This window comes from Lissotriton vulgaris, chromosome 4_1 (assembly GCF_964263255.1).
Source record: "Lissotriton vulgaris chromosome 4_1, aLisVul1.2, whole genome shotgun sequence".
In the NCBI taxonomy this organism is placed as follows: domain Eukaryota; kingdom Metazoa; phylum Chordata; class Amphibia; order Caudata; family Salamandridae; genus Lissotriton; species Lissotriton vulgaris.
In genome coordinates this window covers 1632254435-1632326523 of record NC_141691.1, presented here as the reverse complement: position 1 = coordinate 1632326523, position 72089 = coordinate 1632254435, and positions in this window count along the sequence as shown.

The window sequence follows — 72089 nt, the reverse complement described above, 5'->3', positions numbered from 1 at the left end:
AGCGCCAGCTGGAAGGAACACTTGCGCCACCTCCAGGAAGTGTTGTTGGCCCTGCGCGGAGCAGGCCTCACAATCAAAGCCAGTAAGTGCCAGATTGGGCAGGGTTCGGTGGTGTACTTGGGGCACCAAGTAGGGAGCGGCAAGTTTGCCCCCTGCAACCCAAGATTGATACCATCCTGGCTTGGGCGCCGCCCAAAACCCAAACTTAGGTGAGAGCCTTCTTAGGACTCACGGGTTATTACAGGAGGTTTGTCAAGGATTACGGTGACATTGTGCACCCCTTGACGTCGCTGACTTCCAGGAAGCAGCCACGAAACGTGATCTGGACTGATGCCTGTCAAACGGCCTTTGACACCCTGAAAACTGCAATGTGCACAGCACCTATACTCTAGGCACCCGACTTTTCAAAAGAATTTATTGTCCAGACGGACGCTTCAGAGCATGGCGTGGGGGCTGTTCTAGCTCAGGTAAATGAAGAGGGCCGAGACTTGCCTGTAGCCTTCATCAGTAGGAGGTTACTTCCCAGGGAAACGAGGTGGAGTGCGATCGAGAGAGAAGCATTTGCTGTGGTCTGGGCGCTGAAGAAGCTAAGACCCTACCTGTTTGGGACTCACTTCCGGGTTCAGACAGACCACAGGCCCCTCAGATGGTTGATGCAGATGAGGGGTGAGAATCCGAAACTGTTGAGGTGGTCCATTTCCCTACAGGGGATGGACTTTACGGTGGAACACCGCCCTGGTACAGATCACGCCAATGCTGATGGTCTGTCCAGATTTTTCCGCCTTAGTGAAGAGGACTCCCTAGGTCAAGGGTAGTTCTCCCCACATTTCAGCTGGAGGGGACACGTGTTAGACCTGGCATCATTGGCTTGAGTCTCTCCTCCATTTTTTCTGTTCTGCCTCCACTGTTTTTCGATGTTTTGCTGGTATATGCTTTGGGCGCTGTGCCACGGCTGATCCGTGCCACAGCGCAAGTGCTCCCTATGTTAAATTGATGTATCTATTGTATCCATGTTTGGCTTATTTGGTTTACTGTCAGTCCCTAGTCTAGTGCACCAGGAGTGCCGGGGCTTGTAAATACAAATGCCGCTCGTGGGGTTGCAGCACGTGTTGTGCCACCCACAAGAGCGGCCTCGTAAAAGAATGTCTACGGGTCGGTCATTGCGAGACCCACGTGCAGCCTAGTGCTGTCACGCAGGCTGCGCAAGTATACCTACTTGCCAGCCGCCCAACCTTCCCTTGGCTTCATGTTAGTCACCCCTATGGTAGGCCCACGGGCAGGGTGCATTGTAAGTATAAGGTAGGACACGCCTGACCAAGTTGGCATGACCTAATAGTGAATTACAGCCATCTTCGTTCTTCACTATTGCGAGGTAGCCTGCTCTCCATTGATTAGGATGGGCCGCCGGGATTATTAATGCTATGATCCTAGCTGGCTCGGGGAGCATGGTGCAATGTCGAGTTTGGTATCCCTGAACTCGGGGTTTAATTACGCATCCGTTGGTGTGGATGGTTTTTGGACTCTGGGTTCGAAAATAACACTTTTAGAAAGTGTCTATGTTCTTGTCTAACCATATCTGGTTTCTGCTGGTCTTGCGTGTGTGTGACAGGAGCTGGGTGGCTCCACAGGTCTGGATGAGTCAGTGTGGGATGAGTGGGACATTTGCGTTGAGAGTAGGGGGAGAGTAGTTGTCGATAGCCTGCCCTGCCTGATACAATGCCGGCTCCACCTCCTGCCAAGCGGCTGATGGTTCTGTGCCTGCCATGGACGATCCTAGCCCCACCTCCTGCCAGGAGGCCGATAGCTCTGCTCCTGCCAGTGTCAATGCTGGCTCCACCTCCTGCTGGGCGTCTGAGGACCCAGCCCTGCTCAGTGAATAGGCCAGGTGCTTCTGCCTGGCTCCACCCACAACAGACCCAGGATGTTGGGAAATTCCCCTGCATGGACAAAGGGATCAAAGCCGGAAAGGGGTATAAGAGAAGGACCCCTGAACCCAGAATTTAGATCACTTCTGACAAGGAACCCTGTAACCGAGGACAAGAGGCCTGCTGATCTAAGGACTGCCTACCCCTTCTGCCGGTGTGCTGTTGTTGGGGGAATCCTGCAGTGCTTCTTTATTTTTGCCAAGGAACCAGGAGAGAGGAACTAGGTGTGTACTCTCACGCTTGCTAAGAAAATCTCCAAGGACTGGAAGAGTGCCAGTCTCCTGCTGAAGTCACAGGGCTAAAGGACTTCATCTGCTTAAAGTGCTATTTTCTGGAATCGTGAATCCAGCACCTCTGAAAGAACCAGCAATCTCGACGCCGACGGACGTCGCCGAATCCAGCTCGACGCAGTGGGTAACGGCCCCAGTGTCCCGCTTCCTCGACGACCGGCCGCCGGGCCCGACCGACGCCAGCAGCAACGCCAGTGAGTGGGAGTACGGCTCTAGCTCCAAGGGACCTCGGGTCTGCACCGCTGCTGATCGCATCAACTGTGTGCCCTCTCGACGCCGTGAGCACTGCTCACTCTGTGCAACCGCACCATCGACGACGCCTGCTGAGGCTTGATCGACACCGAAGACGCGACGCCGGATTGCTCGACGCCGCTGATCATCGTGTGCTGCATTTTCCTAAAGGTACTGTGTTGTTGGGGGTCCGTGTGACTCCGGGTTCGACGTAGCGCTCCTCGCGGTCGACGCCGAACCTCTGGGTTAACTTTGCCTCGACGTCGTGTAGCCCCCGTGTGGGTTACCCTGTTGCTAAGAACTGTATTGCCAAGAAGGAGATTGCTTGATACTAAAGACTTTTGTGCTAAAGAAGAACCTACCTTTGAACTATCCCTTTTTCCTTCCCAGAGTATTTATTACGATTGTGTACAGTTTTGTCGTTATTGGTCTTGTGCTAAGCCTTATATAAAAATACTTATTGTTATAATACTACTGTGTCGTGTCCATTTGTAGTGTATTCACTTTATTACTGTATGTGGTCATAATTGCTTAACACACAGCCTCTGAGATAAGCCTGTCTGCTCTGCCAAGCTACCAAGGGGGTGAGCAGGGGTTATCAAAGGGTGTGATCCCCTTGCCCTGACTAGAAAAGGTGTGTCCCTATTTGTCAGAAGTGTATACCTCTGCCAACTAGAGACAGCCGGTTCTAACAGTGATGATGCATACTTTTATTGTAATCATTGATAAATATAATAAACTTTACTACTACTACAACTGCCTGGTAGCTAGGACACTGTGTAAAGTAGTTAGGAAGTACCAAATCAGTAATAAAGTCAAAATGTAAAACAATAAAAAACACCAAACTGAATTAGAAACATAGAGCAAAATTGAAATGACACAAAATTTCCAAAAATCAAAAAAGAGGAACAGGAGATATACATTTTTGAAGATTTAGATAGGAATAGGGCCAATAAGTATAACATGTTAATAACATTCAATGTTTGTGGCACACTGGAATCCACATGCAATTTGACACTAATGTGTAATGAAGCATGGGTCGGGTACATCATCCATGTTCACCCTGGTTTAATATTTGGCTTTCTGACTTAGGTCCCTGTATGTCCCTGTCCAACACAGGAGTACACCCGATCCCACTACCCCTGGTCCTCATGGGAGGCACTTAGAGACTCTTAGGGTAACAGGCAGAGGCCAAACAGAAGGGTCCAGACCAGGTCCATTTATCACTTGTCAGCTGGGTAATTCCAGGAAAAGGTCTCTTGTAGCTTCTCATGTCCTTGTAGCATAAACAGGAGATCAGCCTTATGACCCTAGCAGTCCACTTATTTGTCCTGGGTACAAGAATAGGAAAAAGCAGCTGCAGTCCTTCTAAGGTCACAGACAGCAACTTCAGTCACCTGATCTTCCTCAGGTCCAGACTTGGGTGCCTAGAAATGCCATACTCATGCCTGGCAGCTAATGGGTGGGGCTGACTCCTGGGCATGCCTTTAAAAGTTCCTAGGTCCAACACAACCCCCTTTGGGCATTTTGAACATGGTGAAAGTCTTTGGCCACACTAAACTTTGTCTCAGGGGGCTGGAGTGTGAGTAGGGAGCGTACCATAGAACTCCTATGGTTCTTCCACATCTAACAATGAACTCCAGTTTGAGGAAGTCACTGGACACACAATAAACCCAAGGACAAAAATCTAGAAAAACAAATATAGGGAATACCTTCAACAAGACAGTGGATACTCAAGAATTGTTTTGACATACTGTTTACCTTCCCTTCAAGTGTGCCCCCAGTGTCATAGGTAAAACCCAGAGACAGATGTCAAGTGGGGCAAAGCAGGTCCTTCAGTAGCAAGAAAGTGAATACACAGGAATTGTATAGTATAATGTTTCCCTTACATTTGAGTGCATCCCGAAGTGTTATATATATGTATATAACACTTCAGGATGAACTCAAAAGACCCAGCAGACCTGTGAAGTAGGATTTGACACTGTCATGTCTAAAAGTATACTCACAGCACCAACCTGGGCATTTCTGTCAGGTTGTAAGCTATTGAGCAACAGAAAAGATCAAATAAGGTTGGGGATCCTCACAGATGAAACGATTAATGCAAACATCAGTACAATGAGAGAGTGTGTCATCAGTCATAGACAGCTCTCAGCTTGCCTGTAATTGTAGGCCTTTTGAGGCACATCCCCAAGATTTCCATTTATTGTAGGAGGGGGAGGTGATACCTGCCCTTTTCTGATGAGGGAACGCGGGTCTTCACCTACTTGGTTGGGATTCCAAACTGTTATTACACACTAGCACTAATTTGCCATTGATGCTCCTCCTTTGCCCATGACTGTAAGTACACACTCTACTGTAGCTCAGGGAAGATTTAATTGAATCATGCACGTGGACATTTGTTTAGTACTTTCTGATTGTCTGTTGTGATAAGATTACTGCTAGGGATAATGCCCCTCTGAATGACTCCGGTGTTGATAACTATGAATGGTTGGTGTCCATATGGGAATAGATGGGCACAATCTCACCTTACTGGGCCTGATATTCTTGGAAACGATGTGTATTCCCATCTGGCGGGTCCTGGAGGTAAAGGAACTGGAAATGCAAGAATTGGCAGATATGGCTGCCCTTTTGTATTCCTCCACAAACATCAGCCAAAAATCACCTTCTACTAATTACTCATACTTAAAAGAATGTTTGTGATCTGCTAAAGATAGTCATGAGTACAGGAACACCAATGGTGATCAAAGTCCACTGTCCACCTGCACTTATTCTGATCATTTCAAAACCAATGTATCTAATGTCTATGATCAACCACAACCCTTGGAAAAAAACAAATACAATAGGTACTCTTTTGCCCATGACAACGAGACTTAAATGATATGGGGAGACCAGTGGGCATACTGTACTGGAGCAGCGCTTGCACTCTAAAAACTAACCATGTTGCCACTGGCATGGGTTTGAATAGGGTAATCGGTGGGTCCCTCCTAAATGCATCTCATCTAAAGCATCCTTACCCACCAATTCCTCCTTGTCTCAGACATTGAATTACCCTTCACACTCCCATGGTAGACTCAGCAGCTTATTCAACACATTTTTCAACTGTCCAATTACCTCAGCAGCTTACCTTGACAGACAGATGTCACACCCTCTTCTTCCACCAGAAGAGAGGGCTTGAAACAGCATTTCAGCATGAAGCCATTGTCCTTAATAACCTTGACTATATCCTAGTTTCAAAAGCTGTGAAGTCTGTCCCGCTTCTTCCATTCTTTACCGCTAAATACCGGATAAAGTCCCAGGATATGAACAAATAGGAATGTTATTTAGCTTCCCACAATATGTGTTCTCCCCTGGACAAAATCATCAATTTCATCATAACTTTCGCCAACACTTACTGCCACTAAAGAAGATCACTGTCAGTCACACACAATTTAAACTACTGCTTGCATCAATGTTCGAAGTAGTATGCAGCCCCTTAGAACCCTGCCAGGTCTGACCGAACAAACACAGGTGTACCCACACACATTAGGGATACATTAAACAAAATCAACCTCCTCCCTCCTTAAGACAGAGCCCCATATGTGCTTCTTTGGTATTTCCCGATAACTCCGAAACAGTGTGTCTCAATCGATTAAAAAAACTCAGGGATGGACCTTCACAACCTGTGCTAAAGTTTGCATTAAACCCTACCCCATTCGACCTAATAAACTAACAGAAAAGAGACAACTCCTTCTATCAAAGAGGCAAGCGAGAGAGATTCCAACTGACACCATCAGCTTCTTCACCCTGCTATGCTCAGGCTTTTTCGCCACGAAGTGTCATTAGGCCTTAATGCAACTTGCAATATCTCCAGGTGCTTCTCTATCTTGCCACAGAGTTTCTTGCTGGGAGTTTTCACCTTCTGAATACTGCTTCAGATTTGATGTTCATCTGTGTGTGTAAATTCTATGCACAGGATATCGCAGACTATAGACCAATTGTCTATAAATGAATATGTGCAATTTCAAAAAGTTCCTTGGTCAATATATTACTCTCTGAACTATCGAGATTATCACAGTTCGCGTGTACAGAAATTTAACTAAAATATAACTTTTTCAGAGGATGATGTTAATATTTAACAGATACAATAAAAAACAAATCCAGCGGTAATCAATGTCCAGCAACGCTTTGTTGGTATCATGCTCAGCCTCAACCACAATTTCCTGAGAATTCTAGGAACACTTTCTGTGGTTATTTAATAAGGCTTTGCCAGGGCACTCACACGGCACAAAGCAACACAACACATTGTCTGGATTACACTACACATTCTAGGCCCATCCTTTGCTCCTTGCACGGGAAGTCACGTGCTAGTATACATGCCTAGTATACAGCACCAGGGACATCACAAAACCCAGCGTGGACCAATAACTGAAAGGTAGACGCTGGCTATTATGCAATACATCGAATTAATACAACTCTTTTATTGTACTTATTCGATTTTTGCCTGATAGGCAGCGCCTACCTTTCAGCTATTGGTCCACGCACTTTAAGAGAGTAAAGTTCATCCTTCCAAAGTACAGAAAGTCACATCAATGTTCCCGCCTCTTATAGCACCGATAGCATAACAGGGGTGACATGGGCATTGATTCAAGAAAAGAAAAGGGTCCTTTTCATTTTATAGGGCCAGTGAAATAAATCAATTATAATGGTTGAATGGGCCCATCGGGCTTCTGGGCCCCGGTGTCACAACACTTGCTGCACCAATGGTAACTAAACCCCTGTCTGTTGGAGTCATGCTGTATTTATGTAATGCCAAAGTTATTATTTGAACCCTATTATGAGAACCCCATTTCATTTTTAATTAGAGGAAAAGAACGACAATTTACTTTGCAGACAAAACCTTAAAAGATGTGTCCTAACTGCTGAAGACTGAAAGTGCAGACAGGCTTCTCGAGAACACAGAGAATCACAAAGAAGGAAGACATCAGAGCCAGCGGGACAGCTGGATTGAAATGCTTCTGAAGGAAACCTAGTAGCCTCTGATCAGCACATACAGGGAGAGAGAGGGCTTTGCCGACTCTTCCTTCTGGACCCTTTTAAGTTTGTAAAGTGTTAACTCTGATGTACTCGCTTGTGTGTGTCCTTTTATCAATTTGCGTTCAATAATGTAAAAGTGGGACCTGTTTCTAGGGAACCCTCCAAGCCAGTAATCGTTACATTATTGGTGAAAGCATCTCCATACAAGATATTCAAATGGCTATAATAGCATAACAGGTGTATTTGTTAGGCGCACGTTCACCCCAGCAACGGAGCATCTTGGTGCTGAAATTACAGATGTATATTGTTATCCAACTCAATGGTACTCATTTTATCAACCTCAAATGGATGAAAGGCTGAGTGGACCAGCTGGGATTTGACCATGAGGTCGAACACAGGCCCCTGCAGTGGATGCATTAGTCCACTGAGCCACCAGACCCGGTTTAATCTCTAGGACTGACTGAGAAATCTCTTTTAAGAAGTGACAAGGTAGACAAAAACATACAAAGGCCGAATCAATACACCAAACAGACTTAATCGTAATTACGCGTGTGCAAAGTTGCAAAGGTTGCTGTTTTTAAACTACGCATATTAAAAACACAAGCAAGCCCTGAAAGCGCAAAGCTTACAAAGCCATTTAAAAAACAGCATCTCAACTGGCCCTATAGTATATAAAAATAGTGTCACTGCTGCTTCTGAGGACCATGAGTGACAATGGATGAGTGCCGACAGAAACCGTTCCCTCCAATCCTGGTGCTTCTCTCATGCTGCTTAACAACATGAGTGAAGCACCAGGATTGGTTAAGGGAGTGTCACTGCTGCTTCTGAAGACCACGAGTGACAAAGGGAGAGTGCCGAAAGAGACCATTCCCTCTGATCATGGCGCTTCTCTCATGCTGCTTAACAACATGAGAGAAGCACCAGGATTGGTTAAGGGATTGTCACTGCTGCTTCTGAGGACCACGAGGGACAATGGGAGAGTGTCGACAGAGGCCATTCCCTCTAATCATGGCGCCTCTCTCATGCTGCTTAACAACATGAGAGAAGCACCAGGATTGGTTAAGGGATTGTCACTGCTGCTTCTGAGGACCACGAGGGACAATGGGAGAGTGTCGACAGAGGCCATTCCCTCTAATCATGGCTCTTCTCTCATGCTGCATAACAGCATGAGAGAAGCACCAGTTTTGGTTAAGGGAGTTGGCTGGGCCCTCAAATCACAGACAAGAAGAGGATCAAAGCAAGAGGGACAGCAGCTGCAATGTAGTAACTTTTTTTCATGTAGGTCCACTGCCCCTCACTCAAAGTAATATGCAGTGGCAGCTCGGTGTAAGGGTAAACAATATCTTTATTTCTCCTCGCTTTTTACTCTTTCTAAGTGCACTGCATTCTGCAGCACACGCAGAAGGAGGAAATGACTCTCAGGGTTGTTTTGTGCAGGAAGGTGCCTTTCCTGCACAAAAACAATGCTGCTTACAATGCAGGCACCATTTCTGGTTGGCCCTAAGCAGCATATTGTGCGTCAATACAAGAAAGAGACAGGAATGTGCTATATTATATCAAATAAGGCGCATTCCTGCCCTTTCACTATCACAAAGCAAGGTGGCTTGCTGCCCTGCACTGTGTGATTTTTTGGACTTTTGGATAATTGTGCCTCCTAGTCTTTTGCTGGGCCAGGGTCATTGCTTCACTCAGCCCTAATCATAATATAAGTGGTTAATTTGTAACAATAGAAGTGCCAGGGCATTTGTCAGGAGTCCACTGCAGTTTAAAACACCCATTGACCCTGCCAGCGCTGTCAGTGAGGCCAAAAACTAGACCAATACAACTACAAACCATGACACTTATTCAAGTGTGACAATTCAGACTTATCCAAGCCGCCCAAAGCTTTAAAATGGCTTGGACGTCTGGCATTACACATTTTTAATGTATATAAAATTAGTAAACAACTGTTTTTGTGCTTTCATATTAAGTGCTGTGTCGAGCACTGAAAACCCTCTGCTCAAATTAAGCACTGCATATTATGTTTCTAAATCCATAAATCCGTATTACCGTATGGATCAAAATTATGCAACAAAATCTGTTGACTTCAATTAACTATGAGAAGTGTCATGGAGATGGCATAACAGTTTTGTATTTCTTTTGAAATAATTTACATATGAAAAAATACTAAATATTTCTGAAGCGTTCTAATAATTTCGAAACATGGACTAATATTGATGAAGATTTGGATCTGTAGCCACCTCTGGGGTTGCCCACCAGAAGTCACCCCATGATACGTGGACTTCATCAAAGGTGTTCCGGCTGATGGGCGGAAGAACGTGTGCGAAAATGCCATTCTTCCCACGCCACATTTTAGAGGCAGCCTGGGCTACTTTTTTGTTTTGAAAAAAACAAACCAGGAAGCCGAGATTTTTTAAGAAAATAATGTCAGTAATGGACTGGGAGTTCTCTTTTGGCAGCATGCTGTGCAGTTTTTTTCATATTTGTGAGCATGAAAATACAATGTCAGTTCTTCTTTCCTTGGGAGGTAGGGCCTGTCTTTCACCGCTCTCACGCTGGCAGGCCTTTTATGATTGGTCGACTGAAATGGGGCTCTGACAGCGTAGAAAGCTCAGAATTCGCTGTCAGACACCAAGCAGTGTCCATGGATCATAAATCGGGCAGGGGAATAGCAATTGAGGGGGAAAGGGGCGTCCACTGGATTTTAACTATCATTATTGTGTTTGCCACCGCTCACATATCTTTCTTTGTCCACTCTTTCCTGACTTTGGTTTGGTTATTATGGCTGATTGCACGAGGTAGTATAGCTGTGATCAAAGATGTGCTTCAGAGATTTCTGTACACATATCTGGCACTTCCAGTGGTAACACTGGCTCATCAGCTGAAAGAAATCCAGAGAATGTATAGAAATTTTCTTCTGAGCAGAAAGGAAACAAATGCTTTAGTGCAATCACCTGGCAAGGGTGACTGAGTGGTCTGGAATGTAAGCCTTTAAAAAATTATTATAACAAAAGTAGCTCCAATTCGTGTCAGTCTGATCGCTCAAATGTTCTGATAAGCATTTGGAATGCATGTACCAATTCGAGGCAGGATGACACTACAGGACTTCAATTTGGCCAAGGGAGACACAATGATGACATACATGAATGATATCAAGCCACTGATGGAAGTGTGGGCCAAACTGACAACTTTACTCCTTATATCCTTCCCTTGATAATGTACACACACATGCCTCATAATTGACTACACACATTTCTCCCTCGACCTCTATGTAAGTAGGGAACATTGAAGGGTAGAAAGTGAGGAGTTGGGCAGATGCTTTCTGATGTATTTCTTAATTTAACAAAAAGATTAAAACCATTGGCAGTCAAAGTAATGTTCATTTAGACCACAGGTCTTTAAACAATGTAAAAACATGACATTTTAAAGACATTCTGGCGTCATGACTAATTTTATCAACAATAATCATTAAAATAGATATCCTGTAAAAAGGAAAAAGGACAAACAGTAAAGAAAATTGCATATGCTTCATTACACAATTACACAATATATAATTCTTAATCCCACCCATTAAATGTGGTAACAAAATAGTTTTAAGAATAATAAAAAAAAAATATTAAAAGTTTTCCTTTCTAAAATTCTTTTATCAAACAAAACTAAAAATCCCAGCTCTGTCGCGGCTTTCATTCTAAAAACTTTTTACGGCATCCATATATCTCCCAATAGCTATTGTGATATCAATCCCGTTGGTCTTACAACTGCTAGCTAGTGTTGAAGTGCTTGGGCTCACTCACCTGAAACTTGGATGCATTGGCTTACAGCTAATTGGCATATTAATTTACTTATAAGTCCCTTGTAGAGATATACCCAGCATTTGTAAATGAAATACGAACCATTGGGCAGGCATAATTGCTAAAGACAGTGGTACCTAGACATCTACTGGATATACCAGATAGTAAATATAGACTAGATAGGTTCTATAGTCCTTGTCCAGCCAAACAGAATTTTAATAATCGATAAGTATATATAGAGAAAAATATTCATACACAATACTAGTGGGACACCACCTGGGTCCTACTACCACAATAAGACAAACAAAAAAATAAGGCAAAACGGTTCAGGCAACAGGAAAAAGTCTGTGAACATAAAATTGTAGTTGCTAATATGGAGACACCATTGCTGGTAAAGCTATATTGTATAATAACATGCATATGGTGTACAAATCGTCAACGGCGTTTCGATCCCTATGTCACGCTAGAGGTATCATCTTCAGGACATTAGAAATGTCATGCCTGTATACTTTCTGCCCAAGACAGTACATAATTCTTGTCTTAGTACATTCGGTAGCAAGTTTACTACATATGGCGCAAACCATACAATAGGAAGAAAGAGGGAAAAGGGGGAGGGGTTAAGGGGGAGGGAAAACAAACAAATGGGTTATCTGAGAGCCAGTGAGCCCTGTTTACACGTAGAAAATAACGTTTGTGATGTGTGAAGTGGCAAAATGAAATTAGAACTAGTGAAACTAATGGCCGTTTGGAGAGGCAAGCAAGACTTAAAAGAATAGAGGAGCACTGAAACAGGATGAATGAAATGGAAACGGCCGAACGACCCCGCATTGTCATTGTAGTTAGCTTGGAACCAGAACAGCGGAGGCAGGAAATTCAATGCACTTCCAAACTACTATCTTGAAGCTTCTTCTACCTTCCAGAACCAGTGCACCAGAGTATAAAAGTAGGACCTCGGACACCAACTCTTCAGTACACTTCTGGACCTGTGGATACTTTACCAGGAAGAAGTACTGCTGTGCTTCTAAAAGGACTGGTACTCTACGGGACTATTGCTCTGGAAGACTGCTGCCCTGCTGGATTGCTGCCCTGATAGTCCGGCTTCTCTGCTAGTTTGCTGGCTTCCTGTTCAGAGACACATGGAACCACAAAGTCTTCCTCCATCCTGAACCCACACCTGGACCCAGCTTAAGTGAGTCCTCATCCTTCAAATGGTGTCCCTTCAGTCCTGGACGCTTTAAAGTGGTGCTGAAGGTGCCCTGGTAGCCAAATTCCATAAAAGCGTGGACTTAAAAATGTTTTGGGCTAAAAAGTGCTTTGACAATCAGGAGGACATCGAGACCAACCTGCTAGCCTATCTCCAGTGAGGTTGACTTCAAGGCTTCTCCTGCTACATTATTCTCCATAGTAGCAAATACACTTCAGTGGTCCTTGACCATCTGCCATTTGCAAGATGTTTGATACATCCTGTCCTGACATGAGTTGAAATAATCTGACTAGATGGGAGGAGAAGATAGATGGTGGTCTGCCATGGAATGAAGCACGTCTAGAAGTGCTCCCTAGCACATTCAGGAAGTTATGGATTATTCAGTGTTTTAAATTATGTTCACCTTTATGTAGAATTGGAGGATCCAATGTTGGAGGGTATGAACAGGCAAGACAAAGTTTTGTATGTGCCGGATTAGAAATAGTTTATCATTGGAAAAAAATAAAGAATAAGTGTAACTAGCCATGATTAATAACTGATCAATGATTCAGGCAGATATGGGCACCTCAGATTCATCTCTTTGTCGGAAGATCCCTGCAACTGCATTGCCCAGGACTCTGATGACCTTTAGACTTTATTGGGGTGATGGATTTTCTGACTTGAGCTAGCCACTAATAAAACCGATAATTTAGGCTGTTTGACTCTAGAGACTGTAGTTTAAAACAAGAAAGTCTATGCAATTGATATTTTTGTTGGTACCATAGTTTTCTTAAGGGAAGTACAGGTATGGGCCAGAAAGGTGAGATTATTGTGTGCATTATTTTCTTGAGTAACCCCCCCCCCCCCAAAAAAGATTTGCTAAAATTATGTGGTCTTTGGAGTACTTTGTTTAGTTACCTGCTTTGTTGTTTGATGTGTTTATTACACACCGTATCTCACACATTTTTTTCTGTTTGCCTTGGGCTCAAACCAAACTAGATGAGGTAACCCAACATTACTTGCATCCACAGCTTCCATCAACACTGTGGACTTTCTCTCTCTTGCTGCCTATTATAATTTCCTTAATGTTAGAAATACGTTTTCTGGGTGGTTAGGGCATGTGCCTAAGCCAGGCAGAAACTACCACTCTAGTCAGGGCAAGGGAGTTACACGCTGAAGATAACCCTGCTCACCGCCTTGGTAGTTTGGCAGAGCAGTCAGGCTCATCCCAGAGGAAATATGTAAAGCATTTGCGCACCACACACTGATGCACATTCCAATATCACACTAGGCACACCACAAAGGAAATTCTACACTAATGTATGGAATAAAATATAGACTTTGTATTATTCAAAAGATGCAGTAGTATCTATTAGTCACAGATTTTACACAACGTGTTTCAAAAATGCAGCAGGCTCCATTAATCACCTTAGTAACAGCCTTGTATCGAAAATAAGGGTGCCCCAGTTGCCATTGATTCCTTTAGAAAAAGAACGTGTATTTTAGATCAAATCAAAAGGAGCCCCAGTTTTGATGATTCCTTTAGTAAAAGCCTGTGCCTTTTATATCAACATAAAGGTGCCCCAGTTGCAATGGATTACTTTCGGTAAAAGCCCTTATTCTCCCAGGGCATTGCGACTCAAGCCGCAGAACTCAGGATTACCTGGCAGTCGTCCTTTTTCCCTGTGCACCTCCGGGCTTCAGTGCTGCTCCCTCACACACCGGCCCATGCCTCAGACAGCACCGGGGCAGTATATGGAAGCTGTGGGCCACCCAGGAGAAACAGGAGACACAGGCTCGAGGCTCCTCTGATCCTCTGGCCGAAGTCGGTGAAATCCTTGAGGGTGCAGCGCGGGGAAGCTGGCAGCTCCTTCTTGAATGGAGTGCGACCTCGCTACCCGGTGGCTGAAGCTGACATCCAGCTGGGCGGGCTATGTCGAAACGGCTTCCCCAGCGCTGGGGAGATCCTAGTCACTAGGCAACGCCTCGGAGCTATCTGTGCTGCTGCGCTACCCCTTTTCCACACTGATGAAATTTGACCCCAGACTAGGCCAGAGGTGGTGATCGGGATAAATTCTTTGGACGGCCTCTTCTTCGGAGGGAGCGTATCACGGCTCTCAGGAACACATGGAGGAAGCGAGGCCGGAGGCAATGACCTCCAGGCAGACCCCCAGAGTCCACCTCCTGCTTAAAGCTTGCGGGCTCCACAGAGGTCACAGTCCACTAAGCGTTGTGCTAGGGCTCACACACACAGTGCGTCTGGGATAAGAAAAAGGTACTTCGCAGATGTGATGCACATCCTCTGTCTCTGTCACACTGAAACCAGACAGTCAATCCACAAACTGGCTGGGGCCACACAGGATGGTTGAACAAGAAAATAGCCACTTTCTAAAAGTGCTACTTTCAAATACACAATTTAAAAACCACCATCTTTACTAAAAGATGTGTTATTAAATCCTGAATGCAGGGATACCAAACTTCATTTTTATATCTTATCCCTATGGGAACGATAGGCTTGTAAAATGTCACAAAGCATTCCCCATTCTGTCCTATGGGGCAAGAGAGCCTTTCAATAGTGAAAAACGAAATTGTCATTATTTCACTATCAGGACATGTTACACACACCACTACATGTCCTACCTTTCACATACACTGCACCCTGCCCAGGGGGTTCCTTGGGCCTACCGTAGGGGTTTCCTATGTGTAAGAAAAGGGACGGGTAGGGCCTGGCAAGTGGTTGCACATGCCAAGTCGATATGGCAGTTACCAGACTGCGCACAGGTACCGCGGTGGTAGGACTGAGACATCTTTTCAGGGCTACTCATGTGGGTCACACAATAAGTGCTGCAGGACCACCAGTAGCATTTGATTTACCAGCCCTGGCACACTCAGTGCACTTTACCAGGGACCTATTGGTAAATCAAATATGCCAATCAGGGAGAACCAATCACAATACCAATTTACACAGGGAGCACTTGCACTTTGACACTGATCCACAGTGGCAGAGTGCCCAAAGTATCAAAGCCAGCAAAAACGAAATCCAGCACAGCATCAAAAACACAGGAGGTAGAGGCAAAAAGTCAGGGAAAACCACGCCAAGGATGCCAGGTCTAACACTAAAAATACAACTGAGAAAAGGATTGCAGGAAAGAAGAACATTTCCCTTTCTCTTCCTCTGGCAGCTAATCAGATGCACGCAGCTAAGTATGTCTTTCTGTCAGATCCAGTTTCTGAATAGCAGGGTAGTCCATGAGTCCAATGGAGGCATGTCCTCTATTTCACAGATCTTTCCCTTAGATATATATGTTTATAATTGTTGTTATTGCCCAGCCTAGAAACTAAAAGGCTGACACTGCACTGTACAGACAATACAGGCTTCATATCCAATTATTCAAATCGAGATAATGCCATTGTCTTGTAAAAGATGGAGCTAAGACTAATTCAAAAAATAGGGGGAATTCAAACAAAATACATACAAACTTCAGTCAATAATACCTACTATATCCAATTAGGTCTGGCTACTAAAGCGATCTTTAAGTGATCTTTAAACTTAAATGTGAAGATTTGGGGCCCGATGTAGGTAGGCATTTACCGGTCGGTAACGGCCGAATTCGGCCGTTACCGACCGGTAAATGCCTTTTCCAATGTAGGGAGCATGTATTTACAGATTTGGTATTTTTACTGAATCTGTATTTACCGAATCAGTAAAATTACCGAATTGGTAAATACAGACTCGGTAAAAATACCAAATCTGTAAATGCAGATGTAGGTGGCGCTTTAAACAGTGCCACAGGCCCCTAAGAATTCTTTATTTACCATGTAATACTATTGCATGGTAAATAACGAATTCAGGGTGCATGTACACCTGTGCCATGTGACACACAGACATGCCCTTAGGGCATGTCTGTGTGCCACATGGCACACAAGCCTGACATTGGGGTGCAACAGGGTGTCAAAGTTGTCGTGTTCCGACAGTGTGGGCGACGGACAGTAGGGCGTTAGGACCCTGTGGGTCCTCAGACAGAGTGACCAGGCCACCGGACACCAGATCCGGTGACGACACAGGAAAGGGGACAGACAATGACTAGGACAGGGACGAGTAAGGACGTGCTGACTGGACGCTGTACAATATGAAAATAAAGGAGATGCCCGACTAACCTGTGTCCAGTGTTTTGGTGTGCCGCCCAGCCAACAGCATGAACACGACAACTGGCGACGAGGGGAGTGAACCGGACGTGTGCCCATCGGATGAAGAAAATGGGCGATCTTAATTCAGGAGCCCACCCTGGATCGCGTCGTGCAGAAAAGAAGAAAAAGTGCCCTGAAGAAATGCAGCAAAGCGGGAGCTCACCCCGACTGATGAGGAGAAGAAGACTGCTGGCTCCGGTAAGCGCCGTGTAGAAAGCGCGAAGTGAAAGGAAATTGGCGCGAGCTCTCGCGAGAGTCTCGGCGGCCATTTTGAAGTCAGGCGCGCGAACCAATCACCGTGAAGAAAAAGACGGCGGCCATCTTGGAGTCAGGCATCGCATTGATTAGACGCGAAGTCTCGCGAGAACGCCGGCGGCCATCTTAAGAACAGGCGCAGGAGCCAATGAAGTTAAAGGAAACGTCGGCGGCCATTTTATAGAGTCAGGCACAGCGCAAAGATCGAAGAAATAAAGGAAATAAAGGAAAAAGTGGATGAAACAAAGAACAGACAAAAACAAAGGGCACCAAAAGAGAATACAAAAGGCAAGAATACAAAGAAAGTGAAAAGAAAGAAGAAATAAGTGCCAGAAAGAGGCATATATAAGAAAAGAAAAGAGATATAAAGAAGAGGAGAAAACAAAGAAGTAAAATAAAGAGACAAATAAATTGCACAAGGAAAAAGAAGAGAACAAAAGGAAAAGGACAAAGATAGCCCAGAAGAGGACAAATAAATTAAAACAAAGGAAGAAAAAGGGACAAAAGAGCACAAAGGAAAAAAGGCAAAAAGAGACAAAAGAGAAAGGAAGATAAAGCAAGAGAACAAAAGAAGAAGAAGAAAAAGAGGAAATAAAAGAGAAACGAACAGATAAAGAAAGAAGGCTAAATAAATAAACCAGAGAAGGCTAAATAAAAGACAGAAAAGAGAAATAACACAGAAAGGAAAGGACATAAAGAAAAAGTAGAAAAGAAGAAAGAAGATAAAGAGTAAAGAAGAAAATAAAGAGGAAGAAAGAAGATAAAGAGAAAATATAGAGAAAAGAAGAAGAAAAGAAGAAAGAAGATAAAGAGAAAATATAGAGAAAAGAAGAAAGAAGATAAAGGGAAAAGAAGAAAATAAAGAGGCAGAAAGAAGATAAAGAGATAAGAAGAAAATAAAGAGAAAAGAAGAAGAAAAGAAGAGAGAAGATAGAGATAAGAAGAAAATAGAGAGAAAAGAGAAAAGAGAAAGGAAGAAAGAGAAGAGGAAAATAGAGATAAAAGAGAAAAGAGGATAAAGAGAAAGGACAAAAGGAAAGCAGAAAAGAAGAAGAAAAGAAGGAAGAATAAAGACAATAGAAAAGAAAACAAAAGGACGGACATAAAAATAAGAATAAGTTGCAGGAAGGATGCAAATATAAGAAAACAAGGAAATAAAGAAGAAGAAGACTAGGAAAGCCCAGAAGAGGCCGAATAAGAAAAGAAAAAAAGGGACAAAAAATAAATAAATAAATAAATAAAGGAAAAGCCAGAGATAAGGCCAAATAGAGGAAAGGACAGAAAAGAGAATTAACAAAGAAAAGAGGGACAAAGATCACCAAAGAAACAGAAAAGAGAAAAGGAGAACATAGAAGAAAAGAAAACAAAAGGAAAGACACAAAGACAAAGGAAATAAAATGGGTAAAAAGGAGCAACGTGAGAGGACTTTGGCGCAGGAGAAACAGCAGGAAAGGACAAAGACAAACAATGAGCAGAGCGGACAGGCGCCACCAAGGAAGATCAAGGCAAGAGACACTGCACGGCCAGGACCAGAGGTGGTGAGACAGAAAGAAACAATATCGATATTCAGACAACAGGTTCTCCAAAGATTCACTGGCGGTGACGAAAGTGAAAGGATCGATGATAATGGCTGTTTCCGACCGACAACAAACAACAAGGAAAAGATAGCGTTTCAAGGAGCTAAAGGCGGATGAAGAAGAAATGGCAGCGGCAACTGCAGCCACATAGAAGGAGAAAGATAGAGGACAAGGAAGCGATGGAGACACTAGATCACGAAGGACATTCAGTAAATAACAGAGACTCATTGAAGAGATGTAGAGTGACAAGTTCACTCTCTCTCTCTCTCTCTCACTCTCTCTCTCTCTCTCTCTCTCTCTCTCTCTCTCTCTCTCTCTCTCTCTCTCTCTCTCTCTCTCTCTCTCTCTCTCGTTTCGTTCACCTCCATCAATATGACTGTGAATGAGGACTATGGTAAATGTGTCACGAACATTTGTTTGCAACAAGGGGGGAGATGTCGTGTTCCGACAGTGTGGGCGACGGACAGTAGGGCGTTAGGACCCTGTGGGTCCTCAGACAGAGTGACCAGGCCACCGGACACCAGATCCGGTGACGACACAGGAAAGGGGACAGACAATGACTAGGACAGGGACGAGTAAGGACGTGCTGACTGGACGCTGTACAATATGAAAATAAAGGAGATGCCCGACTAACCTGTGTCCAGTGTTTTGGTGTGCCGCCCAGCCAACAGCATGAACACGACAAAAGTGACACCCCGTTCCCCCTGGCAGGATTCGGTATTTACAGATTCGGTAATTACCGAATCGTTATTTGCCATTGATTCCTATAGGCTTCAAGGCCCATAGGAATCAATGGCAAATACCGATTTGGTAATTACCGAATCGGTAAATACCGAATCTTACAGATTCGGTAATTGAAAAAGAAAAATTACCTAAATCTGCCTACTTCCAATTTACCTACTCTTAAATACCGAATCGGTATGATTCGATATTTAAGAGTAGGTAAATCGAGATTACCTACATCGGGCCCTAGGTGCCTGTGTAGAGGAAATTTAAAATCACAGGGTAATTCCCCGAAAAGGTCCCTACATGAGTGTGCAGGATGGTCATAGGGGCCCACGCTCTTGTAAACATTTACGCACAGCCCCATTGCAGCAGCAGCTACACAGTGGTGCATATGTTTTTACAAAATGAGAAAGCTGGTTTCAACCTCCTGGTTTTGTCTGACAGGGGTCTGGTCACTAGACTAGACACTACAGGGAACGCTTAACCTACAGTACACACTATCACATTCCTTCACCTGATCCAGTTACCAAAACTTGTTTGCACTTTCGAAGCGATCTGTTATTTACATTGTGCATAAGTTATAACTATCCACTTGTCTGTAAAATGCCGCTCCTTACCATAATGGGGCATAACTATATTTAGTGAATGGGAGCAAAATAGTTCACCGACACCACAAACCAGGGGTAACTGTCTTATTTAACAATTTACATTTTAAGAGAGCTGATTGGAAACGTAAGACTGAAAGAATGTTGTCATCCAATAGCAATTAACACAGTTAAAGCAGTTGTGAAAGGAGACCATTTGAGTCTAATCAATAGAGCTACTGGCTTGATTGTTATTATCACCAGCATGATTGCAGGTTTGCGGTTAGTATACAAAGCCCCAAATAAGTCACAGCAATTGACTGGGAACAGTGACAAGCTCTGTGATTAACAACTATCGTGGCAATTAGATACATCAGTGATGAGTCTGACATGCTTTGCTTCATCCAAGCTCACTTCATCTAATATTGAAATTTACAGCATGAACTGCATTCATTACACGTTTTGACATGTTTTATTCAAAAGCGAAAGAAGGTTGATTGAAAACTGCATTTGTTGTATGATTTGGGAAATATACATTTAGGCATGTTATTGATGAATCATATGAATGTGCGGACTAGGGCATTTGCCAATGCGTTCAAAAGATCTTTTTTTTACCCAAATATATAAATATAAATATTATTATATGACTTTCAAATAGACAATAATATCTACAGTTATGGAAGGTATTTTGCAAAATATGTCCTCTCCTAAATTTTTCTTTTTTAAACCAGTCTTGTAAGAGAGTTTATTGTAGTTCCCAAAATGTCTGCTGTTTGTACACCTTGCTGTTTCTGTCTCCAATGAGGGCTGAGGCGTCCATTCTTCATGTGCTTATTTATAATGGATTTGGGGTTCACTCCAGCACATACTCTACTGATGAAATGTCACACGTCTTAGCGTCTATGATCATTTGCAGTACATTTGCACCTGTAACATTCTACTTGTGAATGTGGGCAGCAAATGATTCAGCCCGAGGTGTTGTCTCGCAAGTATCCTTGTTAAATGTATTCATTTCCCTTCATTTGTCTGGATCTGCCAAATGGGCTGTGCATCATCACAAGGGACAGTGTAATGCCTACAAGGTATTCTACAAGAATATATTCTTTTAAATATCGTCTTACATAATTATCATAGCCATAATAACAACTACAAAAATATTATGAAGGTAAGTAGAAACAGGCAAGTCTGACATACAATCTGCCTACAGACTAAGGGGCTGATTTAGCCCTTGGTGGGCATTATTCTGTCCGCCAATGGACAGAAGATCATCATATTTTGAGTTCACCACTGGCCCAGCTGTTATCTCTCTGAGTTCACAGGGGCCCCCTGAAGCCACTGAAAGTTTGGTGCATGGACTCCATCATTTAGTGGGTCTGTCCACTAAACTTTTTTTGTTTTTCAAAAACAAGCTCCCAAACAGTGACGGCTCCTACGCTAAGACAGGAGCGCGTCACCCCACAAGAAAAATAAAATGATAATAACAATGGTGTTATCATTTTATTTTCCATTATTGGCTATGTAAAACCGGTGCAGGCGAGGCTGTGCTTCCCGAAAAGCCGGGGAAGGAGTAGTGGCAGTCTTTTAAGTGTGCATGAGGATTTGGCAGGCTTTTTCGGGCTGGCCAAACCATCATGCACACTTGGCATGTTCTCCACCGGACTGTGTTGTACAGCCCAATGGAGAACTTGCCCAGCCTCCCATTCCCTAGCTGAGCGCTAATTCACAGCACTCAAACCCATCACAACGCTGCACTGCAGCGTTGTGATTGCTCATGGGGGTTTGGAGCCTGGGTGCTTCCTGGGTCGTCGACCTGAAGAGGATGAGGATGGAGTAAAGCAGCCGCCGAGAAGGTACGTTTTTTTTTTGTCCCTTTGCCCCGTTTCTTTTTTTTGCTTTTTTTTAAGACTCCCTCCCTGCCCTAACACTACTGCCTGGTAGCAGCCGCTACTGCTCCCAAAGCTGGGGGTTGTTCTTGAAAAATGAAATTCTAATCGCCCCTACACCCTGGAAGCTTTTTCCACTGTATGAATGGCATTATTTTTTCTTTGTTCGTGACCGCCAATGTTTACCTGGTGGTGATTGACAGGGAAAAAAGGATATCTGACCATCCACTCTAAAGAGGACAAGCGGTCTGATGCCCTAACTCCAATGGCCATTCCAATGGGCCATTGGAATAAGTTTTCCAACAGTGCAGCAGATGGGCACACCTATCGGAAAACTGACATTCAGCCTGACTCAAAACACGCTATTACAGAGACAGAACCTGCCGTGAGGGGAATGGCCATCGTTTACCTACCTGCTCCATTCTGTTCTTGTGGGCCAGTAAGAACTCCTGCCGGATTGCCGGAACAGCCATGAGGGGAACGGCTTGGCCCAGCCTACATTGCACATGGGGCCCTGCGAGGTGCAGGCTTGTGACGCTGCTGGAGGGCCCCAGAGACCCTCCTAATCGGCCTGGCCCTCCCGCAGTGCGGGACGCGCTATTACAGAGACAGAACCTGCCGTGATGGGAACGGCCATCGTTTACCTACCTGCTCCATCCCGCTCTCATGGGCCAGTAAGAACCCCTGCCGCATCGCCGGAACAGCCATGAGGGTAACCGCTTGGCCCTGCCTAAATTGCCCAGGGGGCCCTCGAGGCACAGGCGTGCGACGCTTCTGGAGGGTGCCAGAGGCCCTCTTAATCGGGCCAGCCCTCCCGCAGCACGGGCCACACGCGGGTGTGCCCGGGCGCTGCCCTGGCGGGCAAATCCCGCGCCCATTAGAGACCAGAGGAGGCCAGGCTGGGCCACCCCACCGACACTGGCCATTCGCCCTAAGGAACACTAAGGTACTGTGAAAGAGATTATGATTTGGTGATTTGCAAGTGATCTCTCTCTGCCCTACCACCCATCTCTTTCCTGGGGATTTGGTCAGTATAGTCCCCATCTCATTATGAATAAGAAGAAAGTAGTTGCCGGAACTTTAGACACTTTTATTTTGAGGGCAGTATCCCTGTTGGCCCATGAAATCCAGATTACCGAACGCCACCTGTCCTTGGACCCGGCACTGTTACAATCTTGTATGCTATTGCACAATTCTAACCCAGCCTGTATACCTCTTGCACCCAATGAAAAGTATATTGTGAGCCCTCCAGAATCTTTAGAACCTGTCTCCCCTACACAGGACATATCTGTCACGACTGTTACAGCAGTGCCTCGAATTAACACCAGAGCGCAGGTGGCCAAATCTAGAGGGAATGTCAAGGCGAAAGTATCAACTAACAAACGGGAGCGACCTGGGGGTATTCAGAAAATTACAACGGCTAAGTGCCCTGTTACCATCAATCCCCCAGTTGACTCTGCAGTTACCCCATTTTAATGTTAACTTGGATTTTAGTGGCACGCAGACTGATATTATTTCAAACCAACATGTGAATTTTAGCGATACTTTTGTGGAAACCATGGCCGTAAATGTTGTAGAGAAAATTTTGGATTCTGCGTTATCTCAACTTAAAGAGGCGAGCGATAAGAACTTTGACCTACTCTGGGGTACGATTTCAAAGGATGGATTCCATCATGGACAATTTTAGTGGTACCAAAGAGAAGTGCACCCCTGATAATGGGGGGAGGGACAGCCAGCCCGCACCAACCCCTAGAAACCACAGGCCTGATATGTTACCACCAAAATCTGATGTATATAATGATCCCATAGCAATTAATTTATGTAGTGCATGTGGGGATCATATTAACCTTCCTGCCCTACAATCCAACTCTGACCTAAGGATGACACAAAATATACCCCAAGTACCAGATGCCAATAACACAAATTTAGGTAATAGCTATTCTAGGCATGCGCCTCCTGGTAATATTTCTGGTCTTGAGGTAATTAACCCAAACATGGGCGCAACTGCTATTGACCACTTTATAATTAATTGTATGAGACCTAATCATGATGTTTTGAGTATACGCCCAAATGCCTGCCCATATGTGCTGGTGTTAGCAGGCGTCCCTTATTTCAACGGGGATCGGAGGGAGTCCTGGTTAGACCTACGCAATAAATCTGTAGACTGGTTGGTTAAACATAAAAGATTCCATGCTTTAGACATGAATGAAATCCTCATGGTCAGACGAGTAGAGTGGGTTGGCCATTCGCCTAAAAATATCAGTGGTGATTGCATTGTTATTAATTTTCTCAACCTCAAATGGTCCGTCAATTACTAAGCGCCCAAGAGCAATTTTCAATGCTAAATACCAGCATTAGCGCATTACTGCTTGGTTATTTTCATAAACTCCAAAACACTCCTGCCACAAATGCTCATGTTCTCCCTTTGGGAAGTAACATGTTTCAGGCTCTTTCCAACCTAGGGGCCCAAGATTGATAACCACCTCCGTCGGTTGGTGTTTCTGAATGTGTGGAGAACATATCAGAGAATACATCAGGCCCTACACCAGCTATCCATTTGGAGCAGCTGGATGCCGGGCAATCAAATAATACCCAAACACCGGTACCAACTAATCATCCACAACAGGTAGGAAATTATACAGGACCAGTATCACCAGTCCTCAGTGATATGCCTAACATCGTGCAAACCACCAATAAGAGCAAAACTGACACTGACTTGAATGTCTTGAGTTGGAATGTAGCAGGCCTAGAGTCAAGGCTAGGTGATGAGAACTGGCTGCGTACGATATCTGACCAAGATGTAGTAATGCTCCAGGAAACATGGGCCACACCTGAACTATATATTGAAGGTTTTCACTGCTTTAGCTTAATCGCACCCAAGCCCAAGTTTGGCCGTGCATCTGGGGGTTTGTTCATTGGGATTAGTAAAGCCTCTGGAGGGAGTATCAAGGTTATACCGACTAATAGCTGTAACATCCATATATTGAAATACAAAAGGAGAGTCCCTCTCTATTTGATTAATTTTTATATTAATGATTTTTATTCTATTCCTAATATAAATTTTATTGAGCTTTTTACCCATAACTCTAACTGAGACAGACAGCAAGGTTCAGATGGGGCTATTGGGATCCTTTTGAGGAGATTTTAATGCTAAACTCCCACCCAAATTGTATGGTGTAGATACTCCACCAGCGGACCCCGCCCTATGCAGGGGCGCGGTGCTGGATACTTTCCTGAGCCATCACATCCTTACTAGGGTCATGGACGACTGATGGTATCACATTTGGTGCCTCCGTTATAAATCATCAAGCACCCACATTTAGAGGGAGGAATTGCTCCTCAACTATTGACTTCATCTGTGTCTCCCCTTGCCTCGCAGATCGCTTACTGGCTGCTAAGGTTAGTGCTACAGATTATGGAGATCATAATTCCCTTAAAATAGCCTTGAGATTAGCATCCCGCCCGTGCATATTACTGAATGTGGGGCAAGGGATATAATACCCTCAACTGATAATCTCAAAATAAAATGGAGGGGTGTTGATAGTGGCAAACTGTTTCAGACATTAGCAGAGGGGAACATGCACCTTATCACCTCGTGCCTATCGACTGATGAACTACATTCAAGGGTGATTGAGGATTTCACCAAACATTGTTCGGCAATTAAAACCCTTCTGTCAGTACCAATCTGCCAGGTACAAAAAGATCCGAGGTGTTTTAACCACTGAGTGCTCAGAGGCCAATAGGAACTTACGCAAGGTTTTAACTTCTAATCCAAGGTGCATCACAGATGTGAGAACAGCTAGGAGGAGGTACAACACAGCGATAAGGGAGGGGAAGGGTACCCTCCTAAATAATCGCAGGGTAGCCGGAATAAAAAAGGGCAACATATTCTGGTCTGCTGTTAGGGATCTGCGTACTATGGGTCAGCTACTAACACCTGTTAGCTGTACTATTTCAAGCCAGTCACGGGAGAGTCACTTTTCTAAAATGTATGCCATTCACTTACAGGGATCAGATCAGTATGAACCTGGCCAGTTATCTAGCCTGCAAATTATCTTGCCAGAGGTGGAAAAGGCAATTGAACAGAGCCTTGGTAATAAGGCTCCTGGCCCTGATGGGCTGCCCATAGATCTAATTAAATGGAAACCTGAGTTCTGGTCCACACTCCTTTTGAATGTTTTTAATAACTGACTGACTGAATAATTTACCTTTTGCCCCACTGCCGAGCACCTGGGACATGAGCATCATAGTCCCAATTTTTAAAAAAGGTGACAGGTCGGAACCTATTGAAGATATTGGGCAGAGTTATATACAATAGGATATTAAAGTGGTCAGAAGAAAGCTATATCTTAAAGCCATGCCAACTGAGTTTTCATAGTAAAGGTTGTGACCATTGAACAGTGTTTAAATCTTAATCTGGTCATTGGTAAATATACTATCACCCGATCTTCCCCAGTTTATCTGGCCTTTATGAACCTATCATCCGCTTTCGATTTAGTTAATAAGTCCAAGCTCTGGTCTATTTTTTTGGCCTACAGATTGGATGAGCCATTGGTACACTTTTTGGCACATCTCCATGTGACGGGGTGGCGGGTCAGCCTGGTTTGAGTCAGAGTGAGGAGCCTGTTTTTCGTGACTGGTGGTCAGCTGTTCCTCTCTCGCCCTTTTCCCTCCAGCAACATTCGCCTCTTCCTGGACAGGAGTGGACCAACCATGACTCTGTGGACCCTTGGCAGTACGAGGTAGAAACTGGACAGCGTCCCTTTAAGCCCGAATACCTGGAAGACGAGACTCCGCCCATCTTGAAGGTCGACACGTCAAAAGAAGGAGGATCCCTGAAGTCGCCAGAAGACTTTCCCCCGGAGGACGAGAGCGGTGTGGAGTGGAGACCGAGCGCGGAGCAGAACTCGAGCGGACGAGTGGAAGACAGCAAGCCAGGAGGCCAACGTTTCCGTGAAGCGCCCCGCCACACTCCCACGGGAGGAGCGTGGCTTTCCAAGGTACGGGGCAAGGTTGCGGGGTGGGCGGGTTGGAGTGGTTAGACCACTGTGTATATACCGCCTAGTCGATCCCCCTGAACCCTTCCCTCACGAGCAGTACTGCCGTTCGTTTGCCTAAAACTCAGCACCGGGTTTCCCTCACTCCCGGTCCCTACACGGAGCGTGTTGAACGTCTCCCTGATACCGTTGTTTTTGTTCCTTTCCTTTTGGGTGGCGCTCACCCGGACTTCGCCTGGAGACCGATAGTGACGACATCATTCTGGCTGCAACACCACCTGGACAACGCCGGAACACCCCGGAACTTCCTGAATTTCCTAGAGGCGTCAGAACGGAGCCCGACGAGATTGCCAGTATAAGACTGACCAACCGTAGAAAAAAGGCTTACCTTAAAATAAAACCCTCTCTAAAAGCACTTTTCCAGCCTTCTGACTCCGTTACTGATCCTGTGAACCCCACCCCAGTACACTCCGCAAAGATCTTAAGGCCCAGGTTAGGTTTGGCAGAGGGGTTGAGGTTTCTGGAGCTATCGGTGTGGGCAGGGGAGTCGGACAGGGGTGTGTTTTGGCACCCCTGCTTTTTATTATCTATATTAACGGGCTGAGTAATTCCCTGAAACCGTTGACTCCAGATGTCCCCATAATTAATGGTAAATTGTTACCGGTACTATTATACGCAGATGGTGCGGTCCTCATAGGCTGCACACCAAACTACCTGCTCATCTTAGTTAAGACTTTTGTCAATTATATGGACAGTCTGGACTTCTGTGTTAACTTAAAAACATCTTTTAGTATGTTGTGCGGGCCAGGAAAGCGCCAGCTCAACTCTATATCTGTAGGCAATGACAAATTGACGTCCACTGGCACTTTTTCCTATTTTGGGATGGTCTTTGCTGCGAACGGCTGGTGGACTGAGCATTTGGCTCACTCCACGAGCAAGTTCTCAAAGGCCATCAATTCTATCCTCAGTCTTCCCTGGCAAAGAAAACAGGTGCTATTTTAGCCATTTTAAAAAAAATGTAAACTGCAATGTGTTCCAGTAGCTACGTATGGGGCAGAGATCTGGGGGATTGCAAACAGCCACTGCATCCACCAGGAAGAAAACAGGTTTTGTAGAAAGCTGCTGGGTGTCCCAATTTCTACTTCCCAATACATCTGCCATAGAGAACTCAACCTAAATTGTATTCGCGATTTTATTAATGCCCGCCCTGCCCTCTTTTCGTTTTCAGTCTGGAGGAACCAATCAGCATCTCTATCCAGAGAAATTATAAATGATTGTGTTAAATGGGCGAGAGAAATGGATATTCCTTGCTCTCAGGGGTCTATCAGAGTCTCTGCAGCATTAACAAAGGTAGCCTCTTTTAAAACCCGAGTATAGCCACCACACTCCATAAAAACGAGTTACACACTATATAACTCTGGAAGGATTAGTGCGGAGTTTAAGAAATCTTCTGTATTAAGTTATATGAGCATAGAACTGTACAAGCATCCCATACCAATATATCTTACTCTACCTATGACTTATTGGGAAAGGAGTGAAAAAATAAAAGGAGGACCCCACGCAGGCTAATAGGGGACTGGGGGGATGATAGTTATCAAAAAGGACAGGGGTGTCCCCACAAGAAGGACAGAATGAGGGTGTGTCCAATCCTAATGAGTGCACACTATGGTGAACCTATTCTTCAATGTACAGCATACCATCAATCGGGCGGGAAAGGTAAAGGTACAGAGTGTAATATTCAGCTTCTAACAGTATGCATCAACAAAATAATTGCTAATGTTATACTCAAATAATACTATGTTTGATAGTTACCCAGTGCTAGAGGAAGAGATGATTTTAACAGTATGTTCAACTGAATTATGGTATGCTGTACATTGAAGAATAGGTTCACCATAGTGTGCACTCATTAGGATTGGACACACCCTCATTCTGTCCTTCTCATGGGGACACCCCTGTCCTTTTTGATAATTATTGGGAAAGGAGCCTTCTATTTCGTTTGAGAGCAGCCACCGTTAAATTTCTGTTATGTTTGACTTTTGGCTTTTAGGCCAATCTTGATTAAACACTATGCCCTCGTGACGGGGTGAGTGTACAAACTGTCTTGCATTTTCTGTTTTTTTGTAAATATTATTTAAAATATGTGAAGTGGTTTTTAACCCCATTTTTAAAAAAAACATAGACCTGTCCCCTTGGACAAAGCCTATCAGATGCTGCATTCTTTAAATAATGAAGAATTCGTTTTCCGCACTTGCACTTTCTTGAAAATTGCCACTCAAGCCCGTAAGATGATGTCCAATTTCTGATATTTCTAACCTTGCATTAACACTCCGCTAAACCAATTGTTGAATTGATAATGGTGTATTACATGAACTGTCTAATCTATTTTGATATGGACTTGATTACCTTGCTGTATAATTGTTATTTTACTGTGCTTTTATGGATTCTTAGAATCCGAATAAAGTTAATCTGAATCTGAATCTGACTCAAAACAGTGCAGGTGAGCCAAGGATTTGGCAGACAGGGTACCCTGTCCTTCAAACTCTATATCAGCCCCCAAGTTGTCATACCCTCTATAGTGAAATAAAAATCGAGATTTTCTCTAGAGGCTCCACATATATGAACACATAATTTTTGAAATGTATATGTACATTTTTATGAAGCACACAAATATGAACATAATCTTGCAAGAGTTTTTTTATTGTATTTAAATGAGAGGTTATAATTGAAATTGTTGACTCATTCAGTCAGCCAGGCTAGAAGCACACACAGGCTGAAGCTAATATAAAAAGCTGAATTATTCTCATGTAAAGGAGCCTGCCAGCGAAACGCGGCCTGGAATTTACAACTGTGCCTGATAAGTACAAACCAATATAGTAATAATTATTTAAGAGGCAGAGCTATCGATTTCAGAGAAAACCGCTGGTGATGGCCTCCACCTGTCCACACTCTCAGATTACCTTTCTATTGCCCTAGAGGGAAACACAGTTTTCCACCAGTTTGAATTGAGAGAGAAACATTTGCACTTTGGATGCATCACACCAAATCTCTCAGAATCTGGATATGCCTCACAGTAGTAAAACGAGGATGTAGGCAAGATATGTTACCCATTGTTGTAGGTGACCTGATGGTTTGAGAATTGGACCAACAGGTGAAAAGGATTTGCTTTGTGAAAGCAAGAAGCAGAGAAGAGCTTGATTTGCCCACAGTGTGTCCTGTCTGGGACTGAACTTGCCTGCCAAAGCTGTGAAGTCAAAATTTAGGCTACATACCAGCCCAGTCTGAGAACCTTCCTTCACCAGCATTGTGTCCACACCAAGTATTTTCAATTAGCGCAAACCTCCTTATCATGAACACCACAGCTTTTATCCGAGATAGTGGGGTTTTGATTCTCCTAGCCTTGCAACCCCTGGCCTTTGATTAAAGATAAATTCTGAAATCCACTCAAAGGTGTTCCTATTGCTCAGTTCTATTCTCTTTTCTTTTCTTCGCGCACTTTCTTTCCTTGGCAGTTGGATTTCTAGAACGTTCGTGCCTCAACATTCTAGGATGTAGAGTGTACAACTGCTGTGAGAGAGTTGCTGAATGCTGGCCTTATTATGTTATAGCCTTTGATTTACTTGCGAATAAAACTTCCGCCAAAGCTTCTGCAGTTCCTTCTTTATTTATCTATGACAGCGTATTTTATCACCTGTTGTAAGTATTTTGAAAAGGCCGAATGGCGACACAGCAGTGTGTTATAACCCCCCCCTCAAAAACCTGTGTACAGAACCCGTACTGGGATGTTATTTGATGTGTATACACAGGTGCACGTGGTTTGGAAGCTATTCACGCTCTCAGTGGTTCTGATCAATCAATCAATCAATCAAAGCATTTGTATAGCGCACTACTCACCCGGAGGGTCTCAAGGCGCATGGGGAGGGGGGGTCTGCTACTGCTCGAACAGCCAGGTCTTGAGCTGCTTCCTGAAGGCAAGGTGGTCCTGGGTCAGGCGGAGGTGGGTCAGGAGGGAGTTCCAAGTCTTGGCGGCCAGGTAAGAGAAGGACCTTCCTCCTGTGGTGGCTCTTCGGATGCGGGTGACGGCGGCGAGGGCGTGGCTGGTCGATCGAAGCTGGCGTGTGGGAGCGTAGAAGTTGAGGCGGCTGTTGAGGTATCCTGGGCCTTGGTTGTGTAGGGCTTTGTGTGCGTGGGTGAGGAGACGGAAGGTGATTCTCTTGTTGACCGGGAGCCAGTGCGACGGGGATGTCCAGAATGAGTCGTGCAGAGGCGTTCTGAATCAGCTGGAGTCTCTTCTGGAGTTTTGCGGTGGTTCCGGCGTAGAGTGAGTTGCCGTAGTCCAGACGGCTGGTTACGAGGGCCTGGGTGACCGTCTTCCTGGTCTCGGTGGGGATCCACCGGAAGATCTTACGTAGCATGCGCAGGATGTTGAAGCACTGAGGAGACGGCGTTGACTTGTCTGGTCATGGAGAGGGAGGATTCCAGGATGAAGTCCAGGTTGCGTGCGTGGTCTGTTGGTTTGGGTGCGCTGCCCAGGGCGGGGGGCCACCAGGAGTCGTCCCAGGCGGAGGGTGAGGATCCCAGGATGAGGACTTCCGTCTTGTCCGAGTTCAGTTTCAAGCGGCTGTTCATCATCCACTTGGCTACGTCTGTCATCCCTTCGTGTAGGTTGGCTCTGGCGGTGGCGGGGTCGTTGGTGAGGGAGAGGATCAGCTGGGTGTCGTCGGCGTAGGAGATGATGTTGAGGTTGTGTTGGAGTGCGATGGCTGCGAGGGGGCTCATGTAGACGTTGAAGAGGGTTGGGCTGAGCGAGGAGCCTTGAGGAACGCCGCAGATGACTTCGGGGGCTTCTGATCTGAACGGAGGGAGGCGGACTCTCTGTGTCCTTCCGGCGAGGAACGAGATGATCCATTCCAGTGCCTTCTCCTGGATTCCGATGTTGCTGAGGCGCTGCACTAGGGTACGGTGGCAGAGGGTGTCGAAGGCCGCGGAGAGGTCTAGGAGGATGAGGGCCGCAGTTTCTCCGTTGTCGAGCAGGGCTCGGATGTCATCAGTGGCTGCGATCAGGGCGGTCTCGGTGCTGTGGTTGGCCCGGAAGCCTGACTGCGAGAGGTCGAGGGATCCGTTCGTCTCGAGGAAGGCGGCCAGCTGCTTGTTGACAGTCTTCTTGATGACTTTTGCAGGAAACGGGAGCAGCGAGATGGGGCGGTAGTTCTTGAGGTCGGTGGGGTCAGCTGACGGCTTCTTTAGTAGAGCGCTGAGTTCGGCGTGCTTCCAGCTCTCCGGGAAGGTAGCGGTGTCGAAGGAGGTGTTGATGATGTCCCGCAGGTGGGGTGCGATGACAGCGTCGTCCTTGTTGAAGACGTGGTGAGGGCAGGGGTCGGTCGGAGATCCGGAGTGGATGGAGTTCATCGTGCGGATGGTGTCTTCGGTGCTGATCGGGGTCCAGGCGCGGAGGGTGGTGGTGTGGGGCGGTGGTTCAGTCATGGCATGCGTCGGTTGAGTGCTGAGGCTGTTGTGTATGTCCGCGATCTTGTTGTGGAAGTATGAGGCGAGGGAGTTGCAGAGGTCTTGCGAAGGGGTGATGTCGTTCTTTCCGGCGTTGGGGTTGGAGAGCTCTTTAACGATGTTGAAGAGTTCCTTGCTGTTGTGTGCATTGTTGTCCAGTCGTTCCTTGAATGCAGTTTTCTTGGTGGCGTGAATCAGTTGGTGGTGTTTTCGGGTGGCGAGCTTAAGGGCAGTCATGTTGTTTGGTGTTGGGTCTCTGCGCCAGGCTTTCTCTAGTGCTCTGCAGTTCTTCTTGGAGCTCTTGAGTTCGTCGGTGAACAATGAGGCTTTCTTGCTGCCGGGTCTGCTAGGCAGGGTCTTCAGAGGGGCGAGGTCGTCTGCGCAGTTGCTGATCCACTTCGCGAGGTTGGTGGCCACCTGGCTGGGGTTCGTTGCGCTGGTGGGAGGGTTCATGCTCAGGGAAGTCGCGAGCTGGTCGGCTGTGATCTTGTTCCAGCCTCTGCGTGCAACCTGTTGCTGGTGGTGGTGTATCGTGGTCCTTCTGAAGCTGAAGTGGACGCAGCTGTGGTCCGTCAAGTGGAGTCCGGTGGCGTGGCTGAAGGTGATGTCCTTGCTGGATGAGAACACGGGGTCGAGTGTGTGTCCAGCGTAGTGGGTGGGGGTGGTCACCAGTTTCTTGAGACCGAGGTTGGCGAGGTTGTCCAGCAGGGTGGTGGTGTTGCGGTCGTTGTTGTTCTCCAGGTGGAAGTTGAGGTCCCCGAGGAGGATGTAGTCAGCGGAGAGGAGGGCGTGTGGGCTGATGACGTGGGCGATGTCTTCGCTGAATTGTGTGCGTGGTCCCGGGGGTCTGTAGATGAGGGTGCCTCTGAGGGTGGTCTTGGGGTTGATGTGGATCTGGAAGTGCAGGTGTTCGGCGGGTGCGAGGGTGTCGTCCGTGTTGGTCGTGATGCGGATGGTGTTCCTGTGGATGACGGCGATGCCTCCTCCGATCTGGTTGATGCGGTCCCTCCGGATGATCTTGTAGCCGTCCGGGATGGCAATGGCGATGTCGGGCGCTGAGGAGGCGTTCATCCAGGTTTCCGTGAGGAAGGCGACGTCTGGGGCTGTGGTGTCGAGCAGGTTCCAGTGCTCGAGGGCGTGTCTGTGGATGGAGCGGGTGTTGAGCAGGATGCACTTGAGGTGGTTGCTGCTGGTGCCTGGCTTGTCGGAGCTGGTGTAGTGCAGGTCCGGATGCAGGTGAACTTGCAGGAGTGGCAGCAGAAGGGTCCGTGGGTGCGTCTCGGGGTGGCTCGATAGCAGCCCGGGATTCGACCGGCGTTGAGTGCGTAGAGTTCAGCGGCGTCATAGGTCCGGCGGGTGGGCTGGTGTCTGCAGGAGCCAGGGGTCCTGGCACTGGGCGCAGTCCAGGCGCGGACGGGCGCAGACAGGCTTACCTTTGGCGCACCTTCGGGCGCATGGTCGCCATTTATGGCGAAGTGCAGGGAGGGAGGAGCAGCTGGGAGGCAGGAGCGGGGAGGGCCCAGAAGGAAGGGGGCGTGTCCACACTCCCGGCGGCAGGAAGCGGGAATGATGACATACACATGCCCGGCAGATTTATCCTTCTCTCACACAGCACAACGCAGATAGCCACCTTGTTGTGCTAAGGGAGAAGGCAGGAATGTGCTGTATTTACCTTTACACTGTGCATTCTTGTCCTTTCCTAGCACTGGTGCACGTTTGGCTGCCTACCGCCAGCGCAAGGCACCCTTGCATCATGGTGTAGGCAGGATTGTTTTTGTGCATCAAAGGGACACCTTCCTGCACAAAAACAATCCTGAGAGATGCTGCAGAATGCTTTATTTTTTAGAAAGCGAAAAAAAAGGAGAAATAAAGATATTTCTCCTCATTGCCCCTCACCTGGAGCGGCATAGCATTTTGAGGCATTCCCAGGTCTACCAGTAATGGTACATCTGGGAATGCACCAACATCCATAGGTGGATGCGTGGGACCACCCACCCTCCACCCATGAAACGCCTCTGCTGCAGAATAACGAAATGCTTAGATTTGCACTGCCTTGAAATACTCTAGATTTGTGAAGAAATACAGGGGCACACAAGGTGCCCATGCGTGGCTGGATAGATCTCACTTAGGCTTTGCATCACCCTTGCGCCCCCTTGCCTGGCACAAGTGACACGCAGAACCTTGATAAATTTGGTACAGATATGCTGCATTATGTTGAATCATTTCAAGGGGAGCACCTCTCATCTATCAGGCAGTCTGCTATTATCTCATTTCATCTGAAAGCAATTATTATATCCATTCTTCTAATTACATTAATCGTTATGCAATGCATTTGTTGGTTTATGAATACAATCGAAGAGATCTCTTTTGCAAGACTTATGTTCAAATTCCAGATATTAATATTAAAAATACCATACATAATTTATGGCAAACTCGGCCAGGGGTTTAATCACGCTAATTTCTTAAAGACGCACACGTCTCTTTTTCAGATGGCTCGTGCTTCAATCTGTATGACGAGAAGTACATACAATGATAATAGTTCATATTTTAAGAACAAGTGCTCTCAAAATAGGGTGGCAAGGGTAAACGAGTTCGTTTTACGCACTGATTAATAAAATTACTGTCTTATCCACGTGATTAAACATGCAGGAACAGCACGTGCTCCAGCGGATGCATGTTTCATGAAGATGCTGTTTCAAAAGTTCGCAATCAATGCAGGCCGTGCAGACTTTCGAAAAGAACGTTTAGATATTTGCCAAAATACCGGCGACAAACCAATCTCTCATCGGGAAAAATATGATGCTTCACTATGCATTACAGAGGGAAAATGTGGCATGCCTCCTCGATTTACCAGCAGGCCTCTTTCTTCAGCTGCCTGAGAGAATAAAAGGAGGGTCCAGGCCAACCCACCTGCTGCACATGACTGGTGCTGGGTGCTGACAATGAAGCCAGCCGTTTTCAGCACGCGGAGCTCTCCGGAGCACGTGAACCCTATTTCTACCCTCGCGCAGAATCCCCCTCAATTAAAAGGCAAACCGACGGCTCTGTCCTCGCGCAGCAAGACTTCCTGCTATCTGACTACGCGTATTATCAACTCCTGTACTCCGCTGAGCGCCTATTGAGGAGGATTCTAAGCACCTCTTTTGTAGCCCCAGGGTTCATTGTCGCACACCAGTTTCTTGCTTCATAGAAGCGGCCACAGAGTTGCGAGAGAAGCTCTTCCAAAGAAAGAGATTTCCAAAGAGCGCCGGTGTTCAGAAATGTGATGCTTGCCACTGAATAACTGCACACGTGAGAAGACTGGGAGCTGGAGTTACTGTATCAGTACAACGAGCCTGTTGGCTCTGACGCTTCTCTCTATTGATTGGCCAGTGTGCTTGGTCAACAAGGCTTGCGTCATTGCATGCAGACTTCCCATAATCAGAAAGTACACGCCAGCCATGGAATTCGCATTAATCCAATCTGGACGTGGCAAACCAATGTACATTAAGACATTTTGTGCAAGCATTTCTGATCGGGGAGGGGGTCCCTGGAGTTTTTGGCGAATGCAAAGCTATTCTCTACCGCGACAACGGTGACAATTTATTTTGAATAAACCGTGTGCTGAATGCAGGCTAATTATCCTAGCAGTTTCGCAAACTTTTGTAATTCTTTGTCCTGGTATACAAAGATAGTGTTGTTGCCACATCTCGCGAGAATTACACTGTGCGTTATTGTGATGGGGAAAACGACATTAAAGCCTTCAGAATTGGTCTAAAGCATATACTAGGCTCCTCCAATGAGTAACTCGTGGGCTACTGGTACCTCTCTAGCTACCTGTCAATAGTAGCTCTCCTGTGTGCAACTCAGTGAACGAAAGTATTTAGCTTTTGCTTGACTGAATTAATATATGTAAACCAAAATTAAAAAAAGTATGTATTTTGAAATAACACGTCTGCCTTTTCAAAATAAATAGGCTGATGTTTGGAGAAAAGCTGTTACATTCCCAAAATATATTGAATGCTGACATTTGAATAATATAAGGCAAACAATGCTGGCCAGACTATTAATAAAATTAATAACTTGTTGCTAGGGATACTGCATTTATGGCTGTATGTATTACCCATGTAGAGGTATCCCACATTGATAAAGCATGTTCTTTTCTTTTACTGCTTGCAACCGTGCTTGCATTGAAGCAATCCCTGCTAGTAATCTTCCATATAGTGGCCACTAATGTAATCTTGTCTATTGTGCTTCATACTACATCGCCAGTAATATTAGTACCCCATGAAGATTTCCATTGAACGCAAGTAGTTCTTATTTCAGAAAGGGCTGGAAACCCCTGGCATAGACTGTGCCAGTTTTCAGACAAAGCAAACACAACCTTACGTGTTTTTCAGTGCTTAATTCATTAAAAAAAACTGCCCGGGCCCTTGTCAGGAGGCCAACTGCAGCTGGAACCTCCCATTGCTCCCGCTAGCTTTGCAAATGAAAGTACTATCACTACTAGGCATCACACTCATACAAGTGTGACAAATTTACCTTTAAATATACATTAAAATGGTCGGTGTGTGCGCGAAAAGATTACTAAAATGTGATGACTCTTTTTAGTTTCAAGTTTTAATGTTCTGATGGTTAAAGTAATATACTGTACAAAACGAAAGGCCTTTACAATGTACTACAATCAGTCAATCAATCAATCAATCAATCAGTGACACTTATAGAGCGCGCTACATACCCGTAGGGTCTCAAGGCGCTGGGGGGGGGGTGCCGCTACTGCTCGAACAGCCAGGTCTTCAGCTTCTTCCTGAAGGAGAGGTGGTCTTGGGTCAGGCGCAGGTCGGGAGGGAGGGAGTTCCGGGTCTTGGCGGCCAGGTAGGAGAAGGACCTTCCTCCTGTAGTCGCTCTTCGGATGCGGGGGACGGCGGCGAGGGCGTGGTTGGCTGATCGGAGGTGGCGTTTGGGAGCGTAGAAGTTGATCCGGCTGTTGAGGTAGCTCGGGCCTTGGTCGTGTAGGGCTTTGTGTGCGTGGGTGAGGAGGCGGAAGGTGATTCTTTTGTTGACGGGGAGCCAGTGAAGGTCTCTCAGATGTCCGGTGATGTGGCTGGTTCGTGGGATGTCGAGGATGAGTCTGGCTGAGGCGTTCTGGATCCGCTGGAGTCTCTTCTGGAGCTTGGCGGTGGTACCGGCGTAGAGGGCGTTGCCGTAGTCCAGTCGGCTGGTGACGAGGGCCTGGGTGACGGTCTTCCTGGTCTCGGTGGGGATCCACCGGAAGATCTTCCGTAGCATGCGTAGGATGTTGAAGCACGCCGAGGAGACGTTGTTGACTTGCCTGGTCATGGAGAGGGAGGAGTCCAGGATGAAGCCCAGGTTGCGTGCATGGTCTGTCGGTTTGGGTGCGGTGCCCAGGGTGGGAGGCCACCAGGAGTCGTCCCAGGCGGAGGGGGAAGAGCCCAGGATGAGGACCTCCGTCTTGTCAGAGTTCAGTTTCAGGCGGCTGGTCGTCATCCACTCGGCTACCTCTTTCATCCCTTCGTGCAGGTTGGCTCTGGCGGAGGCGGGGTCGTTGGTCAGGGAGAGGATCAGCTGGGTGTCGTCGGCGTAGGAGATTATGCTGAGGTTGTGTTTGCGTACGATGGCCGCGAGGGGGCTCATGTAGACGTTGAAGAGGGTGGGGCTCAGAGATGATCCTTGAGGGACGCCGCAGATGACTTCGGAGGCCTCTGACTTGTATGGTGGTAGGCGGACTCTCTGTGTTCTTCCGTCGAGGAAGGAGATGATCCATTCCAGCGCCTTGTCCTGGATTCCGATGTTGCTGAGGCGCTGTACTAGGGTGCGGTGGCAGACCGTGTCGAATGCCGCGGAGAGGTCTAGGAGGATGAGGGCCGCTGTTTCTCCATTGTCCATCAGGGCTCGGATGTCATCGGTGGCGGCGATGAGGGCGGTCTCGGTGCTGTGATTGGCTCGGAAGCCGGACTGTGAGGGGTCGAGGGATCCGTTCGTCTCGAGGAAGGCGGCCATCTGCTTGTTGACGGTCTTCTCGATGACTTTGGCAGGAAACGGGAGGAGCGAGATGGGGCGGTAGTTCTTGAGTTCGGTGGGGTCCGCTGTTGGTTTCTTGAGTAGGGCGCTGAGTTCGGCGTGTTTCCAGCTCTCAGGGAAGGTGGCGGTGTCGAATGATGTGTTGATGATGTCTCGCAGGTGGGGTGCGATGACAGCGTCGGCCTTGTTGAAGACGTGGTGAGGGCAGGGGTCGGTCGGTGATCCGGAGTGGATGGAGTTCATCGTGCGGATGGTGTCTTCGGTGCTGATCGGGGTCCAGGCGTGGAGGGTGGTGGTGGGGGGTGGCTGTTCGGTCATGGTGTGCGTTGGTTGGTTGTTGAAGCTGTTGTGTATGTCCGCGATCTTGTTGTGGAAGTATGAAGCGAGGGAGTTGCAGAGGTCTTGCGATGGGGTGATGTCGTTGTTTCCTGCGCTGGGGTTGGAAAGCTCTTTCACGATGTTGAAGAGTTCCTTGCAGTTGTGTGCGTTGTTGTCCAACCGTTCCTTGAATGCTGTTTTCTTGGCGGCGCGGATCAGCTGGTGGTGCTTCCGGGTGGCAAGCTTGAAGGAGGTCCTGTTGTCCGATGTAGGTTCCCTTCTCCAGACTTTCTCGAGGGCTCTGCAGTTCTTCTTGGAGCTCTTGAGTTCGTCGGTGAACCACGGGGCTTTCTTGCTTCCGGGTCTGCTGGGCGGGGTCCTCAGCGGGGCGAGCTCGTCCGCGCAGATGCTGATCCACTTCGTGAGGTTGTCGGCGGCCTGGCTGGGGTTCGCTGAGCTGGCAGGAGGGTGCTGGCTCAGGGAGGTGGCGAGCTGGTCTGCTGTGATCTTGTTCCAGCTTCTGCGGGCGGCCTGTTGCTGGTGGTGGTGGGTCGTCGTTCTCTTGAAGGTGAAGTGGACGCAGGTGTGGTCCGTCCATTGAAGCTCTGTGGCGTGGCTGAAGTCGATGTCTGTGCTGGAAGAGAAGACTGCGTCGAGTGTGTGTCCGGCGAGGTGGGTGGGGGTGGACACCAGTTGCTTGAGTCCCAGGTTAGCGAGGTTGTCCAGCAGGGTAGTGGTGTTGCGGTCGTTGTTGTTCTCCAGGTGGAAGTTGAGGTCCCCCAGGAGGATGTAGTCAGAGGAGGGGAGGGCAAGCGGGCTGACGAAGTTGGCGATGTCCTCGCTGAATTGTGTGCGTGGTCCAGGGGGTCGGTAGATCAGGGTGCCTCTGAGGGTGGTGTTCGGGTTGGTGTGGATCTGGAAATGCAGGTGTTCGGCGGTGGTCAGGGTGTTGTCGGTGCTGGTCGTGAGACGGATGGTGTTCTTGTGGATGATGGCGATGCCTCCTCCCATCTGGTTGGCGTTGCGGTCCCTCCGGACGATCTTGTAGCCCTCTGGGATAGCGATGGCGATGTCGGGAGCTGATGAGGCGTTCATCCAGGTCTCCGTGAGGAAGGCAACGTCAGGGGCTGTGGCGTCTAGGAGGTTCCAGAGTTCGATGGCATGTCTGTGGACGGAGCGGGTGTTGAGCAGGATGCACTTGAGGTGGGTGCTGCTGGTGTTCGGCTTGGCGGGTGCTGGTGTGAGGCAGGTCCGGATGCAGGTGAATTTGCAGGCGTGGCAGCTGAAAGGTCCGTGGGTGCGTCGTGGTGTGGCTTGATGGCATTCTGGGAGTCGGCCGGAGTTGAGAGTGATGAGGGTTGCGGCGGAGTACGTCAGGCGGGTCGGTCGGGGTCTTCGGGGGCCAGGGGTCCTGGCGCTGGGCGCGATCCGGTCGCGGACGGGCACAGACGGGCTTACCTTTGGCGCGCCTTCGGCGCACAATCGGCGCGCCCGCTGCGCGTTCGCACGGTCGCCATTTAAAGGCGAAGTGCGCGGGTGGGCGGAGCAGCTGGGAGGCGGGAGCGGGGAGGGAACAGAAGGAAAAAAAGGGGCGGGGTCTGCGGTGGTGGCGGGAAGCGGGGAGCGGGGAGGGAAGACGGAGGGCGGCGAGGTAGGCGGCCAAACAGGAAGGACACAAGCTGAAAAAAAGCTGAAAAATAAACAGGCACTAATGGAAAAAAACGCTAACACGGGCAAGAAATGCAGTATAATACAAAACAGTATGACAAGCACAAATGGCGAACAAAACAAAATAAAAACAAATGACAACAGAGTCAGCCGGCGGCGAGGCAGGCAGCGCGGCGGGGACAAGGCTAAGGGGCACACGCAGCAGCTGGTGGCCGTGCGGCGCGGGGGTGTCCCACAAGTGGGTCACCTGCGGCGCGGGGGTGTCCCACAAGTACAAGAAATGACTTATGCATTCACGGTTACGCTATTACTTCTTATTGTTTGAAACCAGCTAGTTATATACCAGATCAAGCAGTAGAAACTATGAATATACTCTGTATGTATGCGTGATTTTGAGATGGAAGTTCGAATGTAACCTTGAAACTACGACTTATGCCTTAAATCTCAATAAAGATTCTCAAAAAAATATATACATTAAAATGACTAATGCATGCCTCCCACACTATTCCCATAGCTTTGGGTGGCAGGTATTAGTGATTTTAATGTATATTTAATGATTAAACTACAGCTGTTGTGCTCCTCAAAAAATAAAACAAACAGTGCCACATATGGCAGGCTTTTGGTGTTGTCAGTAAAATGCCGGTGACAAGCATCAAAAACCGCCAGCTCAAATTCAGCAGTGGTGTTTGCCCTGGTTTTAACAAGATTAGCACATGGTGTGATAAGACAATGAGCTTAGAAATATAAAGGTGAAGTAATGATCAATTTGTGAAAAGAGAAGTGAGTGCCTGACTGTGGGGTCCAGATCGCATGAGCATCATAGTTAGGAATGCTGGACAATCCCACATATAACTCAGAGGACTTCGATCATCCCGGCATCATGAGCAGCAGAGGTCAATATTGAGTTCTTCTGTAGTGTTGGCTGGTGAACTTTGTGAGTAGTGGGGTGTGAGAACAAATCATGAATTCACCTGAATGGCGCAGTAAGTGAGCAGGACTGCTCTAGGTAGGGTTCTAGGGGTTATTCCCCCAAGAATATCCTTAAAAAAGGGGTAACATAGAACATTTTTCAGTATAATTTCAATAATAAATTGGCCAAAAAGCACTAGTTTTTAGATCTATTTCTATAGCATTACTCAAAATATTTCAGATTATTTCTGGTTTGCCAGAAGGATTGACCTCCCACTGTGAATACATGAATTACTGCACAACTCAATATTTTATTGAAGGATTAGTCAGGAGATCAAAATCATGTATGGAAAACACTAGAAAAAAAAAATGCATGATCAATTTTGAGTAACGCATGATTCTGGCATATCAAACTAGGACCCTTTATTCAAAGACCTTGTTAATAAAAGAGCCCTGTGGGAAAAAGTGTTTGAAAAGGATGATTGGCACCTTTGGATATTTCTACTGATAAATTTCAGCAGGTCAAAACTTCTGAATTTTTATTGGTGGAAGAAGGCCTGTTGTTAGACCTGCCATTTACAGCTAGATAATTTAGATGGGATAAGAATTAGCTTGTGGAATTGGAAGAAATGTGTATAGCTTATGAACTAAGCATTGCTGAACTGGAGATGAGAGGGATGAGGCTGAAGTCCAGCCCAGATGGTGACAGCTACTATGTGGTATCTAGTACTGAGGGAGAAGTATGCACACCCGGAGGAGTGGAGCCTGGCTTGACGGAGGGAGTTGATATACACCTGGGGGTTCAGGTTTATGAGGTAGGTCCAGTGGTGCATAGGGTCCCTGAGGTGGCTTGGGGAACTGGCACATGGGATTATATTCCTAGTGGTAGGAGGGACACTCTACTGACTCTAGATGAGAGGTGCAGAAAGAGGGGTTTCCCCATAGTAGAAGCTCGTGAAGGTGAGTATGGAGACCGCCAAAAAGAGTGGGAGAATTTTGCAGGACACCTGCCCCTGGTGCCCTGCCTGTTCTGGAGCCTGGCGGTACCTCTCCATAGTAGATTAGAGGGTACAGGACCCCAAGAATGAAGACAGGGTGTGGGAGAGCCCACTTTAGTCTCTTGTTCAGCCTCAGGATACAGATCCTGGGCTGATGGACCAGTGTCAGGATGCCATCCCAGACCTGGCAGGAGGGAGAGTGGACAAAATGCGCCAAGCACTTCTGGCTACTGCCCCCCACACTCAGATGCCACAGAAGTTAGATAGCCCTGAAAGGCATGAGGCCTTGTTCTCATCACTGACAGCTGCAGTGGCCTCTGTGGGTTGCTGTCCTGGTGGACAGGTTTGTCCCTGGGGGAGAGGGGACAGGAGTCATACCTGGGAGTGGACTGGGCCATACCACGGTGTTGGCCATGGTGGTACTGTCTGCCTACTGGGATACAAAAGTGAGCAAAGTAAGGTTAGGTGCTGCACAGATGTGACCCCCAAGTGGGGAGAAGGGTTCCCCATTGGTTAGCTTAGTGGGCCCTGTGAGTATGGACAGAGGGATCCAACTGTGTTCAGAATGGCATAGAATTTAAATATGCCCCCACTGTTGTGGGCCTGGTATATTTTCCATCACCTCAAGCAGGAGAGTCTGTCAAGGGATTGATTAGTCTACGCTGGCTTTAGGCTGGGAAGGGGTTGCGCTAGACCTGGCATTTTTAGTGGGTTTACCCCCAGACTTTTTATTTTTTTAACTCCTATTTCTTACCAATTTTGCATTGGCTTTAGGACTCTGGGCACTTTAACACTGCTGATCAATGCTAAAGTGCATATGCTCTCTGGGTAAATTATGGTTATGATTGGTTATCCATAATTGGCAAACCTGATTTACTGTTAAATCCCTAGTAAAAACCACTGTGTGTGCCAGGGCATACTACTGGGTCTGCAGCACTGGTTGTGCCACCCAAACATGTAGCTTTTCAAATGTGTCACAGACCTGCCCCTGCAGTGTGGGTGCGCACAGTTTTTAACTGCCATATCGCACTAGAAAGTGTACCCACCTGCCAGGCCCTAACCTTCCCTTTTCTTACATGCAAATCACCCCTAACGTAGGCCCAAGGTACTCCCATTGGCAGGGTGCTGTGTACGTTAAAGGTAGGACATGTACTGGTGTGTTTTATATGCCCCAATAGTGAAATACTGTGTATTTCATTTTTTCACAATTGCAAGGACTAGCTCTCCCACAGGCTATCATTGGTGCTGCCTTGTAACATTTTACATGTGTGACTTTCAATTGAGAAAAGGTAGAAATTTGCCATAAACCTGCTTCAGTATGGAAAAATAAAATGATAAGAATTTTGCATTATCATCATTTTATTTATCCATTTTCCACTGCTCAATGAGCAATGGGGTGGCATTCCTATGCCATAGTGGAGAAGCTGCTGCTGCTTGTCAGATATTTATGGATATATACCACACTTACTGCAAAGCCAGTAGCTTGACTGCTGCAATCAGGCTAACAACACTCAGAGTGAAACTGAAAGTTAGAAAGTCTCTGTGCCTCCCTTCCTATAAATTAGCAGATTATCACTAGCAGATTTCACTTCAGGATACAATACGTGCTGATCATAGAGCGACTAAAAAAAAAGCAACACCGTCATATGCATTTCTGTAATGAAAGAGGTGCGGTTCTGTCATTTGATTACAAAAATTTCAGAAAGTCCGCTTTGCCATACTCAAGCCTTTACCATAGTGCACAATGATAGGTGATGCATTTCGAAGTTTGGGGTGTTTTCCAGTGTTTCTCTTGTGCTCAACACTTGGTCATCACTCCACTATCCAACCAGGTTTCTAGGAACACTGGATCCTTGTTGTGAAATTAGTGATTGCATTGCGCTCTACACTTGTTTATAGCCATAAGTGGTTATACTACAATAAGATCTGAGCAGCAGTACATTAACAAATATTACATCTCTGTAAGGAATAAACGTAAACTGAATGACAGGTGTTAACATGTGAGTTATGCTGGTATATTTTTCAATCACCGAGATAGGTTCTTGCCTTACATTATTGTCCAAACACATTACTAGACTTACTCACTTTGCCCCCACAATGTTGATGAAGCTGCTTATTGCAAGGATGAGACAGCAATTGTGACCAGAACTAAAGAGCTATGCATTGTCAACAACGTGAGAAAAGCAGAATATTTTATATCAGATCCAAATGAAACGTTACATGGGGAGCATCTCAAACTAGGTGTTCCCAAATTCATTTTTACCCTGCCTTCTAAGCCCTTGCAAAAGACAGGATGTAGCTTTGCAGTGTTTTATTTCACATGCTTTAGCGTTTTCAGCAGCGCGTTAACTCTGTACAGTACTATGTACTGTTTTGTCCTCTTTGTCCTGCAACTTGAAGCACTAATTTATAAACCAAAAAGTGACCATGTCTGGACCAGAATGTAAATGTCCTTTCTAGGCTTCTCTCCAGACACCGCTGTTGTGTTGTGATGCAACTCACAGCATAGTAGTCCCCAGCCTAGAGTTACACAACGAGGTGTGAGGTCTCTCCATTTGGTGTTGATCAATGAAGACAAAAGACTGGGCCTCACTTCGGGGGTCGCCTTCACAAACAAAGACCCTGCAGACCCGTCCCTCCCCTGCAATCTACCAAAAGACTTTGCTTCAGGAAGTTTAATCAGCAGCCTCATGCAAACAAAGGAACCCCAGTATCCATTTTCTTCACCCGAATGTCTGACCTTCTACCTTCCTACCACATCTATGCAGGCAATACCATACCTCTATATAGGGGAAGCTGCCCTCCAGGGTCATCCAAAGGGATACCACGTTGCTTTTATAATTAATAGAGTGGCACTCCAGAATTTGCAGAATTTCTCGATGTTCGCAATAATTACCCATATATGTATCTCACATTACAATGATCAGGAGGTCACTGCTTCCTACCAGCAAAGCCTAAAACTCTTTATATTTCCTAGTATATGCACCCAGTTATTACTTTACGCTTCGAATCCTTAATCTGACCTCAATGGAGCAGTCTAGTGGTGGCCATTCAGCCTGCAGAATGTTTGCCTGATTTTATTGCATATGAAAAATACTTAATATATCACTATTTTCACAAACACATTATGCTTTCTCTCTTATGAGTTATCTCTTTCTCTAACATCTTTAAATTTCATGCAGTCTCAAAAAGCATCCTCTATATTTCTAAATTCGTCTTTAAAAACTGACCTTTACTGAAAATCTCTGACTGTCACCTCTCCTTTTTTCCTTTCAAATGGCCCTCTCATTCCCTTCCATAGTCTTTATCCCCCATCACTCTGAGCACAAACTTCTCAAAGTCATCTGCATGTCTGGCTTAATCTCTGTGATTGCATCTCTGAAAATCACCCTTAACTCATATCAAAGATCACAACCTCTCCTTCTTTGCAAGCCATACCCCTGCATCCTAACAATACTTAATCTCCTCCGGTTTATGTACTATCCCCACCACCCATTTGCATGACGTCTCACACCCCCACCAATGATCACACCTAACTCATCAATGTAATCTACCACAAAAAACCTGAAATGAATTCATGGAATTGTTTGCTTGAGTGCACATGCCCTATAAATGACTAATAATAACTTTCAATAACCGATAATACTGAATTAACCACTAACCTTGGGTTCCGGAGCAGTGTCCTGCCCGGTGTAAAGTGTTTTGACGTCTCACCAGTCATAGTAAGCGATGTATAAGTGCAATTACAATTGCAATAACAATATCTGTGACAACTCACACTCCTCTAAAATGTGCTCAGTTTGATCATTTCAATTATCTAATTTTAATTCACATATAATACTATATTATTTCATAAACAAATAGTTTTCATGTCATTATCATCAAAGTCATTGTACAGTCAAATCCGGTTGTGCATAGTAAACCTTTAGCTATTTGAGTCAGTATTTTACATCCTCCAGCACTACTCTCACTTTAAGAGGAGCAATTCTTCTGTTGTAGAATCTGTATTATTTCCTCCAATACATTCAATTATACTTGGTTTTCCTATTCAATTGAAAACACGTTTTTTTCCTTCTAGCATTGTCACCCCGTTTCTGAATATTCTTTACTGTTTCAGAATACTTAAAATGATTACAAGAAAACCAAGCCCTAACACAAATTAGATAAAATAGTTAGTGCAAATTCTCTAAAATTACTAGACCATGACTACTGAATTATACCTGTTTCTTTATACCAGTCTCTGACCAGTGTCCCTCTGATGGGATATGGTTGTCGTATATGCCACCAAATAATTAAAAAGCATCTATCAAAAAAATGATTAAATCATCTAGTGATTCTTAAAATCCCCATATAACAACTGAATCAATGTCTCTTCACATAAATGAAAATTATTTAAACATTTTCACATCTATTAAAAAACATGCTCGCTCAGTTATATTGCTGATGTTAAAACTGAAATTTAGAGTTTCAGAACATATTAATAGTTTATGTTTTACGAACATCGGTTTCAACAGAGTGCTTGTTCTGCCATGAATTATAGCCGTATCTGAGTGCAGTGGGTATGCTGTTGTAAATGAGATATTATTACAACATACCATATGACAGTATAGGTAGAAGCTTAGCTCTAGTAACCTTTATAATGACTTCTGCAGTCTAGCTATGTAGTTGGGCATTTATTTTACATAATGCAAAATCTAATCTGGCTGCTTTTCTCTTAATCTCCCTCATAGGGATTTTTGACTTCTCAGAGTCTGATACCCAAACCTCTAATTAATTGTAGGACGTTGCTTATGCTATCTTCATCAGACCCAGATGCCATTTTTGTTTTGATTTATTCTTATGTTGTTCAAAAACTGTCACCTTGGTTAAATTTGCATTTACCACCAGTTTGTTGGCTGAATTCAATTTGTTTAGTTCTAGAATGACATGGCAATACACATATTAGAGGATCCATAACTTATATGGTCCTTATTAGGAATGGGGGTCTCTAGTTGGCAGAGATAGGTACCTTTGTCCAAATAGAGACCCTTGCTTCAAGTCAGGGTAAGGGGGATACACACTTTAGATGACCCCTGCTCACACCTATGTAGCTTGGCACGACTAGACAGGCTTTACCCAAATGCGTAAATTATTTGTACCAACACTCACAGTAACACAGGGAAAACACCACAAAAGGACAGCACTAAAGTTTAGAAGAATAAAATGTCTTTATCTAAATTAAACAAGACAAAAACGACAATCCAACATACACAGTAAAAATATGTTTTGTTAAAAAGGTTTCAGGCACTTGTACCATAGAAAACTATTGATGCATGACTTTTCACCAAAGTAACTGTAGTTGCGTCAAAGTTCACCAAGCCAAACAGCTGCCACATCAGAAAACAAAGAGATCCAACACTCCTGAGACCCTGAGGAGGCGATGCGACAGTCCCGCTGCATGCAGAGGAAGGGTTGCATTGATTCCGGTCTGTATGGGGAGTGATGCATTGATTCTACGTGCCGGTTCCGGGCCGCAGGTGATGCGTCGGGAAAGCGTGCCGCACAGGTATGATGCGTGGATCTTCGGGATGTGTCGGCGATCTATGTGGCAGCGTTGCACGCCGTCGGTCCTCTTCAGCAATGATCCCTCGATTGGTTGATTCTTGCAGCAATGACAGGCACTGGAACGGTTTTCGCAGCAGCGATGCGTGGAAATTCTTCTTGTGCCATGAAGCTGGGTCGGAAAAACAGCTGCAAGAAGAGCAATGCACAGTTTTCTGTAGTTCTTTGAGTTTCTTCTCTCTTCTAGCTCCCAAACAGCAGCAACAACGTCCAGAGGCCCAAAACTGGCACAGACACCTCAAGGCAGGTCAGAACTCCCAACAACAGAGTCCAGGGTACCTGGGGTAAAATCTTTGTGTCCCTGAGACTTCTGAACCGGAGGCCAGCTCACTCCAGGGTCTTAGAGATCTCCTTCAAGCAGGGAACACAGCACACAGTAAAGTCCTTAGAAACAGCAACTGCAGACCAACCCCAGCCACAAAGCAAGGGCAGTACTTCTCCTCAGTCTCTCCAGCTCTTCTCCTTGTCAAACGTTCCTCTTGAAATTCAGGAATGATCTAAAGTCTGGGATTTTGGATCTGATACTTATACCCCAAAATGTCTTTGTTCTCTTTGTGCAAGGGGCTCTGAGGCCAGTTCGAACCAGTTCTGGGGGCACTCTGCAAGTGCAAAACAACATCCATTGTCAGCATGTGTGCCTTGGCTCCAGATACACCACAGGGGGGCAGAACCAGCATTGTGGAAGGCAGGCACAGCCCTAGTCAGGTACAAGTGCTACTCCTCCGACCACTTCAAATGCAAATCAGGCCTATTCAGCCTAGTGCTGACTCATCCATACTCCCGGAGCCACTGTACTCCCCAGCCCACAAAGATAAATATCTTATATTTCTACATTACTTCCGCTTTCGAGAAATATGCCTCTAAGTATTGTTTTTGTGCAGGAAGGTAGCCAGGAGTAGTAGCTTCGTGGGGGGTGAGGTGTTTGGGTTCTTCACCAGGAATTTTTATATACACACAGACAAAAACACACATGCACTCCCTCACTCTGTTTTGAAAGTCTTCAAAAATGTTGTTACTTTACTAAATATTGTGTTTTCTTTCTTTCAGTACACTTACCAGAACACATTCCTCTCCCCTTCCACTGCCCCTCTCATGTGCTCTGCTTGTCTTAAAGTGTATTTTAACATTATATACCAGAGTGATAGTTGGAAAAGCTAAAGGTCTCACCCTCCCAATCTTACTGACAAAGCTACGCCTCTGAAGGTAGCCCTTCCTTCACAAAAACAATCCAGTCCATAACACACTACGGCGCAAGGGTGTCTGTATTAGCGCTAAGAAGCTACAAACGTGAGCCGAACATATTTTGGTAAATATGGCGAAAGTCAGCTTTTTCCCATCCATGCAACGCACACAGCAGCTTGCCTTGCTGAACTGCTTTGCTTGAACTATTTATAAATATAAGCCTGAATGCCCGTTTGAAGAATAAATTGGCCAAGGCGCGGGAAAACATAGAGCGCGCCGCCATTATGGTGGTCGCACTAGTCCCCAATAAGAGAAAGGGTGGGGAAGGTCGCATCGGCAATGACACTGTGCTCCATCCCTGCACCCACCACAACCAATGAGAACGACGGCCCCCCCTTTGAACCGGAAGCACTTTGGTGCTTCTGGCTCAACGTATAGCATGCTCCCAGGCAAACCGGTCTGGTCTGGTCTGCCTGGGGGCACCCCCTTCATAAGGAAGTGGTGGGGAGCAGAACAGTCTCTTGTTCTTGCTCCCCGCCAAGAACACTCCGCCAGGCCCGTAACCTTTTTATTTCTTTATTTTGCATATTTCCCCTTTGACCAGGTGTCGAAACAAGGAAGGACGCCGCAAGGAGGATTGTGAGCAGCACGTCGCTGGAATTGTTCCTTTTGTTCCCCAGCAGGTGTATTCGGCGGGGAAGTGGAGTTGGTATTCGCAGCAGCGCTTCGCGGGATTGGATTCTTTTGTTCCCCTGCAGGCGGATTTGGTGGGAAGTGGAGCCGGGAATTGCCTTCGAGAATTGATCGGACAGAGCGGCTGCCAGAGAAGTGAGACCGTGAGCCGCCCATGAAGTCGTCATCTACAGGAGAGCGGCAGTCCAAACTCTTTCAAAGAGCACGGTATTCCGGTTCAAGCGGGCACAAGTGTGGCGCGTTGTGGCAGTGAAGCAGGGGACTCCAGGGTTGCGGTTGCATGCAGCGAGCGAAAGGCAACAGTGTACTCTCTGCTCTCTCTGAGAATAATCATGTGTGACAAAGGGGCATATGACTGTGTGTGCACTGTGTGCATGTTGGTTAGACACGGCACAATTTATAGCCCTCAGCTTTATCTGCTTGTGCCCCTGCCTCCTACGCAGCAGAGCACAGTTTGAGTCCCTAGGACTCTCCCTTCTGCCGCACCTTTAAGGTATGGCATTGCCTCGCTTCCCCCCCTACATGTAATGAGACTGAGCACTAGGCCGTTTTATTAAGCTGGGAGCCTGTAGGTTGTGCATTTCAGGGGGCTACTAAAGCTGCGGCAATTTTGAAACACCAAGCGGTCCCTACACAGTTTTGTGGGCAGGGTGTAGTTTTTTGCATGAAAATTAGTGTGCCCGATGGGTGTTACTCATCTCATTGCGCACAAAGTGGGCAGCGCATTGTATCAGGCGAAATAGAAAATATCATCATACGCTATGCAAATTGCTAATATTAACTCCAGATATCCAGTGGCTGTTTGCTCCAAGACTGCAACCAGAATAAATTGTTATGCATAAAAAAGAATCTCGCTGAATTTTGGCTATTCAAAATAAGTAGCTGCTTATTTTTTTTAATATCATGTTATGGACATGATTGTACATAAAATGAGTGTTTTTGACTGAAATAAACAATTATGTTAGGAAATATTAAATTATTATTTGAAAGGTTAATTAAATTGATGGATGCAAAATGTTTTGTTTTAGAAGGAAAGAAATATTATTCCTGCTCACTTAATGGAGGGTGTGGCCAAGTGTAGGCTGGTTCGTAAATCATATTTATTGATAGCTGATCCATAAAACATTGGGGGCTTTAACAACACTAGAAATCACCCATCGCTACAATTTATGATTTAAACCTTCCTGCCAATCGCCCAGTCCAGTTATATATCACTATTTACTTACAGAGAAAAGAGTGGCGCTGACCTTCTTCCATGGAGAATGGTTTTAAATCTGGACATATAAGTACACAATTTAAAACAAGAGATGGGCAGGTATCCATCGCTCAACTAAAATGTGTTGTTTAGTTGATTACAAAGAAACAGCGTTTCAATCGTGAAGAAATTGATTACTAGACTTTGAATCAAAGTTTTACCTCAACAAATGATAACAACTGTTTAATAATTCAGATGTGGGAGTACAAAATAGAAACCATTCGGTTAACGATGTCCCAGAATTAAGCATGGGCGAATTTTGCGAATCTCGCGTTCGCGAATTTTGCGGATTTGCGAACTCGCAATCCGCAAAATCCGCGAATTCCCGCGAATTTGCGGATTTTTTTTTTTTGTGTTTGCCCGTGTTTCTGCCAGTTCGCGAGGGTTTTTACAATTTCGCAATTTGCGAACTTACCTGTCGGGTCGCAAGTTTTGCGAACTTGTTGTTTCTACGTGTCCAGCCTGTTTGGGACACTCTTCTTCATCACTGCCACTCTCTGTCACCACTGCCACTCTCTGACTACTCATGCCACCCTCTGGCCCACCCATGCCACCCTCTGTTTCATCACCACACCCTCTGGTTGTCCAGTGTACATTATTTTCGGCAAAGCAAAGCACACCTTCCCTGCCTCAAGTGACCTGAATTAATTTGGGGCTGATTAATGTGTCACAGAATATTTTTTTAGCTGGCACCTGCTTCCTTAGTGCGCCCTGATTAGTGATCTTTTGCACTTGCTAAGTGCTTTCATTGTTGCAAAATTAGTTACAACACCTGCCCTGCCCCAACTGACAATAATGAATTAGGGGCTGATTAATGGATTTTAACTTCCAGCCTGGCTCCTGCTTGTCTCCCTTAGCTGTAATTCAGGACCTTTGTGGCAAATGTGTAACTATTCTGAGGTTCAGAGCAGGGTCACATAATAGTTGCAACTGGCAACTGAACTCTGGAGGGGCCCCTCAGGAAGCACTACAGGAAATGGCTACTAATGATGAGCCTGAACTTTTGAACCTGGTAAGTAGTTTCAGTTTTCCTAAGATCGTATTTCTGCAATTTAGCACTTATTCGCGGGGCGCGAAGTTGTACTGGGAAGCCGCGAACTCACGCGAACAGTGCGAGCAGTGCGAGCAAAATACGCTGCTCGCGGATTTGCGGATTTTGCGGGAGATTCGCGAATCTCGCGGATTGCGAATTTCCCGAAAATCCGCAAAATCCGCGAGCGAAACGGATTTTCCGCCCATGCTTACCCAGAATAAAGGAGGGTTAATGCTAACATAATAGTGCAAAACATGAGGGTTGGTACATAGAATCTTTTTGTAGGAAAAAAAAGAAAAAGTATTTCCGCCATCTTTTTAGTTCAATTTCAAAGGCAGAGGCTATCTAGACTGAAATGAACTTTAAAGCGTAAAAAAAGAATATGAGATCAGTAAAGAGGAACGATAAATGGATAAAGACCAATGTTAAGATCGATTTCAAATAACTGAAGCCACAAACACAGAATAGTTTGGTAATCAGTGAATAGTTTAGAGTAAACAACTGTTTCCCTTGAGAGCCAACTCTATGTATGCCAGAAATGGGAAAAACACACTGCTTTTGTATGTACTGTATATGTGCGAACAGTCTATGAAAACAATGTTTGTATCAAGTCACATGCTAACAGACCGGGGAACCTCTCTATTGTTGAGAAGCGCACCAAAAATACTAATGCAACGGGTGCACCAGGACCTATTAATGTTTTGACATATATTTAGTCCAGCTTTTAAACTGGGGTCTTAAAACAATGACACAAAGCACCCTGTTCAACGGATTCTTGGTGAAGCTCTTTGCAGTATTCTATTTTTTTTATATGGACCCTGTCTTACTGACATACTATACGCTGATTTCTCAGCTAGATACAGAGGTAAGGATAGATGCCATAATTCCCTAAAACAAGCTGCAGTTGGAATAAAAGGTTCTCTTCCCTTTGGACCAAATAGTGTTGACGTCTGGAGTTAGGACTATTAATGATAGGATATCTTTGCAGATAGTAGATGACAACACAGCTTATAAAGTAAAAACATCAACCCTTTTTGCCCGAGTCATCAACTTTTCCTCAGCATTCAGTTGGTTTGACCTGAGCATCATGTGAAAAAAGTTATTGAAGTACAGAATAGATAGTTTGCTGCTTCAGCGAACCGAGAACACTGCAATGATGACAGGGTTTGGGTTGGACTCGGCATGCAAGGAAATGTGTTGGTGGAGTTTTCTGTGTGGAACTCGTGGGGAACGGTGGGGTGCTGGGGTTCAGTGGACTGGCAGAATGACCGGTGGGAGCAAGGAATAAAGAAGTTTGATCTTACCTGCGTCTTGGCTCCTCTTCAGTGGTGACGATTGGCAGTCCGATCCTGCGCGACAACCTCCTGGTGTCTTTGCTCTGCCTCGCTGGTTGCTGGTGTTCGCCGCACTCGAGGAAGGTCTTTCACAGTGTTCTTGAAGCTGTGCATGCGCTTTTGCACTGTATTGCCCGTGGACTGCAGCAGTGAGGCTGCATTTGAGCATATTGTCCAAGGCACGTCGGTGACCATTTGGTGGTTATAGAGTTTGAATTTGAGTGTTGCGCATGTTGAGCAGTGCATGCTCAGTGGCCATCTTTGTTTAGGATAAGCTACAAGAGAAACGAGCCCGAACTTCCTCAGAAACACACACATGTGTGTTCAACATGATGGCCATCTTGGGTGAGGACAAATCACCCTTTGAGCCAGGATCATCGGTGACAGGCACACCAATAAGTTTTCTCTGCCTGTCTGGTGTATAATCTATATTTTTCTTAAGGATAATTTGGGGAAAACATAATTATTTTGATAAGCACTTCCTATTCACTGTCAGTTATAATAATATTAAGATATATATATGGTTTGCATTTATATTTATATATATATCTTACAATTGCATTTACCCCATACAGAGAATTGTGGCACCAGCACCCTTTCTTCAAACACCAGGCACTTCTCCATTGAATTGGCAACAATGGAAAGAAACTTTTGAAGCCTACTTAGAAGCAATCAATGGTGACACTTTCACTTCCAAGAAAAAAGGCACTCTTAATTTACAATCTAGGCACCACAGGCCAAAATATTTAAAAAAACTTTATCTTTGGAGATTGTAAGTGTTTTCACATTTAGTGGAGAGAACGGAGATTCTTCAACAGCTATTGATGAGTATGCCTCCATCATTAGTACCATAGACAAGTGTTTTATTACTGAAAATAACTCTGTGCTAGAATGCCACAAGTTTCTTCAGGGTTCTCAACTTCCTGGAGAGTCAATTGACAACTTTGTTGCAAGTATCAGAACACTGGCTGCACATGAAACTATAGAGCATTCAAGGATGAAATTATCATATATCAATTGATAGAAAGAACTAACAATATGAAAATCCAGGAGAAACTTTTATCAACTGAAGATCCTGATCTAGAGTCTGCATTAAAGGTAGCTAGAGGTATCAAACATTCACAAGCATGCATAAGGTAAATCTTACGATGCGTGATATTTAGTATAGGGATTTCGGCGCCTCTTGGTGGAATCGCACAAAGTATGACGTATGAATTAAGTATATCAACGGTGCTTTAAGGTGTGGAGAACCACTAAACTCCACAATCACAAAGCCTAAGCTCTATACATAGTCTACTTCATGCCCAAGCACACGTTACGTATTGTAACTGGTTTCCCTGTTTTAATACAGACACATTCATTTTCAAATAACAGAGTGTCAACAATTCCTTTTGGTTCTTATTTTCAAGCTTTTATTTTCTTTGTTTCAGCCACAGCCAAAGCGTGTTTCATCGCTATCGGGGCATGATCCTGTGACTTCATCAAGGCTGTATAAACATAAACATACAGAGTACCTCTTTGTTCAATGTTTTCACAACTTTTGCATACAATATAAATTGTGCAGTTATCACGTTAAGTGATGTAGATATTCAACACAAGGTCTAGCCATTATACCTAAACAATGCCATATACGAAGTTTCTAAATTTCATTTTGTATTTAATTAGATGAGCCTCTCAATTAGAGGTGTGGAGTACCCCAAAAGCGATGGAGAGATTTTAAGTAAGGTGCACCAAAATGTATAAAACGGTAAGTGCCACCTTACTGCCGAAAAGTGTCATATGATGTGAACTGTGCTCACTCGAGAGGCTTCTTATAGCCTGCATTTGCAAAGGTGCTTGGGGATGAAGTGGATGTTAAAAGTTCAAAATTCACACCTATAGCTAATCTCAAGTGGATCATATATATGTGAGAACGAAACGCAAGCGCAATAACACCCAGCATATATCCAAAATAAATACCTATATCTTTCAAAGTGTTGAGATCTGTAAATGGATGAAGAGATACACACATATGAGTTACTCAAAGCTAATCTGCTACAAACAGATGTTTCTCTAACAAACACGTTCAGTCCACCCTCAATTTGAATGTTAATAAGACCTACTTGAAAGGTGGTGATAATACCAACCCACATTGGGGTTCCAATCTTTGTTGCGTATCTCCAAGTAATGTGTCAAGATCCAAATATCTTTTGCTATTCACGTAGGATTCTGCAAGCCATATAGATATGTTTAGCCACATTCTCTATTTATTTGAGCTATTCACTTATATATTTATAATTTGATAACTATATTTTTATAGGTAAATCCGTTTTTAAATAGTGACATTGTCTCTATTGTATCCATGTTATCCTCGTAGTGAAAAATAATGTGGCCCCATTTTGATTCCTTATGTGCCTCTGTCTAAGATTAGGCCATTTGATCTCCCTTCTGAGTACCCAATAAGCATTCTAAATGAAAACAAACTACCAAAGTATAACAATGTTATTCGGTTTTGTCCATTAATAGTAACGGTGCATGTAAGCTCTTTAACTGTATTCTCCGACCTCTAAAACGCGTAAACAATCCAATCCTTGTAATCGTCTCCCTACCAAGCTGAATTGCCCGTTTAGCAACTGCTTACACATTATATACATCTCCTTACCTCCAAAATTGCAGAGTATGGGACCTCACATCGGTCCTGTCAGGTATCGAGTGCGATAGAAAACTCCCGAGTATCAGAGCCGGCACAGCTTAAAGCTACCCGCCATGGCGTCGCACCTCCGTTTGGGCATCTTCCACCTCTTGCGTCGTGGAAACTTCCGAGTTGGCCTCAAAACGACCGCCATTTTTTAGTGTATATAAATAGTGAAAGTGGTATGTATTTGACGCTAAAAATCATCCAAGTCAATTTATTTCAGTCAGTGCTATTCATATATATGTATCCCAAATCTTGGGAGTGCATAAATATAAAGCTTAATTGGCGTTACATATAATCAAATTACAAAGAGCTGTAATTGCACAGAGAAACTGAAGTGTACTTACGAATAGGATTCAAATATCCGCCATTTTGTAGTGGATGCAGTTGTTGTAAAGGTGATATGTATTCACGCAAAACACTGCATGCAAACTAATACATTGTAGTAAGTGCATTATTAGTTTATGCTTCCCTATAATTGCCGGGGATGCATAAATAAAAGAATTGTATGTGCTATAGTTTTTCTAATAGTGCATGCAGCTGTCTAGTTAAAAGCTCATTCTCTCCATCAATTAAGGTTAGAACAATGCATCTGAGAACAGAGTACAACCCCGTTGTCCATCATAACTTTTCACCATAACACAAAGTACTTATTAAATGGAAAGAAAAGAAAAGGAAAAAACGATCGCTTCGTTGCATAATGTCTAATAATATTTACATATACTTTTCTTCACATGTACAACATGATTATCATGACCCATATTGTTGGTACATCATTACAACCTTTGTCAGTTTTACATGTTATTTACAGACACACCAACCTATCCTGCAGTATAGAATATTCTTCATTTACCCAAAAAGTAATGTAACTCTTGGTCGATATTAAGACTGCATTCTGTACTACGTAGTTTCAATATCCATAATGCTTCTTTCCTGCGCAAAGGTAATTCCCTGTTGCCTCCTCTGGGGTGTCTAGGTGTATGATCAATTCCATAGAACTCAAAACGCCTGTTAGTTGTCTGTACCAGGCATATGGACATATGCGCTGCAAGTGGGTATTGCATGTCACCCTATTTTACTGCACGTATGTGTTCTCCGATCCTTTCTCTTAGTGTTCTAATGGTGCTGCCTATGTATTTCTTTTTACATTTGCACTCAATAGCGTAGACAACAAACCTAGTTAGACAATTAATGTTGGTTTTAATCTCACACTAGTGGCAGTGAATCTGAAACCAATAACACCACCATAAACGAGAACAATAGTTTTTTATTGGAGGTGAGGAGAATCAAAAGGGGAAATCAGGAATACAGACGTCCCGCTCAGGCAGAAAAACAAGGAGATGAAAGAGACAGGTCTCAAGGGGACGAGTGACCAAGTGTCAGGACCAGATCCTGGACCCAAAAGAAAAAACTGATGTCCACATTGTTAATCTAACTGATACATGTCTGTCTAAAGATGCATGTTCTGAACTTACTAAAGGAATTAATTTTAGCCCTAATTCGGTTGGAGATGTTTGTGATATAAAAATCGATTTGTTTAAGTTTGTGAGACGTTTAAAGTTAAAAAAATACTTTGAATCAACAAACATTGAGAATAAAGAATTGTACAAAAATCTGGGTATGATAATGTCTGATGAGAATTCAATCCAAAACATCTTGGACACATTTTTGTTATTATCATTGACTGACTGAGAAGATGAATTGATTACGTCTGAAATGATCATGAGGGATCTTAACATAACAAATGATTACAAAATCTCCAGTAATTTGAGAGAGAAATCTAAATGGACACCCACACTTACATCTGGAAACAATATGGATCTGTTCTATAAACAAGTATTAGCTGATCTGGACAGACATGATAATAAGAAAAGCATGTTTAGAAATAGAAGAGATAACTTGACATTTGGAGAAAGAAATGCATTAAAAGAACTATGTAATAATAAAGATATTACAATACGAGAGGCAGACAAAGTGGGTAACAAGGTGGTGATGAGAAGTGTAGACTACAACGACTAAATCCTGACACAACTTAATACCTGGAGTGTTACGAACCCCTAAATACCAACCCCATGTGGGCACTGACTGAGCATATCAAATACCCAATTGAGGAGATGGCACGGTATGGGGCTGATAGATGACAATGAACTGACCTACTTAAAACCTATTGAATATTTCAAATGTGCTCATGGCATCATATTTATGTAGAAGTAGTTGGGCAAAATACAGTTTTAGCAGCACTGTAGGTAAACAAATAACAATACAACCCAAATTGTACTTGGTGCTCAAGGTGTGCAAGTGGTGAACAGGGTGGTGACGCAAGTGACAATTGTGATCAGCATAAACAGCGCATAGTGAATGATGCTTGGATATATACAGTGAGGAAATTAAACACAATGTGGCTCCAGCTGAATCATGAAGCTTGAGTTCTAAATTAGGTTGATTGTAGTCAGGATGAACCACATTGTGGGCTGCGCCTCATATTGCGCTGAGTGGTCGACGACCTTTTGATCCTCATTATTTAGGATCATCTTCAGGACTGGGTTGAAGGGGAAGCAGTGCTGTACAGGGGGGAGGAGGATGGTAAGGGGTGGAGGAAGGAGAAGGAAAAGCGCAAGCGCTCGGCGGAGATGGTGGAGCGTGGTGGGGTAGTAGCTCTAATTAGGCCAATTCAGGGTGGAGCCTGTCATGGGGACATTGGAGAATTTCATGCGGAGCAAAGTGTAATAATTAGAGAGGGAAAATGCTTGAATTAACATCGGTGCCGGTCTGAAACAGAGTATAAAAAAAAAGTTTAAAAAAAATGTAAATTGATACTTGTATAGTGCACTACTCACCCGCAAGGGTCTCAAGGTGCTTGTACGAATACCGCTGTGGAACCCATCCTGGCTTTTCCCTGTGAGGCGTCCACTCCTGGGCACCCCCAAGGTGGAGGCCAGGCATCCTTAGCGTTGTGGGGGCCGATGTGGAGATTAAGCAAGCTATTGCCTAGAGTTGCAGAGTGGGACTCTATGATTGGAATAGGCACCGGAGCGAGAATTATCAGGTCCATGGAATTTTGAGCCCAAGACCCACCGAGGCGGGGAATTGAACCCTGGTCCCGGGCTAGACCTCCACATCAGGGTCTGCCACTCTAATCATTGAGCCACACTTCTCCAGAGTAATGGGTGGAAAACGAATTGGAGCCGGTATGGACCAATGTGGAGGATAAGGCATGTTGGGCAAACGTGCGTAGGACGATATGTCAAGATGGCCCTTGGCGCACTGTGGGTGGTGGCGGCTGGCAAGGTGTCCGAAGCAGCTGGATGGAGGAAATGGGGCCCGAGACTGGGGGCAGAGCGCGGCGCGTGTGTCGAGACCCGATGATAGAGAAGGCACTAAATGAGGAAGGAGAGGCGAGCAGTCAGAAGGGCCTAGGTGGAGGATGGGGCCTGCGGCAAGGGACCAAGCGGGGCGCGTGTATCCAGAGGGCGTGATAAAGCAGGCATCAAATGAAGCAGCCGAGGGAGTACCTGTGGGAACTTATAAAGTCAGCGGTCATCCGGGGGGAGAGAACAAAACTCAATCCCGAGGGTGCGAGTGAACCTGGCCTGTAATAAGAAGAAGGAGTGGTTGGTAACGAGGGCTGGGGCTTTGCTTATTCAAGCCGTGTTCTCTCACCAGCCTGCCCCTGTTACCAACCACCCCTTCTGTGTTACAGGAGATGGCCTGTAAACTTGGTGCTATATCCCAGGATGTGGAAGAACTTCAACAAAGAGTAGTCTTAACAGAGGAAAAGTCATCTTGCTCTGAAATAGCGGTGAATAAGCATGAAGCCCAGATTTGTCAAATGCAGGCTAAGCTTGAAGATTTAGAAAATCGACAACGCAGACAAAAGCTTTGCATATTTGGTATTGCGGAAGGGGCTGAAGGATCTGATGCTAGAGCATACATTGTCCGTTTATTTCAGAAAGCTTTTCCTGAACTATTAGATTGGGATTGGGACTCACAGATACAAAGGGCCCATCGACTTCCATTGATCCAAAGAAATAAGGAAAGCAAATACCCCCGCCCAATCCTGATCTGTATTGGCAACTTTTTACTCTGCCAGGCTATCTCATTGAAAGCAAGACCAAACACTCCAGTTACTATTGACTCCACTACTTTCTTTGTAAGATCAGATTTAAGTAAACTTTCTATGGAACGACGCTGGAAATTGAGACAATACATTGATCCAATAAAGGAATTGGGGGCCAGGCTTTTTTGCAAGAGCCGGCCAGGCTGAAAGTTCTAAAGAATGGTCGTACATACTACTTCTTGGAAGAAAGTGAGGTGGAGCAAGTAATGGTTAAATGGAAGTCAGAAAAAAATGGACACTGAGTTTTTCTTCGTATATACCCTTTTTTCTTTTTTCTCTTTCTTCTAAATAATGTTGAATAATTCAATAGATATGATAATTATGAATGGAATCCGGCTGCTTATTTGCTGAATGTGACTACTTTTTGATGTATTTGTTTAAAAGGTACTATATAGACATGATATGATGTGACACAAGGTTTCTATTGAGATTATAAATTGCTGGATCCTCATGGACGTGACTCAGTTTTTGCTGCCACTACAGCGGCAGCTGGGTTAATGGGGGGGGCTCGCACGTAGGTACAGGACTGGGAGGGGGTGGGGTAGCGTTTCGCTAGGTAGGGGTGGGGAGGGGGTGAGGATCTTTCAGGGTAAAACAGGGATCATGGGGGCAAATAGCTCTATAATACTAATGTGTAGCAAGGCTTATTTGATTTGGTTAAAGGGCTTTAAGGTTAGGAATATATATTATGTAAGATGTATCAATTAAAATGTTTAGTATGGAATGTGGCAGGTTTAAATAGTAGGATTAAGAGAAGTCTTGTGTCTGAGGAATGTATAACCCTCAGGTAGTCGTAATTACCGAGACTCATATAGCATATGAAGATAGAAAATTACTTAAACAACTGGGATATGATATTTTGGTATGTACTGAATTTAATGCTTCAATCCGGGGGGTGGCAATACTAAAACATAAACAGCTTAAGGTAGAAATTAATAGAACGTTAACTGACAAGGCTGGTAGGTGGGTAATTGTACAGATAACACTTGATGGCTGTAAATATACAATTTGTGGGGTTTATGCTTCTAATCAGGATAAATCTAAAATTATTGATCAGATCAATATGGAGCTGCTTACATGGGAAGGGGAGTGTCTAGTATTTGGAGATTTCAATTGTATTATGAATTATAATTTAGATACGACTAGACATGGCTCGTTTCAGAGAATGCGGAACACCAGGGCTGCAATTTTAGATCTTGCAGCAAATCATTTAATTGAAGATGCTTGGAGATGCCTATACCCCAATACAGCAGGCTACACTTATTATTCTGCCTCGCACAAATTATGCTCACGCATAGATATGGTTTGGGTATCGGATTTTATTCTTGAAACTAGCAATATGGAAATATGTCCAAGAGTTACCTCGGACCATAATCCGATCCTCTTATCATTTCATGTTACAACAGAGAGACAAACTCCTCGTCCTTTTTCATTTCCCAGATATTTATTTTTGGATTCTAACTTTTTGATTCAACTAAAAGGCCACATAAAAGAATTTGTAGATATAAATATGCACTCTGCCTCACCAATGATAGTGTGGGACGCATGTAAGGCAAGCATTCGTGGATTCACACAACAGTTTATCTGGGGACAGAATAAAGAGCGTAGGTGCCAAAATGAGAAAATGCTTGTAGAAAAACCTAATACTGAAAATCTATTATCTGAAGCTTTGTTGACAGAGGCAGCTAACCTGGAAGCTTTAAACTTTAAATTAATTGAATTAAAATCAGCTTTAAAAAATTTGTTTAGGGAAAAAAGCATTAGTAAATTAAAAAAATATCAATTAAATCAGTATGAAAGCGGTGAAAGGATAGGCAACATTTTAGCTTATAAAGTGGGTGAAGACCGAGCTCAAATGGCTATTAAGGAAATTAAAGGGGATAATAATCAAATATTTCAAGATTCTAAATCAACTTTTCAGCAATTTGCATTTTCTACCAAGATCTATATACACCGGAAACTGAAGTTACTGAAGATAACATAAAAAGCTATATAAGTTTAAATAAAGTTAAAACTATGGCGGATGAACAATCAAACCAACTTGCGGCGGATATTACATTGACTGAAATCAGAATTGCTATTAATTCCTTGACATCTGGTAAAGCTGTAGGAGAGGACTCAATCCCTTTAGAACTATTTAAAAATTGTATGGAGGAACTGCTACCGCTATTAGTCAAAGTCATTCAAGCTATTGGTAATGGGGAGCATGCTCCAAAATCTTGGAATTCCACTCAAATTATCTTCTTTCTTAAAAAAGGCAAACCACCACACGAGAGAGGGTCTTATAGACCCATCTCGCTCATAAACAGCGATGCTAAAATATTTGCAAAGGTATTAGCAACCGGCCAGCACCATTAATGTCACAACTGGTCTCACCCCAGTAACATGGGTTTATTCCCAAGCGGGATACTACGGCACATATTAATATGGCTGTCTCTGCATTTGATGCTGCAAGGACTGAGACAACTCCACTCTGTATGATTTTATTAGATGCAGAGAAGGCATTTGACCGAGTGGGGTGGGACTTTTTATGGGCTGCATTGCTGGCCTTTGGTAAAAGATGCCAATTTTTGAAGTGGATTCAATCCTGTTATATGGGTAAATGCTCATCTATTTTTCTGATCAAATGTGGGACGCGACAGGGGTGCCCTTTATCACCTCTGTTATTTGCCCTGGTAATGGAACCTTTTTTGATTGCACTCCAAAATAAAGATTTGATTCTTCCTTTTACAAATGGCCTAAATTCCCTTAAAACAACTGTCTATGCTAACGATGTCGCAGTTTATTCCATTAATGTGTCAGAAGCTAAGAAGGGCATTGTAGCAGAGGCAGAGAAATATGGTTCAGTTTCCGGATATCGACTCAACACTGGCAAGACTCAAATTATTATGAATCATAAATCATCAAGCCCAGTGATAGGGGTATGTGATGTAGCGACCTATTTGGGGGTAAAAATCTCTTTGAATATTGAGTCAATAGTTGCATTAAATTATGAGCCGCTACTAAAAGTGACTGTTACTTTATTTAAGAAATGGCACAAGCTACCTCTTAGTATTATTGGCCGAATAAATTTGGTTAAAATTAAGATATTGCCAAAATATCTATATCTTTTTCGTTCTATCCCTCTTCGGGTAAACAATTCTTATTTTAATAGATTAGAGGGTATTGTTAGTAGTTTTATTTGGGGGTACAAGAAAGCCTGTCGGGCTATGTCATTACTCAAACTTCCTTTTAATCAAGGAGGACTGGGTTTACCAGACATCAAATCCTACTATTGGTCCGCTTTTCTGACCCGTTTTTCGAAGCTTGTTGATCCCTGATAAATGTTTATATTTTCATAAATTTTTGTTAGGAATTTATGCAAATATGTTTCTTTATAGGTTAAACGACCCCAATTATTTTAAACGTGTAAAGTTTAAGACGGTACGGGACATTGTTTATATATGGCGCTCCATTCTTGTTAGGAGTAAAGTCTATCTCCTCCATTATAGAACTCCTCTCTGGCTTAACCCAGGTTTACCGGAAATTTTTCATGATTCAGCTGGTCTTGTACTATCAGAATCCAGTATTAAAATACTAGGTGATTTATACGATCATAAGGGGTTCTTTACATTTGAAAAGCTGAAGGTGTGCTATAATTTGTCAGAAGGGGCTCGGTGTAAATACTATCAGATCAGGGATTACTTTGTGCGGAAACTGGGACTTATTAATATGTTAGATTCAGAAGTTTGGAATTGTATTTATAGAGAAGCTGATAAAGCATTGATCAGTTTTGGGTATAAAATCTTCTCTGGTTATAGTACTGACGATGCTATAAAACTAGCTGAGAAATGGAGCAGGAAGCTGGAGACTAATTGTCCTCAAATTTGATAGCTTCTTCTTTAAATAGCTTAAATCTTTCTGTCCAATCTTCTAGTCTCAAACTGCAATTATTTAAAACTATATGTCAGCTGTATTATACACCAGACAGGATTCATTAGTGGGCAACAAATAACAACACCAGCGATCGCACGAAATGCCCGAAGTGTGACTTAAGAGAAGCCGATATTATTCACGTTTTTTACCTGTCCACACTGTGTTGAATTTTGGAATGGAGTAGCCAAAGTTGTGTCTGCAAAATTATCTAGTCCAATCATATTTACATCAATTGATGTGCTGGTGGGTATCACTGGAGGGAACAGTGTATTTTGTGATCTGCTGAATATCCTAATTTCATGTGCTAGATTGGTAATAGCTAGGGTTTGGATCCAACACAATCCACCTACGGTTATGGATTGGTGGAGCCTTGTTAAGGAAATATATAATATGGAATATGCTCTTGCCATAACAAGGGGTTTAAAAGCTAAACGGAAAGTGGAAAGAATTTGGGGACTAAAGATGTCATAATATTTGTTGGCTCTACTTTTACTATTAACTGCTCTTACTGCTTTTATGATTTATGTATTGCCTTGCTGACATTACTTTAATGCATTGATTTTTATTGATTATATATATGAACTTCTTTTTTGTTTTGTTATTTATTTGCCCCTCATGATGCAAATAAAAATAAAAAAATAAATAAAAGAGAATGAGGTTTTTACTAGACAGCTGCATGCACTATTAGAAAAACTATAGCACATACAATTATTTTATTTATGCATCCCCAGTAATTATAGGGATGCATAAACGCATAATGCACTTACTACAATGTATTAGTTTGCATGCGTTTTTTTGCGTGAATGCATATCACCTTCACAACAACTGCTTCCACTACAATATGGCGGTTATTTGAAGCCTATTCGTAAATACACTTCAGTTTCTCTGTGCAATTACAGCTCTTTGTACTTTGATTATATGTAACGTCAATTAAGCTTTATATTTATGCACTCCCGAGATTTGGGATACATAAATATGAATAGCACTGACTGAAATAAATTGACTGGCATGATTTTTAGCGTCAAATACATACCACTTTCACTATTTTTGTACACTACAAAATTGAGGCCAACTCTGAAGTCCATTGTTAGTTTTCACAACGCAAGAGGTGGAAGACGCCCTAATGCAGGCGCGTCACCATGGCGGGTAGCTTTAAGCTGTGCCGGCTCTGATACTCAGGAGCTTTCTATCGCACTCGATACCTGACAGGACCGATGTGAGGTGCCGTACTCTGCACTTTTGTAGGTAAGGAGATATATATAATGTTTAAGCAGTTGCTAAACGGGCAATTCAGCTTGGTAGGGAGACGATTACAAGTATTGGATTGTTTATGCGTATTAGAGGTCGAAGAATACAGCTAAAGAGCTTACATGCACCATAACTATTAATGGACAATACCGATTAACATTGTTATACTTTGGTAGTGTTTTTGATTTAGAACACTTATTGGGTACTCAGAAAGGAGATCAAATGGCCTAATCTTAGACAGAGGCACATAAGGAATCGAAAAGGGGCCACATTTGTTTTCACTACGAGGATAACATGAATACAATAGAGACAATGTCGCGATTTAAAAACGAATATTACCTATAAAAATATAGTTATCAAATTAAAAATATATAAGTGAATAGCTCAAATAGATGGAGAGTGTGGCTAAATATATCATATATGGCTTTCAGAATCCTACGTGAATAGCAAAGGATATTTGGATCTTGACACATAACTTAAAGAAATGCGACATAGATTGGAACCCCAATGTGGGTTGGAATTATTTCCACATTTCAAGTAGGTGTTATTAACATTCAAATTGAGGGTGGACTGAATGTGTTTGTTAGAGAAACAGCTGTTTGTAGCAGATTGGCTTTGAGTAACTCATACGTTTGTATCTCTTCATCCATTTACAGATCTCAAAATCTTTGAAAGATATAGGTATTTATTTTGGATATATGCTGGGTGTTACTCCGCTTGCGTTTCACTCTCACATATACATGTTCACTTGAGATTAGCCATAGGTGTGAATTAGGAGCTTTTAACATCCACTTCATCCCCAAGAACCTTTACAAATGCAGGCTATAACAAGCCTCTCGAGTGAGCACGGTTCACTTCATATGACACTTTTAGGCAATAAGGTGGCTCTTACCGTTTTACACATTTTGGTGCACCTTACTTTAAATCTCTCCATCGCTTTCGGGTTACTCCACACCTCTAATTGAGAGGCTCATGTAATTAAATACAAAATGAAATTTTGAAACTTCGTATATGGCAATGTTTAAGTACAATGACTAGACCTTGTGTTGAATATCTAGATCACTTAACGTGATAGCTGCACCATTTATATTGTATGCAAAAGTTTAGAAAACATTGAATACAGAGGTACTCTGTATGTTTATGTTTATACAGCCTTGATGAAATCACAGGATCACACCCCGATAGCGACGAAACACATGTTGGCTGTGGCTGAAACAAAGAGAATAAAAGCTTGAAAATAAGAACCAAAAGGAATTGTTGACACTCTGTTATTTGAAAATTAATGTGTCTGTATTAAAACAGGGAAACCAGTTACAATACGTAACGTGTGCTTGGGAGTGAAGTAAACAAGCATAAGGAGATGAATGAACGTGCCAATTCCAGGGAGGTGAAACACCTTACCACCAAGTCCAGCGCTAAGCAATCTAGTATAGGAACTAATTCAAGTCTTTCCTGAAATGTCAAAAGCCATGATCCCAAACCCAGGTGTGAAGCAATAGAAAAGAATGAAAATATATGTATCCGATGTGGTAGCAGATCCCATCTTGCAAATGCCAGATTGTTCAGCATTGAATCAAGTGGGTTTCAAGTGTGGAAAGAGAGGCCATTTTGAACAAGTGTGCAAAGCTGATATTACTCAACGATCTTCTTCTTTTGATGCTGTCCTCAACGGATCAAAGTGAAAGCACTATGGTAGAGATATCATCCATCACAGGTTTACGGAAACATACCCCCCTTCTCATGCTATTTCTGTGAAGATGAAAGACATAAAATTCTTGGCAGATGCAGATTCGCCATTTACTTTGCTTAATGGAAAAGACTTTAGTGTGGACGAGAATACCGTTGTGAATGAATCCCGTACCAAAATATTTCCCTATGGGGGCAAATGAGAGGAGTTTGTGGGAAGATTTGATGCAAATTTGCGTATTGATGGTACATATGCTATAAGACCTGTGTACATTGTTAAGGAGGGTAGTAGCCTTTTGGAACAAGGTGAACTTGGGATTATTTTAGACCCTAATCATCCTGACATGGTGATGTCTAAACGAAATGTTGACAACATATCCAGAACTTGTCCTCTAGTAGGTGTTCTTAACTCTATTGTGGTCAACTAAATTTTGGTTAAAGAATGGGCCAAATGTTATCCTGCTGTCTTTTGTGAACAACTAGGTAAGCTTAAGGGTTTTCAGCAATATATAGTTTTAAATCATGATGCTAAGGCTGTATATCATAAGGTGCGCCAGATACCTCTAAGCTTACATGGAGAATTGAAAATGGAACTGGATAAGTTGTGTTCTGCCGTAACAATAGAACCCTTCGATGGTTCCAAATGGGTGGCACCCATCGCACTTGCATGTAAGGCTGACAAGTCGATGAGACTCTGTGTGGATCTCAGGGATCTTAGTTCTAAAATCTGGGGGGATCGGCAACCATTTCCAAACATAAATGCAATGTTATCTACCTTGGGCAATGGCAAATATTTTACCTTTCTTGATGTATCTTTGGCATATCATCAAATTGAGTTGAGCAGGGACTATAGGCATTTCACATCATTTTTTACACCTGAGGGTGCATTTCGTTATATCCGAATGCCATCCGGATTAGCTTCAGCATCCGCTGTGTTCTAGCGGTGGATAAATAATCTATTCAATGACATCAAAGGAGTCATCTTCTTCCAAGATGACATCCTAATTTTTGGAGAATCTTTGGCAGAACATAATAGTAGAGAGAGGACAGTTCTTGGCATTGTCAAGGGTAGGGGGGTTAATTTTTAAAAAAGAGAAAGGCAAGTTTTCACAAGAGGGTGTTGACTACTTGGTGCATCATTTATCCAGCAAAGGAATTTAACCCAAAGTAAAAATTCTAGATGCTATTCAGGGTGCACCTAACCCCCAAAACAAGGATCAGCTCCAGTAATTTCTTGGGTTGATGAAGTACTACTCCAGATTTGTTAAACAAAATTCTGACAGATCAGGAAGGTTACACAACCTCCTTAAGAAGAATATAAAGTATGTGTGGGATGATGATTACAATAGGGATTTTTAAGTTATTAAAACAGAACTTTTATGTGCTAATCCTCTTAAAATGTTTGACATCAATGACTCATGCATCATAACCACTGATGCCAGTAATGTGGGTCTGAAGGTGGTGCTTGGTCGGTTTGTGGAGCAGAATCATCTTACTCCTCGATTGAAAAAGAATCCTTAGCCATGTGGTGGGGTGTTCAATATTACAAACATTTTGTGTGGGTAAAGGAATTTGTTTTAAAAATTGAGCATAAACCCCTTTTAGATCTCTTCACCACCAAGAGCGGGGAAAGACCGACCCCACGCATCGCTAAGTGACAGTATAGACTGCAGGGTTATCAATATAGGTAGAAATATGTGCCCGGTGCCAAATATTTAGTTGCAGATTGCTTTTCAAGGTTGCCGTTAAAGGACAATGGTGTGGTTCAAGAGGATATTGATGACTTGGAGGGTGTGTGTAAGGTGAGTTTGATTAGTAATACCACTGAAGGAGCACCCACTGAACCAGAATGGTTAGATGTAGCATTGAATGATCATCAAGAGGTGGTGAAGTGTGTAGTGAATGGTTGGCCCACTCCTAGGGATACTCTTTAAGCATTGGTCCCTTTCAGGACAGTAGAGGAAGAAGTATCCTTTGTGGGGGGCATTCTGCATTGGAGTGAGCATTTGGTTGTCCCAGAGTGTCTTCGGGAGAAAGTGCAGGTCCTGGCCCATGAAAGTCATCCTGGGATCCGAGCCAAGAAAAGAAGGATAAGTGAGAATTTCTGGTGGCCTGGCTTTCATAGGGCAATTGAACACTGTGTGAGGAATTGTTGTATGTGTGTCCTCAGTGACAAGTCACAAGTGATCTGCCCTTCACCTGTAAATCTTATTGTGGTTAAGAATACACCATGGAGTAAGGTGGCATTCCATGTGGCTGGTCCTTTTGGTGTTGGAGGCAATACACCCAAGTATGTGTTGGTCTTGATCGACTGTATGTCTAAGTGACCCGAGGTGAAATTTGTGGACAGCATGAATTCGGACACCATGATTAAGTTTTATAAGGAAGTTTTTTCTTGGGAGGGATTTCCTGAAGAGTTGGTAACTGACAATGAAACCCACTTATCATCTAAAGAAAGGAATAGTTTTCTTGTTGATTACGTTGTAAAGCACATTTGTACTTCTCTTTATCATAGTCTTGTGAAGAGGGTTAATTGTTGCATCAAAAACCAATTGCAGCTTGCACTCATCAAGGGGTTACATTTGAAAGAGGCGGTGAATGACATGTTGTGGGTCATGAGAAACTCCTCGCATAAGCACAGAGATGTCTCCTTTTACTATGCGTAGGGGGAGAGTTTGTGGGGAAAAGCTTAATAAGGAGTAGATGGAAAGGAAAACCGTTGATGTGTCAAAAATGGCCATTGTAGCGGATGTGAGGTCTGCTGTGCAGAAGAGGTATGGTTCCATAAATGGACATTATCATGTCCCAACTGTCCAAGTGTGTGACTGAGTTAGAATTGAGAGACCAGGTTTTGTCTGCTTGGGTTGGTCACGTTTTTCTGTACCTGTTCCTGTGAAGGAGGTGATGGACCATGTTGTGGTTTTAGAAAATGGTAAGAAATGGAACAAGTGTTTTATTTGTGTTGTACCCAGATCAAAGGCTGAGTATGTCGGGAGGAAGATGGCAGTGCATGTTGGTTCCTCTCCATTCAAGGGTGACTGTACCCAGTCCAATCACTGTGCTGCGGGCCGAGTATCTGGCAGAGATATGGCACATCCTTCAAGATCTATTTATCCAGGAGTAGTGCTGTTTTGAAAGCATCTGTCAAGGGGGGTACTTCCTTTGAGGGCATCTGTTAGGGCAAGGGTACGCCCCACACATTTCTGCGATTATGTAATGTCTTTATCTATTTAATTGTACTCTTTTTGCCATTGTTCTACATTAATATGTCCACTGTTTAGTTAATTTTTGTTTCTCTTTGTTCACTTAGTTATTTTTACCTGTTTTGTCATTCCATTTGTAGGAAGGGGGTGTGTTGGGACAGAATGTTGGTGGAGTTCCCTACGTGGAACTCGTGGGGAGCGGGGGTTCAGTGAACTGGCAGTTACGGCCGGTGGGAGCAAGGAATGAAGAAGTTTGACCTTACCTGCGTCTTGGCTCCTCTTCGTCATGTTTCACAAAATCTGTGCCCAATAATGGTTTTTAAGTAAATGTTTGCTGCCCCCAAACTAACTCGGTTTTCACTGAGTGGATATGGCATTCTTTCATAATCAAAGTATTATAATTCCACCAAAATTAGGGGGCCTACAACTGCCCTTGCTTCACAACGAGGAAAAAAGTGCAATTTTGGATACCACAGCTGTTAATCTTCAAAGGGTATTAAATTGTTTTTTTTTATTATTAAAAGAACAATACTCTGTGAAATCATACAGAAAAACTAAAATGATGACCTTTAGAAGAAACACATCAAGGCATGCTGAAGATTGGTAGATACCAAAGTAGATGTTCCAAAACCTTAGTTGAGCAGTAACATGGATACTTGGCCCCAGAGGAGTGATGAATGTCGACATCCCCAACCTCCACGCAGACCTGGACCCAGTAAATGCAACCCCCACTCAGGAGTTCTGTACAAGTGGAAATGGGGCTGGGTATTGAAAGTGATGTGGTCTACCGATATTGGTTTCTTCATCAGTTCTATCTTACTTCATTTAGTTTTTCCTAATTTTGGATGCAGTGGCCAACAATTTGAAATACAATATTGGTTTGGCGTTCAATATTAAAACCAGACTTTAATTTTAAATTGATTAAATGGCTGAAAGCTTTACCTGAAATCTGTCTTTGACACTTTCATCCACTCTCTCCTCAAGAGTATCCACAGTTACTTGATCAGATTGAGCTCTTAAGTGACTGTTTGGGACTAAGGTATCCTCCACTGATTCACCTTTTTAAATCCAGCTCCACAAGGCTGTGAGAGAACAAAGTCTTAGCAGTCCTTTTTGCAGTTTCATTATGGTATTTCACCAGGGTAGATAAAATCCATTATTGTTGTTGTTGAATATCTTTATTCGGTAAAATTTGTTCACCATTAAAGAGTACATATACACAATAAAAATACAATTCCCCCGCTAAAAACAATGATAAATATAACAGTATAATTAATATAGACCTAGGACAAAGCATCCTCAACAGTCACTAAGTTAAGTAGAAGAGCCATCAATTACATACAGTCAGTCAATTGGTAGTCTAGAATGCAGCTTCAGTAACCTTGAGCGCGTCAGCCATGCACTACTCAAAAATGTTGCCACCCCGCATATCATGGCAGTGGATGATGAGTCAGTAGAGAGTACACGTAAAGCCAGACTATGACACCTCAACCCCAACTCCCTGCATACAGGTTTCAGCCAGATCTTCCGAGCCACTTTGTAGGTGGGACAGGCAAAAAATAGGTGGGCCACAGACTCCTTAGGTGCTGCGCAGCCAGGGCGCGAACGCAAGGGGGCACCAGAGTTGGACCACCTCGCGGTAAATTCATGCACCGGGAGGGTCCCGTACCTTAGTTTTAAATATAGCGCTCTGTCTAAGGGTTTGGTTATCAGATCAAAAAAGGGTTCCAGCTTTCTCACCCATTTGAATTCTAAAAACCGATCGGTGAGTGAACCCCCAACCATACCGCTTAATGCCTCGCCCTGTACCCAGTCCCAGTATAGCTTCTTGATCACTAGTTTGGGCGGCGGCATTTGTGACTCCCATGCATCTCTCAGACTCAATTGGAAAACCAGGTCTCTCACATTGTTCAGCCATCCAATCTTATTGCCAGTGTCAAGCAATAATAGGTCATCCAACCCTTCAGCATATTTAACAAGCTCCTTAGTCCTTCTTAAGCGGACCCAGAAGAGCAATGGGCGCAGCCTCACTAGGTCCTTAAGGGCTCGTCTACCCAAGTCTAGTTGCAAGGGGATCAGCGGGGTAGAG